The 60948-nt window shown below is 44.8% G+C and overlaps 1 protein-coding gene across 1 annotated transcript; it reads right to left on the reverse strand.

Annotated features, from left to right (window-relative positions):
- Window positions 1-26513: 26513 nt before the first annotated feature.
- LOC142575151 (lysyl oxidase homolog 3-like) lies at window positions 26514-58136 on the reverse strand. The gene is made up of 8 exons (XM_075684220.1): window positions 57851-58136; window positions 52078-52262; window positions 50456-50638; window positions 47841-48003; window positions 45301-45438; window positions 38046-38163; window positions 32641-32893; window positions 26514-30062 (listed from the first exon to the last, which is right to left on the reverse strand). The coding sequence occupies exons 1-8, from the start codon at window positions 58086-58088 to the stop codon at window positions 29940-29942; spliced, it is 1401 nt and encodes a 466-aa protein (XP_075540335.1). The 5' UTR covers window positions 58089-58136; the 3' UTR covers window positions 26514-29939.
- Window positions 58137-60948: the final 2812 nt, after the last annotated feature.

Here is a 60948-nt window from a genome sequence, read left to right on the forward strand (position 1 = left end):
GCATCCGGCGCGACAAGCTCGTTGCACGCCGATGCCGCACCTGACATTCACGATGGGCGTATCTTAAAGGGACACTAAAGGTTACCAGAAAGTCAAGTTAAAGTGGTAGAGCAATGTTCTAAAACGTCTAAGGCGTCAATATAATCGTGAACTGAGCTTTAGTAACCGGGAAATTGAGGTAAATACATGACGCTATTTGAGACCCCCCAGCGACATTCCGGTACTAGCCCGATGACGAAAGCACTCCTCATAATTTGTGTTACTAATACTCAACTACTCGTATTGAAAATATCATTTCATTCGATTATAAGACGGAAGAAAATGCTACTTGACTACGTCTATTCGATTCTAAGAAAAAAATAACATTTTGACGTTACCCTTCAGTAGTATGGGTGGTCGAAAGGTTTCGTTTTCGCTCGACTCTGCGCCGCGCACGCTTTGGAGTTTCAGTAGTTTCGTTATCGCGTCGTGCTGTGCGGGTTCTGCTGGCTCGCGAAACTTACATTTGGAACAAGCAGCGAGAATGCCACGTCCATGTGATGTCGTGGGAAGCCCTCGTTGCTTTCCCGCTCCGGAGAGCCGGTGTCGAGGCCGCCGTCGTAGTACGCAACGACGCCGGCAATGCGAGCCCTCAGCAGCAAGTCGCGCTCGTCAGTGCTCAAATCGCTGAAGTTGAGCCCAGCATCGCGAGCCAATCTGTCGTTGTCAGGGTCCGTTGCGACGAGCGTCGAAGTTTGCGTCATAGAATGAAGTACCCGCTTATGGTCGCGCGTTTCTCCTTCCGCTAGCCACCATACTCCCGCTTTTGCTCAGCTGTCGGCTCTGTCTTGGCTCTGTTTCTGGCCGCGCGTTTGCGTTTTGCACAGAAAAGCCGTAGCGCCGCCTGCGGACGCCGTTTTACTCACCGACGGCGCAACGTCACTATGAGACCATGATGTCAGTACTCCTCGATCGGAGGGCGGGCGATTTGAACCGCGCTAGAGGTACGCGGACGCTTCAGAACGCAGTTTCTCTTAAAATAAGTCTCTCCTTGGCACGAAACTAGCGTTTCGAGGTTTCTGGGATGGTATTTCAACAGTCCACGTTGACTTAATAGTAACCTTTAGTGTCCCTTTAAGTGCGGAGTACAAGATGCTCTGAAAAGTATTCGAGTTTACTGCAAAAAAAAAAAAATATCGAGTTGTCAAAATTTTGAACATGACAAGTTACATTGAAAGTATATGAGACACAATATTTTGAGTAGATAACGTACGTTACGTGCAAGCTTGATCAAATTAGCGCATGAATACGAGCTTCGTGGATGCAGCTTTACGTCTACTCGCCAAAATTGGCATGCACGCCATTACTTGCATAGCGGTTATGCTTTCATGCCACTGGTACTTTGAATAAATAATGTGCACATCTTTGTGTTGCACTTATTGTAATATTTTGTTAAGGTAAGCATGGTGGGTAGTAATATGTTATACTCTAATCCGCGCTTATGTGTTCACCGCTGCGGCCTGCGTAGCATATAACGAAAGCTTGTTTAGTGTTTATGGGTGCTTTCCAGTGAGCAGCGCACTCATTTTAGGTTTCAACGAGGATACTTACCCGTACAATATTCTCACATTTGCAACAAATCGTCACATGCCACAGTTACATTACATTTTCGCGAAAAGCACTGATCATCTCTCCATTTATCTCTTTCTTTTCATTAAATACTCGTTATTTATACATATAGTACATTGTATTCGTAGTGGGCTGTCGTAAGCCACTGGTGATTCGATCACGCTCATTCCCGATCGTGGTGGCTATTGTGACGGTGGCTAAAAGCCATGGCTAAAGGCCACGGTGTTCCTAGATATATGTGGAGATAAGCGGCATTATGGGACCAAATTGTTTCGTGCCCTTTCTGGCATGGCGTCCGTTGTAGTCCGTGCTTTGCTTGGAAACGCGTAAGGCTACGTAACCTAGCATTAGTTTTACGAAAGCTTACCTTTAGGCATTGGGAGGGAATGGTTATATTTATTTACAAGAATTTGCTTGTACCAATCGAAAGGCCAATGGTCACCTTTTTTTTTACTTATTCTTAGCGCCACATGGAAGAGCACCGCTACGAGAGAAATAGGCTGGACGGCGCTACAGCCCTGCCCAAGCTGCTTGAGTTTCGGCGTGATTAATGACTGTACTGTGGTGTGTTATTTATGTAATCTCCAGAGGGGACCAAAGCACAGCGTGTGTTTTTCCTTTTTTTTAATTTCTGCTTAGCCCAAGCGAAGAAAACGTCCTATGAGACTACCTGTCGTATGTGAACTCACGGGCAAGGAAAGACCCAACTCCTCCTCAAGTATTGCTGCCCAAGATGACCATGACATGCAGATGTCAGCCGAGATAGTATGTCGTCTTTCGAAAAAACTAAAATTGAGCGTAAGTGCAATGAAGAGATCTCAATTTTTGCATGTGAACTACGAAAGGCTGTGCAAGGTATAAAAAGAGAAAACACTTAATTGCACGAAAGCTGCACGTTAGTAAAAAAAGAATTTGAAGACCGCTACTTGAAAAACAAAGCGGCTGAGAAAAAAAAAACCTTTCTGCGCTGACCAAAAATCTACACTTTGCGAATCGGGGCCAGAAGGCTGCCTTGGAAAGACAGAGCCGGAAAGGTAATGCATGGCGTGCAGAAACCATATGAATAAAGTGTTGCTACTGAAATTTGCCTGTGGCTCTGCAGGATATGACTTGCTGTTAGAACAAGGTAACCTTCTTCCATCACGTAGAACACTTCACAGGCGATTACAAAACCGGTCATTTAAACCAGGTGTGTTGACTGAGATCATAAGCATAATAAATTTAAAAGTGGCTGCGATGCATGTAATCGGAGAAGATGCGTCATATTCCTGTGCGAAATGGAAATAGAACTTCGTAAGGGTGTCGAGCAAGACCGCAGGGGTAACAGCTCATTGGCAAGATGAAACTCCCAGAAGAAGAGCAAGCCGCAATCTACATACTGGTCGTCATGATTGGTTGCCTAAACACGCGCTTGAAGCAGGTAATTGAATATCACTACACGGATGCTTTTGTGAAGGGATAGAAGTTGAGACAATTTGATTTTCATGTAATCAAGCTTTCCCCGAATGCTTCATTGCGCGTGCTTTGCGTGACATTCGACTTGGAGAGTTCCAACCGCGCAATGTGGTGAAGCTTAAGCCTGTCAAGTTCGCGCTACTCTGCCACTGCCTGCGCAATTCCCAACCCATGTGGCAATGCTATGTCACTGTTTTTAATTCCCGATCCTCCACACGTTCCGTAAAAAAGATGTCTAAGGGCAGCTCGTGCGGACTGATTCGATGCTCTTCAGTCACTAAATGGCGACCAGTGATGTGTCGATTGAGTATGTTCAAGTATTGCTAAATTTAGAGCTAAACGTGGCTCCTAATCTAAGTACCCTCTGCGTTTGAACGATCTCTCATTAAAGATGAAAGTAGGGGGGGCTGTTCAGTTGATCCGTGAAGCACCTGCAGCTATCAGCTACCTTGTGGAGAAGAAGCTGCCTACCGCGACTGGAACAACAGTCTGATTTTTCGAAATTATTTTTTGAAGCGGTACACAATCTTGACTGCGTGACACCTACTGTTGCTCTGAGTTTATCAAATAAAAGAAAATACGAAGGGGCATTCCAAGTCAAGTAGATGGGAGCTTAAGCATTGGCATCAATTGTTGTGGAAGCCACGCCAGGCTGGGACGCTAACGTCCACTGCTGTATAGTGCTTCAGTTTAGTGATATTGCTCTAAAAGAACGTGGCTACGCGTATACCCTTCTGTCTTGACTACTTATTTAGTGGTATGCATATCTTGTTTTCCATTATCGACTGCACTATACAACAATAACTAAATTTATTTTGTGCATCATTCGGTTCATACACTGCGACAAGCAAGGTTGACACAGGCAAGTTGCGTTACACATTTGTTTGCAGCAGTATAAAGCGTAATTTTCATGTCGCAGTAATTTGGCAGCAGTTAAAACCTGGCACCACACAATTTTGTAGGTAAGCTAGCAAACGGGCACGTAGATATTGTCAAAAAAATTGCAGCATTTTGAACGATTTAGCCTTTTGTGGGCCAGTTTTTTTATGAAAACGCGACCCCTAGTCAATTTTGTTATTGCAGATTTAACAAACTTCATTGTCGTACATGTCGAACAAATACCCGGTGTTTCGCGCGCAAGGAGAAGCATCGATTGCGACAGCATAATATTGCGCAGCTATACGAAATAACGATAGTAGTTTTATCAGCCGTACAAAAACGTAACCATTCGCTTATTAACTACATTGACAAGCATGCGCTATATATATATATATATATATATATATATATATATATATATATATATATATATGATGTAATATGTAATATGAACCTGTTTATTGACAGGCTACGCAAGAAGCGAGAGGTCGAACTCGGTGCGACAGTCAGAACCCTGCGAGCAGTCATTACCAGCCCTGTGCGTAAAGCGCTGGTGATGCTCCTGACTGACCCGGCGGCACTTCGTTACATTTGTCCCACAGAAAAAAAGACGCCATCCTGGCGATCTAAGCATGTGGTAACACAGAGGGGTCGTAGAAGGGCTTTAGTTGACCGGCGTGAACAGTGTCGCGACCTCGGCGGTGCTGATGAGAAGACCGCGACATAGGCTCTACGACATAGTTCACGGGAGAAGTTTGTGCGATTATGCGGTAAAGGCCTTGTATCTTGGGAGCAACTTAGGGGAGAGCGGGAACTAAAGGTGGGACTCGGAGCCAAACCATAGAATCGGAAGGGAAGCTTCGAGGGTCAGAGCCACCGCGATGATGCTTCTGGTGTGTCCGATCTGCGATGCTAAGATAACGAGCGAGTTGTCTGCATTCTTCAGCTTGCTATTTGAGATGCCGGAACACATTCCGTTGAATCAGGCTGGCAGGGTAGAATTTTATAGGTGGTGCAGAAATGTTCGCGGCCGTACAATAAGGAAAACGGAGAAAATCAGTGGTAACTTGAGCGGCAGTATTATAGGCGAACGTGACGAAGTGGAAGCTCAGCGTCCCAGTTAGAAAGATTGGACGCGACGTACATAGCGAGCATGTCGCCAAGAGTACGATTGAAACGTTCCGTCAACCCGCTCGTCTGCGGATGATATGCGCTAGTGGTCCGGTGGATGATGTTACACTCCTTCAGAAGCGACGCCAGGACTTCAGACAGAAAAGAGCGGCCGCGATCACCAAGTTTCCGATGTGCTCCATGACGAACAAAATACCCCAGTACGAATGATGCAACGCCTTGGGCAGCTGCAGATGGGAATGCAGCGGTTTCTGCATAGCGTGTGAGATGGTCCACTGCAACGATCATCCAGGGTATGCCAGCAGTGGTACTAGGAAGCAAACCCGTAAAGTTCGACTCCAATCCAATCAAAATCACGGGGTGGACAAGGAAGCGACTGTAAAGGTGCGGCAGGGGAATTAGGGACCGACTTTCGGCGCTGGCAGTCGAGGCAGCAGCAGACGTACTTGCGAACAAACTTGTACATGCCAGGCCAGTAATACAGGAGCCGAAGGCGAGAGCAGGTCTTTAACACGCCACCGTGTGCCCATTAGTGATCAGTATGAAACGATGCTCATAAATCAGTCCGAAGATAACGCGGTATTACTAGGAGCCGTTGCTAACTCTCAGGGAGATAGTTGCGACGGTAGAGGAGTTGGTCGCGCATAACAAGGTTGATGCGCCTGCCGCGGTAGAGTCTCAGGTGCCCGAGCAGTTGCATGATCGGCGATAAACCCCAAAAGGGAAGAAATCCACGGATCTTTCCTCTACTCGAAGCACATGTCAACGATGGCCAATTCTGACAGGACAAAGTTGAGTGGGGAAGCACTGTGTGCGTGAGATGAAATTAGCGAGCAGGAGGGAGCGTCAGCATCGGTGTGCTTGAAAACGGAGCGCCCAGCGTGCAAGGCGGCCAGAGAGTCTTTTAATGAGGAGATCCAGCACAGCGCCTGGTGATCCGTCACTACATCAAATGGTCGGCCATATAAATGAGGTCGAAATTTCGCAAAGGCGCAGAGCATGGTTAAACATTCCTTTTCTGTAGCAGAGTAGTTTAGCTCCCACTTTGTGAGCGGGTGGATACCATAAGCAAAGACGTATTCCTCAAGACAATGTTTACGTCTTGCGAGAACTGAACCAAGGCTGACTCCGCTAGCATATGTATGGACTTGATTCAGTTGTGGCAGCGGGGTCAAAATGTCGGATAAAAGGAGGAGAGGTGAGCGGACAGCGTAGGGTCGCGAACGCATCATCGCATGCTCATGACCAGGCCACTATGGTGTCTCCAGCCAGCAGTTGAGCCAAAGAAGCGATGATCATCGCGAAGGTTTTCCCAAAGCAGCAAAAATAGGAGCTGAGACCGACGGAATTGCATAGCGTGTTCAGGGTGGAGAGTTTGGCGACCTCTGCAACTTCACGCAGTTTTGCCGGATCCAGAAGCACGCCTTCTTTGAATACGACGTGGCCTAAGACGGTAAGCTTGCGATCAGCAAAGAAGCATTTTTTATGTTAAGCTGCAGGCCAATCTTGGTGAGACAGCTTAATACCTCTCTTAGTCTTTGGAGGTGAGTCGGGAAATAAGGTGAGAAGATAACGACATCATCTCGAGGCCACAAACGCATGTGCCAGTTTTGACAGCGCAAGATACTGTCCATCACACGCTCGAAAGTAGTGGGTGCATTATATAGGCCTAATGGCATGACATTAAATTCGTTTAATCCGGCTGGTGTGACGAAGGCGATTTTTCAGCGGTCAGCCTCTGCCATGGGACTTGCCAATATCCGAACCTCAAATCCAAAGATGAAAAGAAAACTGGGCACCTTGCAAACCGTCAAGAGCATTATCTATGCGCCTGTAGGAGATATACGTCGTTCCACTTAATTTTGCTAATACGTCTGTAATCAACCCAGAAGCGAATAGAACCATCTTTATTCTTTACGAGGAGGATTGGCGATGCGCCCGGGCTTTGGGAAGGCTGAATCATGCCACGCCGAAACATATCGCTCACTCGTTCGTCGATGACACGGCGTTCAGAAGCTGAGACAAGGTAAGGACGCTGCCGGACGCTACCGTGTGAAGGGGTTCCGATGCTGTGCGATACTGTGATAATGTGGCCTAGAAAATGATGGTGGCAGTAGAAAGAGGTGGTAAATTCGCGCAGCAGGCGGACATTTGCGCGCTTTGCGTGGTTGTAAGATCACCACAGATTGCCGGATGAAAGCACACCAACGTCGGTACAGACGCACAGCACGGTGAGGGACTTCGAATGTTCATCGAGGCGAGCAAGGAGCCGCATTGAGGAATCCGCTGGTTGAGCGTAACTAAGGTATTCTCCTCGATGCAAACTAATCGTCAGGAAGTACACATTGCACACCCTCATGACACCACGGCCCGCATTGAGTGCGATGAAGGTAGAGGCCAAGGAAGAGAACAGCGTCGGACGAAGAAGCCACACGGCGTGAGTAGCACGGTTGCGTCACGTGACTGAGGAGAGGCTGACTGAGGAGGGATATCAGTAACTTCGGCAACAAGCATTTTTGAAGACGTCACAGGATCTTAGTCCACGGTTGCATCGAAATGAAAAGACAACTCCACCTCGACGCGGGCACAGTCAATGATGGCATTGTTGGAAGAAAACAGATCCCAGCCTAGGATGACATCGTGGCAGCAGGACGGCAGTACAATGAATTCAATGACGAAGAGAATCCGCGACGGCAACAAGTGCAGTGAAGGCTCCCAAAGGTTCCACAGGCTGCGCACTCGCAGTACTCAAATGCAGTCCGGAAAGTGACGACGTTACTTTTTCTACCTGTTCACAAAGTGATGCGCGTAACACCGAGAATGCTACGCCAGTATCTACCAGTGCGAATGTTGCAAACCCTTCAAAATATACCGCAATGAGGTTGCATGGGGTCATTTCGAGACCTTTGGTAAATCGAAGGGGACGCAGTTCTCGCTTCGGGAACTGCGACACTTATATTCCCTGAGGTAGAGGGCTTGGCCGGCGTCTCATCGATGAGATAGAGCGCCGGCATGGTGATGGAGAGCGACGAGTAGTGTTAAGAACGGGGGTTGCGTCTGGCGGCAGAGGAGATTGTAGCTGTTGAGGGCCGTAAGTGCTCATGGGCCGGCGGTAATCCTAAATAGGCGGCGTACGGCGTCGACAAAAGTGGGCAACGTGTCCTAGAGTACCACAAGTGTAACAAAATGGGTGTGCGCCAAGGATTTACCTGGCAGGGCAGCTGTAGCGCAGGCGGCGAAAAGGCATCGGGGCAGTCGCGCAACAGCTTGGAGCGGTGGACATGGAGCGAAGTGCGGCCTTGCAGCGACGTCAGCGTACGTCAAGGGCGCCGCGACGGTAGGCTGTTGATTAGCAGCTGACAGGCACACAGCGACTTGCTCCTTGATAACGATCTGCAACCCCGGGATCAATGGGGATTAAGGTTGCGCATTCCTGAAGGGCACCAGGGAAGGCTGCCCAGCAAATTCTCGCACGAACTTCTTTGTCTGGGAAATTAGAGGCGGCTCGTCAACACCTAGCGTCAGACCTGAGACAGAGGCGAATTCTGAGGGCGGATTTCGTGCGACTACTAGCTGCTTTCAAGTTGCTTGCCGTCAAGTTGCCGTCAAGTTGGTCTTGTATCCGACCATGTCTCGATGTCGGATTCGCGGTTAAAATACCACAAACGTGCCACGTTACTTCAGTAGAAAATTACATTGTTGAGCTTTGTCGAATCGTCCCAGTGGTCGTGCGCGCTGGCTCTCTCGTACGAGGCGAACCAATCCCCGACGTCATCTGCGGTACCCGCGAAAATCGCAGCATGGTGCCGACGCTATAATCCTGTTTCCGATGGTGTGATTTTTGACGCACTGGAGGTGCGATTTCTGTGGCTTGTGACGAAAATCGCAGTCGCAATGCCGACCCCCCGATTTTCAACTGCGGCCAACCAGTTGGTCCCACAGTCGCAACGTCGCAGGGATCGCTGTGATTTTCCATAGAAATTGCGCCGAGAGCGATTCCGCGGTTTTTTGGGGGAAATCGCTCCTCCCTCAACAAGTGCAATGCGCGGAGACATGGATTGCCGAATTTGGTACGTACCCGGAGGGAGAACAAAAAATTTGTACTGCAGATTCCACTCTCCCATTTCTATGCGTTCGTTGACACTCTTCGCAGCAAATGAAGTGTATTTTCAAGTTTGCTTCGTACACATTTGCGAGTGGTCAATACAACGAGGTGTTTGATCCCCACGAGAGGACATGGTCTTTTGTAGTCGTCACAATTTTTTTTTAAGCAGCTTCAGTGATTTCAACCTCGGCAAGGGCAAATGACAAGACAACAAAGTACCCGAAGTTTCAACGTTGGGCTTAACCAGTACCGTTCAGCTGCATTTTCTTGTAGGTTTTCAAGTGTTAATTTCCCGATACATCTTGAAAGGTTATCTTCGCTTACATGTTAAATTTGACATGGCAAACGTGCGGGCTATCGCAATGAATTTTCCACGATAGCACTAACTCCATGACCTGAGAAACCAGCGTCGCCAATTCGTTTTCCAGTATTTCATGCACGTGAAGCTGCATCTCTTCTCTGAATAATTTTTTTTCTGTACGAAAAACGATGAACCTTGAATTGGTTGCGGACTTTGTATGCTTACTGCACCTGTATTAACATTTGCTTTGAACAGTAATTAACTTTACAGTTAGTAAATTATTGGCCTGGTATAGTGGTACAGTGACAACGCACCCTCCTGCACCGTCATGTAAAACTCGGGGCAACAATGCGAAATTGCAGGAAAGCAGCCTGTTCTTATGTAGACGAAACGGTAGAAAACGACACGTTAAAGAAAAAGAAATCAAAACTGTGCAGTGAAGTCAACCAGTTGCATCCCTTGCTGTGAATCTTTGGATCTTTGCAGTATAAGCGGTTTTTGCATGTCCACAGCTAATCAAGTGCGTAGAAACATTCATGCCTTACATGTTTCTAATAAGCTTGTGACCACATTTATTAGTGCATGAACTGATATAACGATAGCCTCTGTGATTACTACCTTTATGGGTAATGAAGTACCATGCTACTTGCAAGAACATGTAAGCCTGGGATTTTAAAGGAAAATTTTGCATTTCAACTGAACAGACCGTACTAGAGCACCGTAGTGAAGGCATTTTTGTGCTTTCTCAGAACGTATGGTTTGCGCGAGCGGCTTTAACTCAAGTACTGTTCGTACATATCTCTACATCTTCTCTCTCCCTTCTCTCTCTCTCTCCCTTCTCCCTTCCCCCAGCGTACGGTAGGCAACCAGACCCTTGACTGGTTAACATCCCTGCCTTCCTATATCCCTCTCTCTCTCTCTCTCTCTCTCTCTCTCTCTCTCTCTCTCTCTACATTTCAACTATACACAATGTCTGCTTTGTTCAATAAAGGCCCACAAACTGCGTTTTTTTTGCGATGACACACTTATTGCAAGTTTTACCTACATACAGGCAAAAAAAACAAATTTGTACGCAACAAAACTGTTCAATTTATTCACCTGCCACTGTGGCTGGAGCATTCTGCTGCTAACAGAAGGTGAGAGGTTGAATTGCTGGCCATGGCAATCGTATTTCGGTAGGAGTCATAGGTAAAAAAAAGCTTTTGCGCTTAGATTTAGTTCATCATCATTTATTGAACCCTTAAACTTTGCAAGACTATTGCATAAGGGGGTATGCATATGAAAATCTAAAAGCGACACGAACCTCAATCGAAAGCAAAGGGCACCATTGCAAAAAAGCATCTTTCCTGATGTTTCAAATGTGTATACATTTATTGCATCAATATCTATTGTTCAACCGCACTGCGCAAATTAGCATGATCAGGAATAGTAAGCACTCTGTCAGGTAGCTGGCTCTACAGATATATCAATGTCAAAAGACATAAATGCTCATACTGCATCATGCACACAGCACGAAGAAAACCTTTTTCAAGAGTTATCCCTTGTGGTAGATATGAGTGGGTCATAAGCAGTAGAAACATTATTAGAGGGCATTGTGTAATACCGCTTATGAAAAAATAAAAAGAGTGAGGCTTTTAATACAGTACCTCGTGCTATTTTAGTAGGAGGAGCAATGAACAAACAAATTGGTGGTAGAGCACGTAAGTTAAACCGTAACTTTTGAAAAACAGAAAATTGCAGGTGAGAGTTGGAGCTACCTTTCGCCCACACACACCAACAACACAGGCATACTACAAGAAGTACTACAGTCTATGGGAAAGATATCTTATACAGAAATCAAGAATGATGAAACACGCTTCGACAACATGGCAAACTTTCTTAGCCATTCAGGCCTCTAAGTTTCTGATAAGTTAGCTTACATCGACGTCGAAAATAAGACCAGAATCAAGAACTACACCAGATTGCATGTTGTCCTTCACATAGCTAGACAAATATATCCGCAAGTCAACATCCCCAAATTGTCAGCTAGTGTAAGAGCAAGATGGTAGAGCCAGCACGTGTGCGAAACAATTATGCCATGCCTGGACAGAAATTCTACACATGGTGAAAAGAATAATCTCTCGATCATGGGGGGTGGACGAGCGAATGCTATGGAAAATCGCAGATGCTGCACTTGTGTCAAAGGTATTGTATGGTATCAATTACCAGCAGCGCACAAAAAGGCAACTCATCGAATACAGGTGTCGGGTACTGACACGTGCTGACACTTGACAACATGATTGACTTGGTGTCAACCTTCGAACAAGATAAGAAGCGTGGACGTTTGTCAGCAGCACTATTTTTGGACGTCAAAGGTGCATATGACAATGTGTTGCATGAAGCCATTCTTGACGCACTTGAGGAGCTTAGAATTCCATGTACGATATTTCAACGGTTAATGAACTACCGTACAGGCCGGTCCATATTTATGACGACGACAGATGTGGAGACCACTCGTCATCAAATAAGACATGGCGTTCCTCAAGGAGGCATACTCAGCCCTACGCTGTTCAATATAACCCTTATTGGACTCGGCGATATAGTGCAAGACACTACAACCATAAGCCTATACGCTGACGATATCTGCTTATGGGCTTCTGCTGTTTCGCGGCCTCAACTTCGTGCTAGACTGCAACGTGCAGTGTCGGTCCCTTCGAAGTATTTGCAGCAGTGAGGTCTACAATTGGCACCGGTGAATTGTGCGGTCCTTGCTTTTACCCGCAAGGCGACGCACCGCTACCAGATTAAGATTAACGGTGCAGCCATACCGCACGTAACGCACCACAGATTTCTAGGAGTGATAATTGACCGAACCTTGTCCTTGTCGAAGCAAGCGTCGATGCTTAAGTCCAAATTAAGCAGCTTCATACACATGCTTAAATATATAGCAGGCATGAAGTGGGGCCCCTCAGAGCGATCATTGCTCCAGCTACATGAATCACTTTTCGCAGGCTACTTACGATACAGTTCACCGATGATTACAAACATTCGCCCCTCCTGCCTGCGTACACTGGAGTGCTTACAAGCTCAGGCAAGCGTGACACAAACTGGCAAGCGTGACAGACCAAGACTGAGAACATGTCTTGGTCTGTCAGGCTGCACTTCGACAAAGGGCGGGATTGGGGAAGCATGTGTACCTCCTATAGACGCTTATCTCTCATGCGAACCTTTCTTCGACTATTGACCCGCCCTGAACGTCACCCTCCATCGACCATTCGCATTCTACATCCAGACAGCACTTTCTCGGAATCTCTTTCGCGTCAGGAGAGCGTCCTTCCCTCAGGCTTTACTACGGCAAAAGCAGCGGCCATACCAGCGCGGACTTTGTCAAGACCTGTGGTGAACCTATCAATTCCACGAGTCCGGAAAAAATCGGGTATACCTTCATGTAAACTTCAAGAACTTACTTTAACCCATATATGTGAAGAATACGTCGCTTCAATGCATGTATTGTGTCAACTACTTCAACCGCGGCATTCGTAATACCAAATATGAAGGCCAGAAAGCGCTTCCATCTCGAGCTGCAAACCACCTCAGCGGCCGCCTAGATTGTTGCCATTCGGGAGGCAATTTGTTACATATCGATGGAGCCGCGTCAGACTTGGACTATATTTTGCGATTCCAAGCCGGCACTTCAGGTGATCGATTCTGTCCTTAGACGAGGACCTTACTATGTCCTTGCTCAAGAGGTGAACGAATCACACGATGTCGCCCTAAGAGATGGCCATTGCATAAGGTTTCAGTGGATTCCGGGACACTCTGGTTTACATGGAAATGAGCTCGCCGACGCGGAGGCAAAGATGGCCGACATTAATGCCACGCCAGTGTCCATCCAATTTTAACAACCAGACACTAACGCCCTCGTGTACAGACTTCTGCGTGATAATATAGCACTGTATTGCGCCTCGCCAGGTCATCGTCATCACCGCCTTCACGAACTTGACCCAAAGATGAAAATACGGATACTACCGAACAAGAAAGGGTGCAATGTAAGCTTGCTGCACAGATTACGGGCAGGTATGGCCTTCACCCGGTGCTATCTACATCTCATCAGCTGGGCGGACATACGTTAAAGTGGGGCAAATATAAAGGAAGAAAAAGAAAAAAAAATAATAATATAAAGAAATAAATAAAGCTAATGAATATAATAAAGAAAGAAAAAAAAAGAAAAATAATGGGCCCCTCCCGTGCCACTGAGTATAACGGGATTTAAAAAAAAAATAATAAGAAAAAAAAAATGAAATAGGGAAAGAGATAAGAAAAGGAGGAAGTTATATAAAAAAAGAGAGAGAGAGAGAGAAAGATAAAAGGGGTAGATATACCGTCCAGCTGGCCACGACCAAGGGAACGGGCAAGGAAATCAGGGGCGTTTATTGAATATCATTTGATTGAAGTTTTGCTGTAGTTTGCATCTGGTTTTTCTTTCTTGTGCTGGTTTCGTACTTCTTTCTTGTTTTGTCTTGTTGTGGTTGATTCTTGAATAGGGATGATGTCATTCTTCTGTGTCTTGAGTTTCCTGTCTGCCTGCAAAAAAGAACTTGAAAACATCTTTAAGTACTAGTACAGTGATAGATTGCTTTTGAGGTTTTACTTATCCTATCTATTTTTAATGTTTTGGTGACTTCTTGTGCGGAAGATGGAGATATTTATTATTATTATTATTATTTTTTGTGAAGAGATTGTGTAATGCTGAGTCGTTTGATGGAAGATTCCAATAGAAATAGTTATGTATTCAATATAGTTGGACTAATTTGTGTTTCACTTTTAAGTACCTCTAAATTGTTATACTATTATGAATAAGGTTAACGTTTCTATTTTTGCTCCCAGTTTTGAATTTATTTACTTTGGTTTTTGAGAATTGTATGTTCAATGACATTTTCATATACCCATACGTCAGTGGGCATATATATGCATATTAGTACGTGGAAATATATAGCGGGTGTCTTATCTAAGATTTGAAAGAGTTTTTAGGTGGGATTAACTTTCTTATGATATATGTTGCTAACTTGAGTAATTAATATTTCGATTGCTAATTAAGAATAGATACCTATGTGATTTTTTTTTGTTGTTGTTCAACAAATCACTTGGAGAAACCACCAGCATAGCTGGGCGGACAGTCCGAAACGTGAGGAATGCGGTATTGCTGAGATGACAGAACACCTCTTGTGCATCTGCCCGCGATTTGATGTACAGAGAAAATCGCTGACAGGCATCTTGTCAAAAATTGTCGTTGGATCATTACCTGACAAGATTCTATTGGGACCTTCGCCAGACCCTCGTCACCAGCCTGACAGTATGAAGGCTCTCAACAAATTTTTCTATGAGAGTGGACTGGACAACAGACTTTGAAGAGTCTTGGAGCGTGCAAGATTTGCACCACTATATTCATCCTCATAATCAATGTCTTTTCTATTGTTTCGGCCTGCACCCTTTCCCCTTCCCCCAACGCCGAGTAGCAGGTCAGAGCATTGATTCAGGCCAACCTCTCAGCTTTTCTATCATATTAAATACCTCCCTCTCTCTATAGATACATATATACGTGCATGTATACGTACTTGCATACGCGCATGTATACGTGCATGTATCCGTGCATACGTGTATACGTGCACTAATCATTCGGCCGCACAATCAACTGTCAAAATAAAAGGGAAAAGTAGGGAACCACGAACGCTAGAAATGTACGCGCACATATTTTGACATCATACCGGCCAAAAGTAACATGGATAAATGTATATGTGAAAAGAATAATAAGGGGCCATGAAACTTGCGAGGAGTTTGCAAACTAAACGGGTAAAAAGGAAAGTTTGCCAGCGCTTTCATTCATTCCACAAATTACCGCTTTAAATTTATGAATTGGATACAATTCCCGGATCTCTCTTTCGTGGTAAGAACGAAAACCAGATTGAACAATTGCTGCGGACATTTTATCAAATTAGTGACCCTGAATACGCAGGTCTTTTGATAGCCTAAGATTAGGGAGAGTAGCAGCATGACACCTATGGTTGTTAAAGCGGTACCTGAACGGCACTTCAGTTTGTTCAACTTACTGTAATTTGCAAACAGAACATTCGAGCAAATAGATGCAGTGGCTAGTGTCGCACGTAAATTTACCTTTACTTTTCATGCGGAAATCGGAGGCAGCGCATTGGACAACACATGATCTCGTCATAAGTGCACAAACCTTGCACCGTGTTTTGTTGCTAGGTCGCGACAACCCGCACTCACAGGAATCCTCGTTTTAGATAACGTTAACATGTAATGCAGATTACTAGACCATCTGAAGACAGCCCGAGGTGATTCTGTAAAGTTAAGGTGATCCCTCTGCGCTAGTACGTTGAACTGTTTTTTAATGATTGACAAAACCTTCGAAACCGATGCTGAGTGGGTTAGAACAAGATTATTTTGGGTCTGAGTTGACCATTGCTTTTTTGAGCTCAAGAAATCCTTCCGAGTCAACGCGTTGGCCCATTTAACGGCATTAACCACAATATGACGTGTGTATTTCTGCTGAATTAAAGTTTCGCGAAGTTTTTCACAGTTTTCATAAAAGGCTTACTGTTCTTAGCAAAGCTTCTTAAAGCTGAGCGCCTCAGTATAGGGTATACGATTTTCCGATTCTGTACTTGTGAACCTTAGAAGGGAACATAACGATGCCCGCCCGTTGGCTTTTTGTACAGTTTAATCGTTAGTTTGTGGTTAGATAGAGAAACTGTAACGACCAGAAAGTTAATCGTAGAACGACAGTACTCATGCGAAAAAGAAATGGATGGATGGATCGGTGGTATTAGAATTACCTATAAAGGTACCTATAGAAGAAAAGAGCAGATTGGGTGAGGGAACAAACGCGAGTTAATGACATCTTAGTTGAAATCAAGAAAAAGAAATGGGCATGGGCAGGACATGTAATGAGGAGGGAAGATAACCGATGGTCATAAAAGGTTACGGACTGGATCCCGAGGGAAGGCAAGCGTAGCAGGGGGCGGCAGAAAGTTAGGTGGGCGGATGAGATTAAGAAGTTTGCAGGGACGGCATGGCCACAATTAGTACATGACCGGCGTTGTTGAAGTATGGGAGAGGCCTTTGCCCTGCAGTGGGCGTAACCAGGCTGATGATGATGATGATGATGATGATGATAAAGGATAACAGTTCATTTTACCCCATGAGGCCATATCCGGAAAGTGTCATCTATAAGCCGCTTGTAATAAATAGGTTTTAGTTCGCGCTTGCTAAGAAAGTCATTGCCTAGAATAGACATAAAAATACTAGCATAATTAGGTCCTATGCGACTGCCCTTTGATGTACCGCTTATTTGAAGGTAATGCGAACCGTTAAATTCAAAATTATTGAGTTGTAAAATTAATTTCGATAATGTAGACAGTATGTCACTACCAATGGTTTTTTTATAAGACGATCTGTCATATGCATGAGCAAGTGCCTGAGTGCCATCACTATGGGGGATGTTTTTATGGAGTTAAACCACATCTAACCTAACGAGCAGGAAACTATCTGGTATGACGAGGTTGTCGATGTCTAACAAAAAATGATTCGTATCTTTAATGTAAGATGAGAAAGTAGATGGAACGCTGCTGACTATTACATCAACGTAACGCCAAAGTTGCTCCGTGACAGTGCTAGTGCTCGAATCAGGAGGCCATCCGGGACAGTTTTCTTTGTGTATTTGAAGCAACAAATACACATGCCAGGGATGGGACTGAGCGGGACGAGCGAATCTACTGCGTTATCACTTAATTGCGTAGCCTTTACGAGACCTTTTATGGGGTCTTCAACAATAGTTTTTAAATCTGCGGTACAATCACTGTCTTGGCGCTTAAAGAAAGTCTGATCATTTAGCCGTCTCTGGGCTTCGCTTATATAACCCGTTTTGCTAATGATTACCGCGGCACCACCTCTGTCTGCTGGTTTTATCACAATATCACTGCGTTTAGCCAATGAGGTGATAGTTTACGTTTCTTCTAATGAAATATGTGGTTTAAATAAATTTTGCTTTTCGTAAGCTTTATGTACGTCACGTTGGGCAGCGGCACCATACATGTCTAGATATTTATCACGCTGAGCCGGAGGGCGGTAACGGTTGCTGGAAGGCATAACTAGTGGCATGTCAGAAGTGGGTGGACGGTGGTGGAAATATTCCCATAAGCGCATGTTGAGGGAAAAGTTGTACAAATCTATAGCCAACAGAAAATCGTCATATCCGCCAGTTTTAGGACAAAAGGTTAGGCCCCGTGATAGAATGCAAAGTTGGTCCCTAGTTAGGCCCACATGGGCGAAGTTGTCCACGTTAGAAGCAGGCGACGTGCTGTGCTCTTGCTTAGGAAAGGATTTTGTCGGGTCCGCCGTTCTTACCTGCCTTGGAAACAAGGATAGGCCCAGTTTCTAGCTTGGCGATATCATGCGTACTAAAGTCACCACTGGCGCACAACTGTCGTTCCGTATTTAGCGAGTCTTTGAAAAGATGCTGATAACGATTGTGAATAATACGGGTAACATCTAAATAGGCCGTTCTAAGGGTTTCATCCCATTGAGCAATGTACTTATCAGGCATTTTACTGCTGGCTGCTTTTACTCAAAGACTGAGTCCCTTAGGTGCAACGCGAGCCACTAAGTATGAACTAAGTGTAGACGCATGCAGTTCGTTTCGGATGCGCTTTTGCACCACTTACCTGAGCTTCAAGAAGGCGGCAGAGGCACATTAAGTATTCGCCTTACGGACGCAAGGCTCGCCTAGTCAGTTTGTATAGGGTTTTTTTCCCTTTCGCCTAGGCTTTCTGGAACCAGTCGGCACAGTGCTTTGCGTTGCTGATTGGCGTCTAGGTCGCAGTCTTTATGCTGAAGTTTCGTTGCCTATTTGTCGTTGTGAAGACCGGTTGGGTGCATAGACTTTTTAATTTGGTGGTGGGCTGGTTGAAGACTCAGCGTTGCACCAGAGGGACACGGATGCACTGTCCAGGCCCGGCCCGTGGGACTTTGTCCGGTGGGTGGGGAGCTTGGGTAGTTGGACAGTTGGCTTGTTGAAAGCTTAGTTCTCGGCGAAAACGACGCTGGCGGTCGTTCCTGTACCATCGGCGCACTGATTGCAGGAAGTTCACGTGGGGATGGGAAGCTTGGCGCACTGGACAGCTGGCTTGGAGATAACAGCGAGTGTGTTCACTCGATCGGCAGGCAAGGAGCAGTGTAATTCCAAAAGGAAGAAAAAGTATTCGTTCTTCTAAAGCACAGCCTTTGGATATGGGTAGCCATTAACGCGATGCCGTGAGAACCGAGATGCCATCAGCAGGGAGAATGCCAGAAGGCAACCATTCAAAGCCGCGGTCGATGAAGTTGACACACCTGGAATGTAGGCAAAAGTACTGCACCAGGCTGTTGAAAGCACAGGCCTCACGATTTCAGTGACGAACGAGGACATCATTTCACTTTCCATGGTGTCGATTCATAGTCATCGGCAGGATTAGGCTAACGTAGACACGGCGCATATCCGGTCGTCCTTTGGCTATTATCTGCAGCAAGTCATGGTAGTTTCCGAAGGCTATGCGTCTAGTCGTTGAAGTCAAGTCATCTGTAGCCTCAATGAAGTGTAGGGTTGTTATAGAAAGTGGCACAAAGTCTAGCAACACGCGCGCATCAATTAAGCGCGCTCCAGCCTGCCAGACGAAGGTAGCAGTGTGGTTACGGCTGAAGTGATAGAATAGGTACTTGATTTGGGAGTAGCCCAGAACAATAGGTACCCATCAAACCCAATTTCTACTACTGTTTTTAATACAGCACGTTGGACAAACTGAAACACCGTTCAAATACCTCTTTAAGAACCATGAATGTCATGTTGCTACTCTGCCTAATGTTCGGCTATAAAAACATGTGCGTATTCCGGACCACTCATTTGATAAAAGCACCGTAACTATCCATCAATCTTGCTTACGTTCTTACCCCGAAAGAGAGCTTCGAGAATCATATCTAATGCATAAATTTAAAGCCCAAATTTTTGTAAGGAAGAAAAGTGCTGCCAAACTTTCCTTTTTACCCGTTTAGTTTACTAACACCTCGTAGGTTTCATGGCTCCTTATTATTATTTTACGTATACACGTGCACACACATATTGGTAATTATGATGTCAAAATGTGTGCACGGGCATTTCTAGCTGTCATGAATCCCTACTTTTCTATGTGATTTTGGCACTTGATTGTTCGGCCGAAACGTCAGTAAAGCCCTGTTATTTTTCCTACATATTTTGAAACATATATATATATATATATATATATATATATATATGTGTGTGTGTGTGTGTGTGTGTGTGTGTGTGTGTGTGTGTGTGTGTGTACATGTATGTATGTATGCATATATTTGTTTCCCATTTAATAAGGGGTAGTATTTACATGTTTGGTGCACCATTGAATATTTTTTCTGCTTACCTTATGCTTTTCCTCCACGGTTATATATAACAAATAATATATGACATGTTTATGAAGTTATATTTCCGCATGATTTCTTAGAAATTCTTCTCGCCCTTGTGTTATGTCGAAGTTTATACTTCCACCTTGTCCTTTATTTTTTCATATATATTTTATATATACTTACATGCGTTGACTTGGAATAAAAAACAGCTTGCCCGCAACCACTAGGGACACCACTTCTGCAAAGAATGCAATGGAACGCAGTTCGTTCGAATCGGAGGTCAGTGGAGGTCACAGTACAGGTGTCCTATAACCAGGTGTGGTTGCATTGACCGCCTTCGTGGTCGCACATAAGTTGCAGCAACTTCTCCTGGCAGCTTCGCTCCCTCACCTGCTCTTTGTTAACATGTGACCCCTCTCCCCTGCATTCCATCGGCTGCGTCTATCGACTTTCCTCCCTTGTGCACATGACTAAAGGTGCACCTGTTCACGTGTCTGTTAGTCACAAACTGCCTACCAGTTTTTGTGTTTTATGATACGCAAGTTTGTATTCACGGTCGTTTTCATTGACTTTGACATAACCGAAGGTACGTTTTGGTGGTATTCGTGGCGCCACTAAATGTACGCCTGCTGTGGTCATAGGCTGCGTACTTTTTTTGCTTTTGTTAATGGCACTGTGTTTACGCGCAAGTTTGTACTCCCGTTCTTGTTTTCTCTCTCTCACTCCTTTCTTTCTTTATGGAGAAAAACGTATAGATTGAGCTCTGTGTCCTTGCAATCGCACTCTCGATGAATGCCGGAAGTCCCTCACTACGGCGCGCCTCATAATCAGATCGTCGTTTGGCACGAATAAAACCCCATAATTTAATTCTAAATTATCCGCGCATCGTACACATAAACAGCCATCACGGGCACGCATGGAGACAAAGTCTACTGGCGTAACCAACAGTGGCACAGGAAGAAGGCGAGTTCAGAACGTTGGTTAGAAGAGGAATAATCTTAATAAAGGCCAAACTGGAGTGCGCCGACCACCTATCCACATATCCACAAAACCATTTTAGGACAGGTCGATAGATGATCGTTCACAAGAAGGTTTAAAGCAACGCACTGTGCACCATGTTTTGAAGAAACAGCACACTAGAAGTTACCTAACCGACGACACAACCTCTCTGATTACCTTAGGAAGGCAAGTAACCTTGACTCATGTGTAACGTGTATATGTTATCTCAGTTGCAACCTATGACACGATTAACATCGCGTCACCCTCTCGTCTCGCACCGTGAGCATTGTAAATAAAAGAGGTTTCTCTAAGCTGATGTCACTAGGCTGCTGTTGCTAGAAGTCGCGATAAGTGGGTGAGGTTGATAACGGAGGAACGAAGAATCGTTGAAGCAGGCAAGCGTTGCCTCGGCAACCATCTCATTATTACACAAAAAACTGCAGCATCTGGAAGCTACTGTACACTTACGCGCTTTGAAAGGAAATTTTGCATAGAAGGCCTCCGTTTTCTCTTTCTACCCCCAGTGGTTGATTGGTGGCTATGGTGTTGGGCTGCTAATCCCGAAGTAACGGGATCGAATCGCAACCACGGCGGCTTCATTGCAATGGAGGCGAAATGCGAAAACACCCGTGTACTTAGATTTCGGTGTACGTTAGTGAACCCCTGGTGGTCAAATTATTCCGGAGTTTCCCACTACAGCGTTCCTCACAATGAAATCGTGGTTTTGGCATGTAAAACCCCATAATTTAAATCCATTTTTGTTCTAATTCTGACTATTTTGAAATTGGCGCTTTTAAGATTTACTCCATTTGCGTATGGTCGTTTCCGAGTTTTTTATGTTAAGATTAACGGAGCTAGAGCGACACGAGGGCTCACAGGCGTCCTGTACGGTTTCTTTGAGGTGTTTTCCATATATCATCAGCAGGGCAGCGATAAATGTTTCGCAAAACTACTATGCATAAAGCAGATGACGATACACTGAGTGTTCCGGCAGTTCGTTCATTGCAGCTTACTGCTTACAGCCTTACAGTGTCCTATATAAAGACCGTGTATAAAAGCGCCTATATAAAGGAACACGGTCTTCCGTAAGGCTGTGTGTGACAAGCGCTAGCAATATTGTTGCGGCTAGTGAATCAAAATAGGCCTTACCTTATAGATGGTTGCTGAGAACACCGTTGGGGGTTCGATGATCATAAGTCCTTTCGAGGTAGGCAGCCCAGCTTTATATATACAAATTCTACCCCGGCATTTTCTGTTGAAAGACAATTATGAAATAATTTCTCTGTTTGACAGCTCAATTAATGAGGCCCAGTGAATACTGCTATTAGATGCGATAACTTAAAGTAGGACGAACGAACTCTACGCCATGAGACGGCTGTCCAACAACCTGTCATTGATTGGAAAAAGTGTGCTCCGTAGTTATATATGGATTTGTTGCCAAATCGGATACATTAGTTTTTTATGGCGTTAACTTTATTTTATAGAGGCAAGTACTTGCCCACCAATTATGCAAAGATTTGGCCAAAAAAAAAATCTGACGATATTTCTTGGCTGTTACATGGATTGGTCCACCTTGACTGATCAAATAGGGCACCACTGTAGGTTAAATGAGGCGTACAACTCCTGCGGGACCCGCCGTGGTTGCTCAGTGGTCATGGTGTTAGACTGCTGTGCACGAGGTCGCGGGATCGGACCCCGGCCACGGCGGCCGCATTTCGATGGGGGCGAAATGCGAAAACACCCGTGTACTTGGAATTAGGTGCACGTTAAAGAACCCCAGGTGGTCGAAATTTTCGGAGTCCTCCACTACGGCGTGCATAATCAGAAAGTGGTTTTGTCACGCAAAACACCATAATTCAATTTTTAATTTAACTCCTGCGGGGACGGTAGAGTATCCGTCTCCAGTGCAAGAGGACCGTGATTCAAATCCCGGTGCCGCGCAATTCTCCACCGGGAAATACAAAAAAAAAATCGTGTGTTGAGAAAATTGCACAAACAGGCCTGGAGTGCGGCCTGATCCCGGTGACCAGAACCGGTAACGCACTCTCTCACCAGAGCAGGATTGGCCACCCTGGTGCAGTACTTGGCCACAACCTCCTATATGAATACAACAATCAAACCCCGGCCCTCAGTCCCCAGCAGCCGCGAAGCAACTGACCACGGCGGCGGTCAGATCTGTAACGCTGCAGAGGGTGCTAAGAATACCTGGCTCCGGACAGGCCGCCATTGGAATCTCAACCTGGCAACGTTTAACGTTAGAACGCTATCTAGTGAGGCGAGTCTAGCAGTGTTATTGGAGGAATTAGAGGGTAGTAAATGGGATATAATAGGGCTCAGTGAGGTTAGGAGGACAAAAGAAGCATATACAGTGCTAAAAAGCGGGCATGTACTGTGTTACCGGGGCTTAGCGGAGAGACGAGAACTAGGAGTCGGATTCCTGATTAATAAGGAAATAGCTGGTAACATACAGGAATTCTATAGCATTAACGAGAGGGTGGCAGGTCTTGTTGTGAAACTTAATAAGAGGTACAAATTTAAGGTGGTACAAGTCTATGCCCCTACATGCAGTCATGATGACCAGGAAGTCGAAAGCTTTTATGAAGACGTGGAATCGGCGATGGGTAAAGTCAAAACAAAATACACTATACTGATGGGCGACTTCAATGCCAGGGTAGGCAAGAAGCAGGCTGGAGACAAGTCAGTGGGGGAATATGGCATAGGCTCTAGGAATAGCAGAGGTGAATTATTAGTAGAGTTTGCAGAACAGAATAATATGCGGATAATGAACACCTTTTTCCGCAAGCGGGTTAGTCGAAAGTGGACGTGGAGGAGCCCGAATGGTGAGACTAGAAATGAAATCGACTTCATACTCTGCGTGAACCCTGGCATCATACAAGATGTAGACGTACTCGGCAAGGTACGCTGCAGTGACCATAGGATGGTAAGAACTCGAATTAGCCTAGACTTGAGGAGGGTACGGAAGAAACTGGTACACAAGAAGCCAATCAATGAGTTAGCGGTAAGAGGGAAACTAGAGGAATTCCGGATCAAGCTACAGAACAGGTATTCGGCTTTAACTCAGGAAGAGGACCTTAGTGTTGAAGCAATGAACGACTATCTCATGGGAACCATTAAGGAGTGCGCAATAGAAGTCGGTGGTAACTCCGTTAGACAGGAAACCAGTAAGCTATCGCAGGAGACGAAAGATCTGATCAAGAAACGCCAATGTATGAAAGCCTCTAACCCTACAGCTAGAATAGAACTGGCAGAACTTTCTAAGTTAATCAACAAGCGTAAGACAGCGGACATCAGGAACTATAATATGGATAGAATTGAACAGGCTCTCAGGAACGGAGGAAACCTAAAAACAGTGAAGAAGAAACTAGGAATAGGCAAGAATCATATGTGTGCGTTAAGAGACAAAGCCGGCAATATCGTTACTAATATGGATGAGATAGTTCAAGTGGCTGAGGAGTTCTATAGAGATTTATACAGTACCAGTGGCACCCACGACGATAGTGGAAGAGAGAATAGCCTAGAGGAATTCGAAATCCCACAGGTAACGCCAGAAGAAGTAAAGAAAGCCTTAGGAGCTATGCAAAGGGGGAAGGCAGCTGGGGAGGATCAGGTAACAGCAGATTTGTTGAAGGATGGTGGTCAGATTGTTCTAGAGAAACTGGCAACCCTGTATACGCAATGCCTCATAACCTCGAGCGTACCGGAATCTTGGAAGAACGCTAACATAATCCTAATCCATAAGAAAGGGGACGCCAATGACTTGAAAAATTATAGACCGATCAGCTTACTGTCCGTTGCCTACAAAGTATTTACTTAGGTAATCGCAAATAGAATCAGGAACACCTTAGACTTCTGTCAACCAAAGGACCAGGCAGGATTCCGTAAAGGCTACTCAACAATAGACCATATTCACACTATCAATCAAGTGATAGAGAAATGTGCAGAATATAACCAACCGTTATATATAGCTTTCATTGATTACGAGAAAGCGTTTGATTCAGTCGAAACCTCAGTAGTCATGGAGGCATTACGGAATCAGGGTGTAGATGAGCCATATGTAAAGATACTGGAAGATATCTATAGCGGCTCCACAGCCACCGTAGTCCTCCACAAAGAAAGCAACAAAATCACTATAAAGAAAGGCGTCAGACAGGGAGATACGATATCTCCAATGCTATTCACAGCATGTTTACAGGAGGTATTCAGAGGCCTGGAGTGGGAAGAATTGGGGATAAAAGTTGATGGAGAATACCTTAGCAACTTGCGATTCGCTGATGATATTGCCTTGCTTAGTAACTCAGGAGACCAATTGCAATGCATGCTCACTGACCTGGAGAGGCAAAGCAGAAGGGTGGGTCTGAAAATAATCTGCAGAAAACTAAAGTAATGTTTAACAGGCTCGGAAGAGAACAGCAGTTTACGATAGGTAGCGAAGCACTGGAAGGGGTAAGGGACTACATCTACTTAGGGCAGGTAGTGACCACGGATCCGGATCATGAGGCTGAAATAACCAGAAGAATAAGAATGGGCTGGGGTGCGTTCGGCAGGCATTCTCAAATCATGAACAGCAGGTTGCCGTTATCCCTCAAGAGAAAAGTATACAATAACTGTGTCTTACCAGTACTCACATATGGGGCAGAAACCTGGAGACTTACGAAAAGGGTTCTGCTGAAATTGAGGACGACGCAACGAGCTATGGAAAGAAGAATGATGGGTGTGACATTAAGGGATAAGAAAAGAGCAGATTGGATGAGGCAACAAACGCGGGTAAACGACATCTTAGTTGAAATCAAGAAAAAGAAATGGGCATGGGCCGGACATGTAATGAGGAGGGAAGATAACCGATGGTCACTAAGGGTTACGGACTGGATTCCAAGGGAAGGGATGCGTAGCAGGGGGCGGCAGAAAGTTAGGTGGGCGGATGACATTAAGACGTTTGCAGGGACAACATGGCCACAATTAGTACATGACCGGGGTAGTTGGAGAAGTATGGGAGAGGCCTTTGCCCTGCAGTGGGCGTAACTAGGCTGATGATGATGATGATGACATGGACGAGTACCAAGACGCCGACATTACTGCTGTGCAGTCCTCATGGAAATTGCGCCTCAACTGAAGCGATGTTTATTCGAAATGTGTGAATGCATGTCTGTTTAAAGAGGCGGGCGTGACGCTTCTGTCTCCAAGCAGTCACAGCATTGCACTGTCATCGGCAACGCCACTTCACGAGAGGCTGATCACATAGTCTGACCTCACTTGGAACCGTTTTATAACGAAACAGATTCAGCATCACTATGCAACGGGTTTCACTCAATAAATTTACTATTTCCCATTGAGTAGCAACTACGTTACAAAGCTTTTTTTTTATTCCCTTAAAGCAGGACACTCGTAAATATAGTGTGCAGTGTGTTTTTTAAAGGAGTTCAGACACCAATTGTGGAGGCTAAATTGTCCGTATATGATACGGTTTGAATGCTTACAAGGAAAGCTTTCGCAAAGTATGAATTACAGCAGATGCTCAAAACCTAATTTGTTTCAATTCGAAACTCTGCAAATGAAACGTTTCTCGCTTCACCGGACTCGTCACAGTAGCCATCATGAAAACGTCATTCTTGAGAGCTAAATAGTTTTGCGTTTATATACGCTCATGCGATGACATTTTCACAGCGGTGGCAAGTGCGTTTGCTGAAACACGACGGGGGCACAACTGTGAAATCGAGCAGACGACGGGTGAGGTCGTTGCCCTCAGCGTTTCATGCGATTTGTGTGGACTCCGTGACGTCGGCTACTCCTGGTTTACGCCACTCAAAGGTTATCTACCTCGGCTGTCTGGAATCTTGAAACCTCGAAATGCGCGATGGAAATTGCGAGGTATCAAATTGCTTGGGACACGATCCCGCATATACCGGCTGTCATTGTTGGTTCTCTAGACGCTGTGTATTACCAAGGAGAATAAAATCATCCGAGAGTTTGGTGTCCGCGCGCCTTTAAGGTTTCAAAAATTGGTTAACTAGAAGTTATTTGTTTGCGCGCTATAATTTGTTCTTGGGTACATTTGACGTTCTACGAGACGTGCGTGCGCCTCAATTCACAATTGCTTCATGGAAGAGATTTCAGGTCCCGTGTGATTTTGTTTTTATTACATGGGCGGCTTGGTAAGATTAGTGCATACCAGAAGACCACTAAGAGCGCTCTATTCATTATATTTAACGCACCTAAACGGGTAGCCATAATTTGAAAATACGCTTTGTGGATAATGACATTTATTGCCTTCTATTTCGTTGTAAGAAAGCGAAGTGAGGTTTTCGTTACTCGAACAGCCACAAAAGGCAATGCAGATGCGTTTGAATGAGCGTGAAATAAAACTGGTTAATAGTCATAGCGGCGGAGAAGGCCTAAATTTCAGAATAACTCCAACAGATCCAGGAAGACTTAAACATTTTTTTTTTAACTTGTTCCGTCCATGACAGTTATTTACAGAAAATGATTTGTCTGATTATCGACTAGGCTGCCGCGGAGCACACAGAAGAGCTCACTATACTGACAACGTACCCAAAAAGTAACTGAACACTACAGACTCAACCGCAGAACGCCCTCACCCCCGCATTCAAAGCTCACGAAGACGCAGGAGACAACACTAAGATTGGTGCAAACCAATACGTTCCTGCACCCAAGGACGCTTAGTTCATCTCATGTTCCCTACTCAACATGACGAACTAGAAACCCTCCGGCACATTGTCACAGAATGCAAACAAAATACAGTCTTGCCTCCTCTACCCCTCACCCCCAAGAGCAGTGGGAAACGCTGTTGTCCAGCTCCCGCCTCTCGGACCAGATTATGTTGACTGAGCGGGCGGTCGCAGCCTAGACGGCGCATGGATTCTCATGAAGTGGGAGCCACTCCTGCAAATACTTCCATCCTTAGGCTCATTAAAGATGTTTTCTCTTTCTCTCTCTCTCCAATTTGACACGTAACACCCAAAATTAATATCGAGATTATTGCCTGCGAAAGTAATGTCGAGATTATATGCAAATGTCACGTAGCTGGACAGAACACAGGTAATGTTGTTTGCCGTCGCTTGGAGATACTCAGATGATTCTTTTTCATTCCGTCTAATTAGACAATTAGCCTTAATTAATCAGCTCTTGCGGGCGCATGCGGGCTTCTTGCGCGCTCGGAAAAGCACTTTTGTGTAGCGCGTAGCGAGCAACAGAAAGCTCCATCCGGAGTTTTTTATGTCTCTCTAGAATTTTTCTCATTAACACTTTTCATCTAATTATAACATTTGAGCTGTTGATTAATTAATTGGGACTAATTATGTAATTAGGCATAATTTCAAAAATTATCTGAGTATCTACAAGCAACGGCAAACAAAATAACTTTGGTTCTGTCCAGCGACGTGGCGTTCGCGTTTTTTTTTTTTTATTTTGGCTAAGGTTACGTGGGAAGCCCTGTATACAAAAATTCTGGGCATTACGCACTGTGCTGTGCCATGGCTTGTAATTCATTTTTTTGTTTATTTGTTTCTTTGTTCTTGTTTGTTTGTTTTCGCTACACCTTTTTGTGGATTTTCTCGTAGCTGTGTTCTGTAGCCCGACTTGCAGCTCCTTTTGTCTTAGCTGATATGTCGGTCTTGCACTAAGAAAATTGTTACATGCTTGATGTCTTTTTTTATATTAATTATTTTTATTCTGTTAGCGTACATTAGAAAGCACTCAAGTTCCTTTGGCAGTGCAGTTACTGCACCAGCAGGTGGTATGCAGCGTCCGCTGCACATCAGCATGTCAGCTTCCAGTTGCTCGTCATCGGTGGCGGTGTTGTTAAGGCGGGCATCTGTTCGCCTACACTGCTGGCGCGGCGTATGTGGATGTTTGCTTTTCTAGAAGAAATGTGAATCAGACCTTGTTATAAATAACCTCACTCAGACAATTTCCAGCCGCACTTGAGCGCATATTAACCAAACGCGACCCTTGAAACGGGCTCACGTAATTAAATGTCACTTTAATTTTAACTTAGCCCGGAGTATCAAGAGAGACCAAGGGTATGATGGATTGGGCCTTCGCAAAGCCTAGCTCCCCGAAAACCGGCCTTCATTATCCCGCCAGGAACACATCAGCGCCACCAGAGATGCTGTCACAGAGAGCGCTAATGCGTATTTGGCGTTAGTGATGAGCTCCTGCCAAACTTGAGTATTGAAACGAGCTTGTTTTCAAGTCAGCCTGGAAGGCGGCGAGGGGGGTTGTTCCTAATTGCCCGGCGACTCCGCAAGCCTATAGCAATCTCATAATCTTTCCACGTTTATTGGACGTTCAGGTCCCCTGCGATACCTAAGCATCAGCCAGTCACTATCGGTCACTTTGCGGCGCTCATTTTATTTACTCAATATTTCTCGGTAGCATCTCATCGTGGTTGTCGGGATTATATTGACGCAACGGCCATGGCAAAAGCAAAGGTCTTTGCGAACTTCGATTCACGGAGTTCTGACCACGTCACCCGATGTCGTCATGCAGGTCACTAGTGTTGCGTCTGTTACATGCACACTTAGGAACATAACTATGAGAGCCACCCAACGTCGTAGAACACGTAGATGTATGCTATAGCATTCGAGCCATTTTCTCAGAATGTGCTTGCAGCCCGCTATGATCTCGAGTCCCCTAAGGCGGTCAATCAGGACGCGAGACGGTCTCTTGAGCACATTCGTCGTTACGAGGATGCTGTCGTGTTGACCCTGCGACTGATGCCGGCGTAACTTTTTTTTACAAAGAGGAAACAGAAAATCACGCAGGCGCGACTTGTCCTTTTTTTTCTAGATTGTCGCAGGCACCACTCCTGCGACTTGAACCTTGAGTGCAGCACCAACCAATGACCGGTGCATATAGGTCGTATGCGGTAAGTGGGCGGAATCCGAACGAGCACATTGGGGTTTTTCAGTTTATCTCGACGCTCCTTGAGATGCGCGTCCTCTTGGGACGAGGAGCCTTCTCGTTGTCGCTGCGAGTTCACGGCCTTCCAAGAGTGCAGTTTGTGACGGCAGCGTAGGTCTGCGTGTAGATGAGGTCGCATACAGCAGCGTTGTTATCGTAGCTCATCTCAGCCAGCTTGTATTCCGGGTTGATGGACACCTGCGTAGTAGGAGAGTTGGGTTACTTACGAACTCTGCGCAGATTTCAGGACACCAACAACGTAGATTTTGGTAGATATTCAATTTTACATCAACACTTAAGAGAGCGATTTGACGTGCTCATGGATGCATAGGTAACCTCAAAGCACTAACCACAGACTGCAGCCGACGCCTCTAAACGTCTGTTTATGGTATTATTATTGCAAGTCCAATAGAAATGTATAGAGGATGATAAGAAAACCAAATATGGGAAACAAGTCTCCATTCAAGATAGACGCGTGCACGCACGCAAACTTACGCACGATTTCTTTTTGACAAGATTGTCCACCTATGTTTACACTAGTCGCTCCAATTTTTCCTAATACTTGTAGATACACGAGGTATTTTACACCGTCACATAATTAATAATATTTTTTTGCTATTCATAAAACTGCCGTCATTCCTTGTTGAACGCAAAGGCTCTCAGGAATACGTGGCGTAATCCTGTCTAATGGGGCACTTCTGTCCCTCTTTAGCTTAGCGCCGGCGAAAGTTTCCTTGCAAAACTAAAGTAACTTTTGTTTTCCGGGGCAGCCAATGACTAGAACTATAGTGTTTCATCACTTGTCTCAAGCCCTGCTGAACTTAAAACGGCTTCGGTTACCTATAGTTAAGTCCACTGCGCACCGCAGTCGTAATAAACAGCTGATACTTGCCGGCGATTTTATATCTACTTTCCTGAACACGCTTTCTCAAATGGCAGCACTGATGTCAGCTGCTGGATTACTGTGCGCCAAGAAAGGAGCCACGCCACGGCTCTTTTAATGTGATATCGTTAAGAGGAAGCTTTAGCTCGAGAGCCCCTATCTAAATACATGTAAAAGGAGAATCCGTTTTTCTCGGCAACCACTGCACCAAATTTGACGAGGTTTGCTGCATTTAAAAGAAAAGCTTACAATCCAGTGACTGTTGGTTTCGAATTTTCGAGTTAGGTCGTCAATGTTTTATTAAAAATCGGCAAAAATCAAAAATTTTCAAAAAATGACACTATTAAGTTTACAATTCTAACTCAACAACGAGAAAGGATAATACAATTATGTGAATTGCATCTAATAGTACATCTAAAGCGGACAAAATTGAGATGTTACACATGAATATTAAAAAAATTTGTACTATAGAAATACAGTTTTTGCAGAAACCTTGTAACCAACGTAACAAATTCTCGTAAGATGTAAAATGACATATCGAATTTGTCCGCTCTGAATGATCTATTGGATGCCGTTTACAGAACCGCGATAGCTGTTCTAGATGCAGAGCTACGAATTTGTAAACATTGTGCTTCTATTTTTTTCACACGGTCGAAAATTTGAAAGTTTTTTAACAAAATTCAGGCCCGAAATCGAAGTTCCGATTCCTAAAATTCTCAGTCACTAGAATTTAACTTTCTCTCTCAAATGCAACGATTTTCATTAAAATCGGTCCAGGGGTTATCTCAGAAAAATGGTTTTCCGTTTTACATGTGTTTGAATAGGCCGCGTCGGAGTTAGGCCCAAGCTAAAGCTTCCTCTTAAGAGGAAGCTTTAGCTCGAGTGCTCCTATCTAAATACACGTAAAAGGAGAATTCGTTTTTCTCGGTAACCACTGCACCAAATTTGACGAGGTTTGTTGCATTTAAAAGAAAAACTTAAAATCTAGTGACTGTTGGTTTCGAATTTTTGAGTTAGGTCGTCAATCTTTTATTAAATATTGGCGAAAATCAAAAATTTTCAAGAAACGAAACTATCAAGTTTACAACTCTGTAACTCAACCACTAAGAATGATAATACAATTCTGTGAATTGCATCTAAAAGTACATCCATAGCGGACAAAATTGATATGTTACACATGAATATAAAAAAAATTTAATCATAGGGAAATACAACTTTTGTAAAACCATTGTAACCAACGTAACAAATTCATGTAAGATGTAAGATGACATATTGAATTTGTCCGCTTTGAATGATCTAATGGATGCCGTTTACAGAACCGCGATATCAGTTCTTGATGCATTGCTATCAGTTTGTAAACTTCGTGCTTCTATTTTTTTCAAACGGTCAAATATTTGAAAATCGTTTTAAGAAAATTCAAGCCCTAAATCGAAATTCCGCTTCCAACAGTCACTAGAATTTAACTTCCTCTTTCAAATGCAACAAATTTCATCAAAATCGGTCCAGGGGTTATCTCATAAAAACGTTTTTGCGTTTTACATGTATTTGAATAGGCCGCGTCGGAGTTGGGCCCGAGCTAAAGCTTCCTCTTAAGGGCCCCGGGTCGCAGAAAATTCGGCGTCAGTGTCCGGCGTCGGATGTCGTTTCGGCAAAGCGAGTTTCGAATGGCCCATACCCCGGCCCTCCATGTGGCGCAAGCAAATTACTGAACTGACGTTCCCAAGCTAAAATACATAGAAAAATTTTTAAGTACGACTAACACGCAACCTACAGATATAATAGCGTCGGAATTTGATTTGAACATCCAAGAAAGCATAATGCTGTTACGTGAAAACTCAAACAAACCCGTTTTTTTTTTAACGAAATGATCGTTTTAAGCTCGCGCTTGCGCACCCTGAGAGTGTAGTGTCCGTGTGGCACGTCGGTCATGTCAACCCACTGGCAGTCGATGTTGTGCGCGTAGGTGTCGGTGCAGCCGACAGAGATTCCCTGGTCGCCGTAGTTTGCGCAGTTGTAGCGCTTATCCACTCCGGGCTGGCACACGTTGTCCTCAAGGCAGAAGCTTGCCTTATGGCCCTCGGCCACGCGCTGTCCGGCCGCGTCCAGCACGTCGTAGTGAGCGAACACTTCCATGGAGTGGTAATGCCTGCATGCACGAGAGGCTCAGGTTCAATGGTATATATATATATATATATATATATATATATATATATATATATATATATATATATATATATATATATATATATATATATATATATATACATATATATATATATATATATATATATGTATATATATTATTTGGGGTTTTACGTGCCAAAACCACTTTCTGATTATGAGGCACGCCGTAGTGGAGGACTCCGGAAATTTTGACCACCTGGGATTCTTTAACGTGCACCTAAATCTAAGCACACGGGTGTTTTCGCATTTCGCCCCCATCGAAATGCGGCCGCCGTGGCCGGGATTCGATCCCGCGACCTTGTGCTCAGCAGCCCAACACCATAGCCACTGAGCAACCACGGCGGGTATATATATATATATATATATATATATATATATATATATATATATATATATATATATATATATGATGATTTTCGCGCCTCAAAAAACACATTTGAACTGCAGCTAGAAATACTTCTATGCAAGTACAGAAAATTTCAAATTAATTTCATACAATTAGGTTCTGCTTGTAAAATTTGTGGGCTCATTAAGAAAAATTGAAACGGACGTGTCGATTGAAATACTGTCTTCATCTTAGATAGTTTCGCACTCTACAATCTCCGATTTGCTAGGTGAACCATCTCGCATCTTGTGACAGGCTATAATACGACCAGTATTTCAGTGATGACGAGTGCCATTGGTGCGCCTGAATGAGTCAGTATCTTTGAACATCCACCCTCGTTGGCAACAGTATGTCCAGAGTAGTGTTTCTTCACTAAAAAAATTAAACTATCGGGTTTTACGTGCCAAAACCACTTTCTGATTATGAGGCACGCCGTAGTGGAACACTCCGGAAATTTCGACCACCTGGGTATGTTTAACGTGCACCGAAATCTAAGTACACGGGTGTTTTCACATTTCGCCTCCATCGAAATGCGGCCGCCATGGCCAGGATTCGATTCCGCGACCCCGTGCTAAGCAGCCCAACACCATAGCCACTGAGCAACCACAGCGGGTTGTTTGTTCACTAAGAGATACGCCTACATTTGTTTAATTTCTTTTTTTCTTTCGTGTCTACACATAAAATGAGGATTTCCCTGGGTTAAGCGTCCCGTCTATCTGGGCTGCTTAGGCGAAATCGCCAAAGCAGGTTAAAAAAGCTCAATGGGCGCTTAATTAAGGCCACAGCCGTCCATTTGTTTCCCGTGCAAGGGAGAAATATTCATCATCACATCGTCATGACGGCGATAAAACGAATTTGTAGAACCTGGAACCATAGTTCTCGAACCTGAGAGGTCCCAGCTATTGAAAAAGTGAGCTTTAACTCTGAAGACTAAGCCTAGAGCTGGAGCAGGCTACTGAAGTGTGGGGTTCCTACGTTTGTACCACCTTTTTGGTAGTTGCTGCTTTTAGACCCCTGCATGTGTTGGCCAGTTTTATTTTAATGGCGAAATGGAAATCTAGCGGTTAAAACGTCGAATTCACAAAATAAGATGAGATGAGTCATGGAACAATCCTGGGAACAGGCCAGATAGTTTCAGCCTCGTAAAATCGTCTTCTTGTTTCTTGTACGTTGTGTTAACCGCTAAATTTCGCCATTCATTCATGCACCAAGTGAGAGAGCTTTTGACCCATGGTAGATTAATTTTACGTTTTTGTGAACACGTTTGACTTTTTAGTACTTTCCATCGGATTCCGCTGTAATTGTATTGTCTGTTTTCTGATTCAATTATTTGATTTTGACAATAAACAATATTTCATGACTGGCATGACGCTGGAGCTGAAGACAAACTAACATGCCTGGCTTGGGTCCTAGCGCTATGGTAACACTGATAACAGCCATAAATGCCGAAAATGTAACTAGCACTTCGCGCCAGGCCAATGGTACTCTGTACTTTGAGCACAATGAAGCACCAAAGAACACGGTTCAAATTGGAGCTAATATACTACACATACGACGGTAATAATAACGACTTGACAACTCAATAAAGACTGTGCACTCCCATAAATTAAAGAAGAAGAGAAAGAAACGTCGATTTTCAATGAACGTTGACTTCAGTTATTAAAAACGCCAGCGCTTAAAGCAGGAAGGGTGCCCCGGACACCTGCCGTGGCTTGCGACACAGAGCATGAAGCAGGCCTAAACGGAAGAAGAATAAAACAAGAATACAGTACAGCCGTGGTTTACGCAGCCAGCTCCCTCTTTGCCTAAGCTAAAATGAACTGCCGCCATCATCTCGCCGTGGTATGCGGCACTGCTCGCTACCTCTGATGTGTGCAGGTTGAAAATTGCGCAAGTCTCTGCGATCTCTCACAGCGAACAGCTGTTACGGCCTCGGAAATGGGCCGGTCGTGTTCGTGCGCCACGCTTTGGTTCGGCCTGGTGAGGCGCAACGTAAGCGAGAGTTCCGAGCGGTTGTGTACCTGGGATCTAATCAGCGGTCATGTGGGTTCGAAGCCGACGCCTTCCGCTGCGGTAGCTTAGTGGCTGTGGTTATTTTCTGCTCAGCTCGAGGTCGCGGGTTCGATCCCGGCCATGACGGACACATTTCGGCGGAGGGATATGCAAAAGCACTCATGTATACTACATTTAGGCGCACGTAAAAGAACCACATCTGGTCAAAATTAACTCGAAGTGTCCCATTACGACGTGTCTCACTAGCATATCTTGGTTTTGGCTCGTAAAATCCCAAGAATTTAATGAATACATCAAGCCTATTGCTTACCCACTACGGATATATGGTCGCTTTGCGCAATTGTGCAGAGAGTATCTTATTGGGCGCTGATGAGAGGCGCCAATATTTATTTATTTTCTTGGGGGGGGGGGGGGGAGGGCTAATCTGGTATGCCACGTCGCAGGCACTGCAGGTACAGCAACGCGACGCCGCGGGGCGAGACGGGTTGTCGTCGGCGAGGGAGTCACGTGACCCATTTCCTCAGTCTCTCGTCTTGCAGGACGTCGGTGCAAGCGGCGTTGGCACCACAAGCTGCTGCCGCTGGCTGACTCGGGCAGCACGTACCGCTATGATGCATTACTCGCAGGGCAAATTCAAAAGACCGCTAACCGGCGTTCAGTTGGACATTAATTATTTCGCATTCACAACTCATAAGAAGTGCGTAGGTGTCCTTGGATTTTTGTACTCATTTATTCATTAATTTTCGTGTTCGTCTGAAGTGCTTCTGCGTATCATGGAACTAAATCTTAAGAAAGCACAAGGCCGGTGATGCGACAGATTGGTGAGCTGTGTAATGACAAAAAGCCGAGATGGTACCAATTCTTGTACTACAATCTGTTAAGACCAATATATATATATATATATATATATATATATATATATATATATATATATATATATTTGAAGTGCTTAAATTAACTATTAAAGCAAAAAAACGTTTGTGAAGCTACCGCTCTTTTCGTGGCAGCAGTTATAATTTTTCAAACTTGTTTCTTTCTCTAACGAAATTGAAACCTAACATAACGTGCATATCGTCAGAATAATTACGCGTAAGTGGGAGAATAAATACCACCCGTGCACGAACTAATTTTTGATTTTTGTGTACGGGGGGCACGTGTACAGGGCACATGTGTGGAGGCTCAGCGCCACTTTGCGTATGTTGGCAGTGATAATATAACAACCGTATCCTTCACTCTGATAATGCACTGTTCTTAATCCATTAAGCTAGCCGCAGCTTCAATAGACACATAAACAGAAGAAGATACTGTTCATTTGTAGGCTTTTCTTGTGCAAGAACAGGCGCAATAATTGTCACATTCTACAATAGGTTAGAGGCAAAATAGGCCAGGAAATTGTAATGGCAACACGAAAGGGTAATTGCAAGTGCGGACGCTCTCTTTGCATCCAGGAAACAGCTAGCTATTATTATAAAAGTATTTTGGCTGGGCGGGTTGTCAAGGAATACTTTTCGTGCTGTTTCGTTTACCGCTTACAGGCTAAAGTTGCACAACCTGGTAGGAACGTCGTGGCAGTGATGTCGCTCCTGCCGTCGCAGCCGCGAGAGACAGATTGAGAAAGGGAAAGTTGGTCGTCGGATCGCGATTCTCTCACCCAACAGCCTCATCGCCGAACGAATGCTGCGACGACGTTTAAGAAAGGCGATCTTCTAACTTCACCTGCATTCACGACCACCTTTACAGTGTCCTTTTGATGGGATCTGATACACCCTCTAAGCGTTTCAACAAAATCCTTCAGCGCCACTCTTGGGCAGCCTCGCTGCATCCGTGACCACTTTGGGTCTTGACTGTTTTCGGCGCTGCATGTCGTGGTTCCTTTCGTTATTCCTGCGCATCGCTTGACGTCGGTGGCTGACCTTTCATCGAGACGTTGCAGCAGTGAAAACGGACTTGGCACTGACGACAAGTACTGAAGACAAATTAGAGGCCAAGCACTGGTGGCCGGGATCAGTGTTTTGATCCTGAAAACGTGTAACACTTCTGCTGACAGAACAGAGTCGGCAAACTTGAACCGTTTGTGTATTACCATAGAACAAATTACATTCTAGGGTTTTGCGTGCCAAAAGCACGATCTCACCATGACTGCGCCAGAGTGGGGAACTCCGGATTATTAATGACCACCTAGGGTTCTTTAATTTGCACCTTAATCTAAGCACAAGAGCGTTGTTTGGATTTCGCCGCCCACAGGGATGCGGCTGCCGTATAGCGGAGATCGAGCCCGCGACCTTAGCAGCGAGATGCGATAGCCAGTAAGCTACATCGGTGCTTGTGCGTGGCCACGAGCATTGATTGTGCGGCAGAGTAAATACGGAACGCTATGTAAGAATCGTGCAGCTAACCAAAATATCTACTATGGAGGAGTAGATATTTTGGGCTACCCACTTGGGTAGCCCAAACATAAGAACATTGAGTATGCTCGTACGTAAATGAAAAAAAAATAAAGTTGACAAAATAGAGGCCCAGGCCAATGTCAAAAGGGAATAAAGGTGAAGCGCCAGAACACGCATCGATACGCACTTCTTCCTGCTTTTGTTTTTTATCCTGCTCGCCAGTCTATATCACGACGTCAACGGTGCGTGCCACGCGCTCAGCATGCGTCTGCGTCAGTGAGACTGCCCAAAGACGACGGGGCACAGAGTGTAGGTGAAGGGCCGCTCACATGTGGCAGGAGTGCCAGACCCAGGCGTGTTTCGGCAGGAACGGCATGAACTCGGCGTTGCCCACGTTCGCCACGCGCGCCGTGAAGCGAAGCAGGCGCCGAGTCTCGTACAGCCAACCTGCATCGGGACGGTGCTTTGGAGACACGACCATGTGGGATAACAACGCTCGGATGGAGCGTTGCTACTTGCTCTATTTATTTGTTTATTTATTGGGTACCTGCTTCGCCACTCACGCATTGCAGCAGGGAGGGTGCAACTCATATAAACAAACACTCAAAATTACATTCATAAAGTATGGAACAAATCGTCATTTCAACAAATACAGACAGTGTCAGGCGGTAGAGTATTCCAATTTTTTTATGGTACGAACAAAGAAAGAGTAGCGGAAAGCGTCACTTTTAAAAGGAATCTCACGTATTTTTAATTTGTGATCTCTCCTTTAAGAAACATATGTGGGCGGCTGAAAATACAATTCCCTAGCTATTTCCGTTTTAGAGTAGTTATGAAGAAATTTTAATCTTACATTTCGACGACGGTGTTGAAGAAGTTGCCAGTTTAACGATTTTTTGCTTTCTATCATGCTAAGCATTCTGTCATAATTGCCAAGGGCAAACCAAACTGCCCTGTTCTGCACTTTTTCTAGCAAGCGCACGCATACTCCAGTGTCCTGCGGACATCTGTGAAATAGAGTTGCTCCCTAAGTTTCTGTGGCAAACTACTAAAGTTACGTTTCAAGAAACCTAATGCTCCTACAGCCTTGTTCCTAACATGAGAAACATGTCTGTTCAACCTTAGATGAGCAGAAAAATATAACCTAAATATTTATATTCTGTAACTTGTTCAAGAGTAGCATTATTTATTGCGTAATTATTGCTGTCGTATGAGCGCTTCCTGGTAAAGGTGACGTGAACACTCTTTTTCACATTCAGCGACATTTTCCAGTTTTCACACCATGTGGCAATCAAATCCAAATCATGTTGTAGTGCTTGTTGGTCAGATTCGCTGTTGATGACCCTATATACTATACAGTCATCTGCAAATATTCTATAGGATAATGTAATGCCCAAAGTGATGTCATTAATGAACAACAGAAATAAAAGTGGACCTAAAACTGATCCCTGGGGTACACCAGATGCCACAGGAACATATTCAGAGGAACATCTGTCTTGAGCGAAGATACTCAGCAATCCAGGCGATAACTTTGTCATCCAATTTCTAACGTCGAGGTTTAGCGATCAGTAGACTATCCGTAACGACGTCAAAAGCTTTTTTTGAAATCCAGAAATATGCAGTCAACAGTTTGTTTCTTGTCGACTGCTGAGACTAGCTCATGAATGAATGCAACCAATTGTGCCGTACACGAAAAACCCTGCCGAAACCCATGCTGACTAGGATGAAGAAGGTTATTGTTATCGAGATGGAGACATGATGCAGCTATAAATCACATCTTCCATAACCTTACATACAATGCTAGTTAAGGATACCGGTCTGTAATTCTCAACTCTGTCTCTGTGTCCACTCTTATGAATTGGCACCACTCACGCTAGTTTCCAATCACCATGGAACAATGCCGTTATTTAAGGAATATTGAAGTAAGCGACACAAGTACAAACATAAAATGCCCGAGCAATCTATAGGAATGATCAGGGATATCATCCGGATCACATGCTTTTGCTGTTTTCAAACACTGTAATAATCGATCGATGCCCGTCACACTAAACACAACCTCAGACATTTCGTCGGCTTCGACAGGAAAATCAACACTAGTAACCCGACTAATGTTTGAATAAGTCGACTGAAATACTGATGAAAAGTATTTAACAAAAATTTCGACCTTACTTAAGTCATCATTAACAATTCTGTCGGACCAATGCAAGGGTGGAACTGAAGTGTCATGCTTACCGTTTCTCTTAACATGTTGCCAAAATTCCTTAGGATCGTCCACTAATCTCTGCCCCAAGTTCGCAAAGTACGTGCGTTTAGCAGATCCAGCGAGCTATCTAAAGCTACGTTTTAACTCAATTAACTGTATGTGACGACTGTCAGTTTCCTTAGTTTTAATCTGCCGATAGATTCTTCTAATCCTTCGTAATAAGGAACGGAGTCGATAGTGAAACGTTTGTTTATCTTTTGCATGTTTGCAAGACAGAGTTCGAAGGGGAACAAAATCATCTCGCAGTTCGGAAAGGTTACTTGTAAGTACCCCGCATAACTCTCCCGCGTTTAATTCATCGGCTAATGTGTCAAAAGTAGGAAAATCATATTCAAGCGCTAATTTTTGTGCAGCGCAGTTAGCCATATTAGATTCATACACAGTTCTAGGAGGTAAACACACATTTCAAAAGATAGTGTCGGCTGCAATAACATTATTCAGAAAACATTATTGAGTGAGAAAGCACATGATGAGGAGAGAGAGTGACAGTAATGTCATGTGCTAGGTTAGTCTTGAAAGCCACTTTTAAAGCTGTGTTATGCAAATAAGAGTGGTGTCTGATAGGTGATAACCGGCGCTGTAAAAAAAAATGTTTACACCCTCTGGGGCGTATCTTTCCCCCCTAATGACAATCGTCATCTGTCTTGCTTGCGTTTCCTGTCTTGAAAACTGTCCGCTGGCTACTTTCCTGTCGAGAATGCCACGTCCCGCTGAAAATGCGAATGCTGTTCGTGATCTGGAAGTACCGGGAACGCGGCGTTCAAGAAAGCAAACGCGAGAAAAGTAGATGACGTTAATTATTTGGGGACGAGATACGGCCCCAAAACGTGTAAACTGCATCTGCAGTACGGCTTCATTGTAGCCACTGGCACCCGCTTTGGCTTGCAGTAGCGATTAGTTGCGTCGTTCATGGTCATTATCATCATCACCGTAATTATCGCCACTCTATTTGTGTCCACTGCAAGACGAAGACTTCTCCCAGCGATCTCCACCTACTCCTGTCTTGGGCCAGGAAACCCCATTTCATGCCAGAAACGCTTCTAATTTCATCACTCCATGCAGGTCTCTGCTGTCCTCAACTGCTCTTGCCTTCTCTTGGCACCCATTCTGTAACTCTAATAGACCACTGGCCCTATTCATATTATGGCCTACCCAGCTCCATTTCTTCCTCCTAATTTCAACTAGAATATCGGGTGCCCTTAATGGCTCTCTAATCCATACCGCTGTCTTCTTGTATCGTGACGTTCCGTCTGAAGTTTTTCGTTGCGCCACTAGTTGCGCCTAACTTCTTCTCAAGTGTCTTTGCTAACCTCCAAGTTTCTGCCTCATATGCAAGAACCGGTAGAATGCGACGGCTGGGACTGAGAATTTGTGATTGGCAGCCAGCCTCTAGAATATGTGCAAGACTACAATTATCTTGGCCACTTACTCACAGGGGTTTCTAATCAGGAGAAGGAAATTTACAGAAGAATAATATGGATGGGTGAACGTGTAGCAGGCACTACAAAAAATGACCGGCAGTTTAACGCTATCCTAGAAAATAAAAAATGTGCAATCATTGTGGTTGCATTACAAGACCGCTTTAAGGCTGAACCGTGAGTGCTCTGAAACGATCAGTCTAATATGCTATAAGCATGCTCGTAACAGATCAACTTGTGAGGTAAGTTTACCTTAACGGCTGCACATTCTTTTTCGAACACAATAGCCGCAAACATTTATTAATTTTCGTCAGCTGGCCACAGTAAACAGGAGAGGTGGCCCAGAGAAAAAGAGCTTGGGGAAGATGACAACCAAGCACTGAGTAGGAGTAGAACTTGATGAAGAGAAAAGAGGAGAGGTCGACCTGGAGAGCCTGTCTCTAGCCTGCTACTCCTCACTGGGGTAAGGGTGAGTGGGAGATACAGGGAAATGTAGGTGGAAGGTGATCATGATCAGCCTGCAATTTGATAAAGCAATGACACATAGATAACGGTTGTATTTCGTGAAGTGCATTTTAACGCTTTCGACGTGTCCTTCCAATACTGGTTCACGCTACATACGTGATCGAGCGTCGCCAGAGTTGAATATTTTTTTTTAAGTCATAGCTTTCTTTGGCTATTCTGCCTATTTTGCGATCTGTATGATTCTGGTGCTTTATGACCAACCTCGGTATAACTAACATGCCACGGAGGCATGCTTTCAAAGGCGGCATAAAACACCTTTTCAAGTTGCCCTAGTGCAAGCCAGCACTTACAAACCTTTGGTGCGTTAGGTGCGTCGCGTAGCTACAATCACTTGTAAAGAAAGCGAGTCACCAGTGGTACACATCGAATACGAGGTCTTCGGGGCGCATTAGTGTACCATGTGGTTTGTTCTTCCATGTGTTTCCATGTTTGTTATTTGGGAGGGAAGAGAGACTCCCTCTGAAGATCTTGTCTTTCTTTGTTCGATGTTAACCGCTACCGCGTCCCTTTGCCTTAACCTACGCCATGAACCCTGCTTTAGTAGCAGCTTACTCTTACATAGAGCCCTTAGTCTAACCTACACATTACTTTCTTCCTTCTTAGACCGCACTACCTTCGGTATTGGCCCGTGTTTTTAGACTGCACAATATCCGCGATCGGCCCAAATTTTTGCTTGAGTAAAGACACACGTGAAAAAAATGTTCCAAAAGCCAGGGGAACTCATACTTCAACGTGTTGTTTTCACTGGCTTTACTCAACAATAAAATATAACAAAAACATAGGCGTTTCGCTACCTATGCGGGTGGCATCGTCTGTACGCAAATGACAACAAATGAGAAAATATATCCTATTGATGTATGATACTGCCGTAAACATTTGGCAGGGGACCACAGTTAGAATTGCATGCAGATTGATTGCGACGGATAAACCATGATTCCACAAATTTTCTTGGGCCCCATTGGTGTTCCCGCATAGGTAGCGAAACGTCTATGTTTTCGTTATATATTACTGCTCAGTAAAGCCAGTGATAACAACACGTTGAAGTAAAGACACACTTACGGTTCCGATTTTACACGAGGACAGTCTTATCCAGCGCACCTCGGTTTCATGTCACACTTTTTCTCTAATTACCCATTAGTACTCCTTCGTACATAGCTCGATAACTTTCTCTTTCGTTTTGGTTCCAAGCTTCATTTCGACGTCTTTCTTTTTGTCCTACGTGCACTAGAAAGCCTTAATTCGTCCAATTTACAAGAGGAAAGCCATGAGATACCCAGATCCCTGGAACCTCAAATCGATATGAAGTCGCCAAAAAAGTCCTCATCTTTCAAAGTGAGTGCGCGCATATTCTGAGCCAAGCGCGCCGCGTCCTGTGTTTGAACACCCGTTTGAATACGGAATAAAATTTCCACTTTCTCTGCAATCTACACCATGGCGCCTCAATGACGCGTTCGTCATTGCAACCAGAAGCGCGTCTGCTATTTAATGTGTCAGCAGTCGCTTAAAAATATCAACCTGAGCATGGTTCTGCAGGTAATTATTTTGTATACGTGCGGAGTAAGCTCTTCGACCATTCTATCTCTCGTACATGCTCAAGTCGCTAATTTAGCCTGCTTCACCCATATAACAGTCGAACTTGAACGACGGCATGCCCCGCAGTACTGCGAAACTTTCAGTCGTAACGACTTCTGCCTGCAAAGTGTCGTCAGCTTTCCTGGAACACTTGCGCGGATGTGAAAATAGCTCGACCACCTGACGTAGACCTCTCTGGTTAGCAAAGTTAACGCATATAAGAGAGTGTATACAAGAGCCTCCCGCTCTGCGTTATTAGATCGTAGTTGTTTGCGGGATGGTCGGATTATGTGCCCTTGAAATGCTAAGCGACGGCTGTCGTATGTGTCAGGGATGAGTCCGGCATTGTCGCCGTTTTTAACTCCCCCTAAGTGTGTAAACTTGCGTTTGTAAATAAATTTCCGTTTCAATAAAGCCTTGTCCGATTCAAAGTGGTGAATTTGAACTGCCATAGCACGTACATAGGGAGTGTTCTTTCTTTTTTTTTTCAGATAGTAGAGAGCTTTTAAAAATCGCCTCTGGCAGGTAGAGTTATTGTAGTGCTTTAGCTGGATTACTCCAAGTGACGGACATTACTCGCCCGAGAAATCAAAACGCATTGTCGACATATTAAGAAGCATCAACTAATTAACATTTTACTTAATTGTTTTACGGCCGATATTGAAGTTTACGAATGGATAGCCGGTAAGTTTTCAAGGAATGGCCACATGAAACGACATCTAAGGATGGCACCATTACATGCGCAGTGAAACGTAATCTAAATTTCCACGATTGTTCAATTTACATTTTTTCCAACCGCCGTTTTATGCATTGTAGCAGAAAAGTAACTGGAACGCCCGTGTATCACATTGGGAATGAATATCTCGAACCTGGTGTCGTCGAAAAGATTTGTTACAAGTGGATACGTCTTGTGAGCTCACAGACTATAATTCGTAAATCGCAATATGTACCATAAAGTAATTAAATAAACAGTTAATGAGTGAATTTTTGTATTAGTCGATTAGGTAGTTCGATTCTTTGTACAATACGGCTTTGTACAATACGGCTCAATGACTAGAATGAAGTCATCTGTCAAAGCTGATTTTTTAAATAAATATTTTGCATAGTCTAAGAAAAAAACACCCGGTAGATACGCTTAAGGCAGTTCAAATGAAGACGGCAGATCACGTGATCAACTGTAGCATTACATCATACCCGCGCCTCCATGTTGCTACGAGATATCGGCTAAGGCAGCATGAACGTGTCTGCACAATACGCCGACTTCCTTATTATTTATTTATTTACCCAGCATTCTTTAGCGGCCTATGTTTCCATCAAGTCTCCTGTTTTCTAGGATTCACAATGTCCCGGTCAGTTTCAGTGTCTTCTCCTCAATTATGTTTCCATATTACCTGCAACTAAGCTTTTTCTTCAGAGCTGTATGCAACTGTGGTAATATTTAAGTGCAGCGTTGATGTAGACAAAGGTTGTGACTTTTAAAGGCCCTGCTTTTGGCGCGAACGAGGCAAACACCATTTTTTTTTCATTTACGCGTTTGCAGTTCCTTTTGGGGGCATCGCTCAAACACTTCGCTTATCTTATTTAGGAGGATACTCCAGAACAACCATTGTTAAATGAACAAGTCAATTAGTAGTTTTGCGAAAGAGATGCGACGCGTTTTTTTTCTTCGAAATGGGACAACGAAATGCGTTTCGATTCAACCACGGTTGTGCCAAGTCACAGCGGGACCAGGTGACTGCGAAAGCTATCATCGTGCTCAGCCAAACTCCTCGACACACCGAGTGACGTCGACGGCTGGTGTCTCACCGGGGTCTGCCTTGAGCGCATAGGCGGAAGTGGAGACGCAGTGCTCCTCCATTGCGCACTGCAGGTACAGCAGCTGCCGGTCCTCCAGGTACGCCGATCGCTCCACCTCGCGTTCGTCAATCACCAGGTCGGCTTGGTCTGCACCAACAAATTGTTTCCCGTTCACGTACGAACCCGCTCAAAACACTCGAGCGAGTAGGTTCGCCGCTTGGTTCTGAAGTTCGCGACGTAAAGCAGCTGCACCGGTAGTTCGAAACGCAACCATTGGTTACTCGAAAGCTCGCAACTGGATTCGTTGTGCTCGGTCTTTTCTTTACCCGCCGTGAGGCCAACTCCTCCATCTTTATCTTCACTCCCTCATTCCCCTCCCACGCGATATGAAGAACGACAACGGTCACCCCCTTGACCGTCATTGACAATCCAACTGAAGTTTATGGAGCAACGTGCATGTTGTGAGCCGGAAATGCGAACCGCAAAGCCATTCCGCGAAATGAGCGCTCCCAAAAATTGTGAGGCGTTTTATGCGCCATGCCAAGTCTGAAAGTGGTAACGTCTGTGCATGCATTTCGCAGGAAACAGCAGGTGGTACGGCATCAGAAATCACAAAGAAGTTCCTGCTAGAGTAGATAGCGACATTATTTGATGGGCATGCAAGTATACAAGGCAGCGGTGTCTGCCGGGAGGAGCCTCCTGCTGTCGCAGTAATGGAGTTCCGGGCAGTAGCAATTGCTCAAGCCTGATCTTTCATTTTTCTTCATTGACAAATTAACTGATATTAGCCACTCTGATTTTTTGAAGGCTTAGTCAGCGCCACCTGTGTTTGCGTGAGCGTACTATTTGCTGTTTCCTCCAACATTTATGCGCACGCGACGTCATTCTGTGAGACTTGCGCCGTGCAGGTACCGCACTTTCCGCGAATTATCAAACAGGCAATGTAAGGTCGTACGTTCTTCTTGCAATTCCTTCCAAATTACTATATATATACACGCAGAAACACGCGGGAAAACACGAGAAAACATGCGAAGGCGGGAGATGTAAATTCAATACGATGAGCGAAGCGAGAACAAGGTAATCCTTCTTTTACCTTGTTCTCGCTTCGCTCATCGTATTGAATTTCCATCTCCCGCCTTCGCATGTTTTCCCGCATTATATATATATATATATATATATATATATATATATATATATAAGAGACGTAGATGTGACACCGTGCTATACAAGGTTCATGCTGGTTATGAAACTTGTTCAACTGTTCAACCCTTTACAACATGTCCATGCTGCTGCCCAGCGAGAAATCAGATTGATCGATTTCATATAAGCATTCGTTTGCCGAATCGTGTTTTTTTTTTTCGATGAAATTGCGTGGAATGAGCATACTCTCTATGTTTCGCAGAAACAACGACCAGACTATGTATATATGGCAGTGAGCGTTAGTCATCGGCATCCCACTGCGCCTTCAGTCTGTCAGTGACCACGCCGGTATTATTTATCAGGTTTTTCCTTGTCCTTTCTTTTTCCACATCGATAGAGGAAGATGCGTCTATGTATGTATTTTCTGACTTTTTGTTATTCTTCCAATTGTGGCAGTGTAATGCATAATGATATGTACACGATATATAATGCGTAATTGAATCTCAAACTCAATAAAAATGGTAGGCGACCCTAATCTTTGACTTAGGTGACTCTTAGTGACACTCGCATCTCGGCGTTGGTGTTCTTTTGGTTAACATTAGGCGAACGCAAGGCACGAACCGAACTTGGAGGCAACTGTTTTCTCTTAATTAGCCGGTTAAATATCATGGAACTTTCTTGTGGGTGAGGTCATCAGTGAAATCATTACTTCTCCTTTGAACTTCCGCGTTTCCAGCAATTTCGCCAAAGTCGTGTTCACGTGGTGGGTCTCTAAATTCTACGATTCTGTGCTTTGGTGTGCCGTAATCAGTGATTTCTATTTAATTGTAATTATTTCAGACACTTCAGTAACTTAATTTGTAAGTAAACTTATCCTCTCATACTATATATAATGAAACCCATTAAGTTAGTACAATACTATTGTTTTTTTTTCGATTTATTTGGAACTTAGTCCGCGGCCGTCTCAGAAAGTGAACCAGAAGTACTGCGCATGGAACAGGAGTGTCACTCGATGCTTGCGCCAGTAAAAAAGTCCACTCAACAGCTTGTAGTCAGCTTTGTCCTTGCTTCTCTTGTTAGTCACTGATCTGTAGGCATAGCGCCTACGCGAGTAAGAAAGGGGGGGGGGGTAGGGCAGTGCGACCTAAACGCTTGGCACTTGGCACTTGGCACTTTAGTGCCACCTAAAGTGCCAAGGACGCACCTTGCCTAAAAAACGGAACATGAACGTCCGTTGACGTTATTCAAAGACGACCTCTCCTATGTTGCGAAGGAAAATCTGCTTTAGATACGGGCAGAGTACAAGCGCTTCTCCGTCTGCTCAAACCTCATTTCCCATCTCTGAAGGGAAGCGCTCCAACACGGTGTTTCATTGGTGAAAATTGGCACGCGCTACGCCATACGCCTACCCCGCACGCAGACGACGCCAGCCATGTTGTCGCCTACTCCCGGACACGTGACGGCGCCTACGCCCAGCTGATCGTGTAGGCAGTCGGCGAGGTTCTTCTCCAGACCCGTGCACATCACACCGCTGAGCATCATGGTCTGGTTCCCACCACCAAAGTGGTCTCCCTGCGAAAATTTTATTTGTTTATTTATTTGCGCGCATCAATGACGCTTTGTCTGAGCACCCTGCGCGTATCGCTCCACTGGTTGCTTCTAGGAGAGAAAAGTATTGAATCTGTCCACGAAACGGTTTTCACGATTCAAGCTTCCTTGAGAGGAAGCTTCAGCTTTGGTGCTCCTATCTAAAAAGATGTCAAAGGAGAATTCATTTTTATCGGCAATCACTGCACTAACTTGGGCGAGGTCTGGTGCAGCTAAAAGAAAAACTTAAAATCTAGTGACTGTTGGTTTCGAATTCTTCTTTATTTAGGTCCTCAATTTTTTTATTAAACATTCTCGAAAATCGAACATTTTCAGAAAACGAAACAAACAAGTTTACAACTCTGTAACTCAGCAATAAAAAATGATATCACAATCCTGTGAATTGCATATAAGAGCCCACCTTAAGCGGACAAAATTGATATGTTACACATGAATCTCAAGTAATACGGAAATACAGCTTTTGCAGAATCCTTGTACGCAATGCCACAAATTCACGTAAGATACAAAATGACAAATTGAATTTGTCCGCTTTCAATGATCTGATAGGTGCCGTTTACAGAACCGCGATATCTGTTCTTGGTGCGGAGGTATTACGTTGTAAACTTCGGTCTTCTATATATTTTTTTTCAAACTTGCGAATTTTTGAAAATCCTTTTAACAAAATTCAGGCCCTAAATCGAAATTCCGCTTCCAACAGTCACTAGAATTTATCTTTCTCTCTCTAATGCAAGAAACTTTACTAAATTTGGTCCAGGAGCTATCTAAGAAAAACGTTTTTGTGTTTTACATCTATTTGAATAGACAGCGTCGAAGTTAGGCCCGAGCTAAAGCTCGGGTGCCCCTATCTAAATACATGTAAAAGAGTAATTCGTTTTTCCGGCAACCATGGCACCAAATTTGACATGGTTCGTTGCATTTAAAAGAAAACTTAAAATCCAGTGACTATCGGTTTCGAATTTCAGAGTTAGGTCGTTAATCTTCTATTAAAAATTGGCGAAAATGAAAAATTTTCAGAAAACGGAACTATCAAGTTTACAGCTCTGTAACTCCGCAAGGAAAAATTACATGATAATTCTGTGAATTGCTTCTGATAGTACATCTAAAGCGGACAAAATTGATATGTTACGCATGAATCTAAAAAAAATCAGTAATACGGAAAGGCAGCTCTCGCAGAACCCTTGCACACAACGGAACAAATTCACGTAAGATATAAATTGACATATCAAATTTTGCACGCTTTCAGCGACCTAATGAATGCTGATTACAGAAGCGCGATATGTGTTTTTGATGAAGAGCTATTAGTTTATAAACTTCGTGCGTCTGCTTTTATTTTCGAGCTTGCGAATTATTTAAAATTATTTTTAAAAAATTTGGTACCTAAATCGCAATTCCGCTTCCAACAGTCAATAAAATTTAACTTTCTCTCTCAAACGCAACAAATTTAATTAAAATTGCACCTTTGGTTATCTGAGAAAAGTGTTTCGGCGTTTTACACGTATTTCAATAAGCCGCGTCGGAGTTTGGTCGTATCTAAAGCTTCCTCTCAAGTGAGGAAGGCAAAGAGCACTGGCAGCAAAACGAAAGAATGTAGCCGCTTTGTACGACAACCACGGAGCTAGTGTTGCACTTTTGCTGTTTGCCACTCGTCAGTGTTTCGCCAGAGTGGGCTTCATAACGCTAGAGCATTACGACTCGAGCTCTTCGCCGGGAAAAGAGTGGAAGTCTAGTTGGAGCTCAAGTCAGAAATTAACTGGACCGGTACGCAAGAGGGGCAGTGCGGTGTGTACAACCCAAACCGAACGCTGCCGGTTACCTAGGGAAAATCCGCTGGACAATATTCACTCTCCTAGCGTGCATTCTGTTAATTTTTTTTATTCGTAAATTGTTACACTGATGCGCGCTGCAGTAAACTCGGAAATAAATGGTAGGGTTAGAAACAAATATGTGGATCAATACACGGCGAGAAAGGAACAAGGAACAAATACAAAAAAATAAATGACGGCGGTGCGTAGAAGTAACATAAGTCTTAGCGAAGAAAATGGGAAACTTTCCAGGAGGAAGAGCAACAGGACGTCAGACTAGCTATAGGCGGTGCTCACCTCTCCAAGACATGCCGGCAATTGTTCCGCTCGAGCGTCTCACTTGAACTTGTGCGGCGCTGAACTTGCCGTAAGGTTAAATGTGGAGTAAGCATGTCAGTAATCAATAACGCTATTATTAAACAAGGCTTTGGTCCGTCCAGTACCGCGCGTGCGGCGATATATGGCACTGGCGGGTCAAGGAGGTGAAAGTCGCACGTATAAGGAATTGTATGACTACGGACGGAGCATCGCCGAATCAACGCTCCATACAGCTTTGGATGCTGGAAAGACCGTGCATAACGACGTTTCGTACTTTCTCGAGTTATCCGGGTTACCTGGATGGCTGCGTCGGCGTAGCCGAGTCCCAGCTGTCGGCAGACTGTGGCTGCTTCGAGGAGGCCCCAGCCGTCCCCGCACACGGTGCCCCATCCACGCTTGGGTATGTACACTTCGACGTGGCCCTCGTTGCGGGTCCTGCCGCCGACTAGCCGTAACTTGACGCTGCCCCGGCTGCGGGTCTGCGAGACAAGATGCGGCCGCGTTCATGCCCCGACAGCACCCAGTGCGAATGGAAAGAAATGGGGGGAGCAGTGCGCGGAGTGTAAAGTATTCGATTGTGTCCCGTGGTCACCGATTCACTTGACTTTAATTCTGGGGTTTTACGCTCCAAAACCATGATTTAATTATGACTCAGGCCGTAATGGGGGCGACTCCGGATTGATTTTGACCACCAGAGGATATTTAACGTGCACCTGTATGCACGGGACACGGTCGCTTTTGCATTTAGCCCCCATGGAAATGCGGCTGCCGCGGCCGGGACATGATCCCGCGACCTCGTGCTTAGCAGCGCAGCACCAAAGCTGCTAAGCCACCACGACGGGTAATGTGGTCACCGATGGTACTGCAGTAATATCGAGAGCGTGTTGTATGGGAGATAGATGGAGAGTAAAAGGAACGAAGGGCAGGGAGGTTAAGTAGGCTTCGTCCAGTTTCCTTTTCTACACGTGTGTAGGAGAAGTGTCGAGGGCGGCACTTTCCGAAAGACGTAATTTCGCCGTGCACGTGGCCAATCACCCGCGAGTATCATTGACAGTATTGCTTCGCTTTGCCTTTCGGCAGACTCACTTGCATAAGGGGCATCGTGGCTGTATACGAATGACTGAAAAAAAAAAAAAAACGAGCAGTGCACTTAATTGCGTGGAATGGCGGACTCCGCCATACTTCCTTATATTTTTTATTATTTATTCAGGGTTGTCTCGGTGCATGTAAGGTTATTCCGACGACGTACCTTGGCAGAGTATAAATATGAAGAAAGAAAGACGGGTATAGTTGAAATAATAATTAGGTATCTATCTTTCTCTCCCAAGGTGAAGCGCGCGCATGTGAGAATCATCGGCCAGTCGTCGCGTAATGACTCCCAAGTTTCTTTAACAAATTTGCCTCCACACCTGAGGCTGGGCAGGATGGACGATTTCTACGCGGTTAAGGAAAGGAGAAAAGGTGGTGTGCCAAGGATCTTCCACGTCTTGGTTGCAGGAAACGGGTGCAGTTGATAGATGAACCACATGATTTATGAACCACATAAATACCCAAAAAAAGTGGATGGGAAAACAGCGCCGCGGTAGCTCAATTGGTAGAGCATCGCACGCGAAATGCGAAGGTTGTGGGTTCGGTCCCCACCTGCGGCAAGTTGTTTTTTCATCCACTTTAATTTCCATTAATTTATCGTTTCATTACTTCACTTATTAAGCACAAGTAATTTCCCCTATGTTGTCCTTGGTGTCAGTGTTTGTTGGCTTCTTATGCTAAGACTATATATATATATATATATATATATATATATATATATATATATATATATATATATATATATATATATATATATATAGTTCGTTAAGGGAAAGCACTCTTCGGTACGACCGCATGTTGTGCAGATTGAAAGGGAATCGCCTCCTACTCTTATCTTCTTCTTGAAGATGGCAGGCGATGGCGGACCAGGGGTGGTCGGCGGGGGTGGCAGCTGGCACTCGACGCCCGCTGCCTCGTCACGGCCGCAGTCGTGCACACCCCACCCGTCGAAAGGGCACTCCTCGATGTGGCGCTCCTCACCGGTGCAGTATATGTTGTCCATCAGGATAGGTCCTGGAAGGGAGAGGAAAAAAAAAAAACAAGGTTGTGTGGTGCGCGTGCATGCCATGGGTGTTCTGGTTCGGCGCGATCGCCGAAGAAATAAAGAAACGCTATTTGCCAAAAAAAAAAAAAGCAGTGATTGGGCTCCTTACGTCAAAATAGGCTTGCGTTCAGTTTCCTGTAAGCTCAGCTCATCACCGCACTTATGGTACATTGTCATTAGCAATGCACGACAATGAATCCAGAAGTCGTTTTCCAGCAATCATTACTAATCACGCGTTGACTTGGATGAAAAGGGGATTTCTAAATTAGCTTTCCCGTTCAACAATTTGCCTCGTAGAAAGATTTTAGATTCCTCATAGAATGTAGAGCCTGTGTGATTATTCCAATGGAAGGTTTAGTATATTATCTCTTGAATGTAGTTTAAGTTGTGTGAGGCTTGGTGTTCGTTTTGCTGTTTGCTGGCATGGATACTAAAGATCGTCCTAGGCTAAGATGGCATCATTTTATTGGCTTTTACTCTAAAACGGCTAGCATTTAACTCTGGGGCTCACCGTCCGCACCATCCACGTAGTCAACATGTGTTATTGTTCTGTCGTGTTTCACATTCCTCAGCGCAGCTCGACAGCTGTGCACTCACAAGCGAGCTTGTGCCATTTACCCTACGCCACTATAGAGTACGATAACTGGGCCGGGATTCACTTGGCGAACTTACGAACAAAATTCTGCGTAAGAAAAATCTGACGAAAAAAGCGTATCCACAAAGCTGAAACTATTCGTAAGATCAGAGAGCTTACGATGTCCGCCACTTCAAAGAGGAGCGCTTTAGTCGATAAAAGGCGTCTATGTAAGGGTCGCGCAGGTGCGAACTCCAGTACTTCCGCCAATAGTAAGGGTAAATCGATTCACAAAACCTAAACAGCCGTCGCAGATGGCGACTCAAGAAGAAATTCTGCGATAGGGGTGTAGCAGTCATAGGAACATAATTATGTCTATCTGCGCCGCTCGAGCTGACGCGGGTAGGCGTTAGAACGCGCTGTTGTGGCTGATTGGCCAGAGGCCACAACTGATAGCCGAGGATGGCGCGCGCTTCTATCTGAGGATTGAGAGCGGTGATCAACGGCGAATATCTCAACAAACTTCAGCTTGCCGATGACGCTGTCCTGTTCAGCAACGATGGGGCACATTGCAACACTTGACTGATGACCTTAAGCGAGAAAGGGTGTAGGTTAAAGAATAATATGCAGAAGACAAAGGTACTGTTGAATCATCTGTCAAGCCAACAAGAATCCATGATAAGCAGTCAGCCACTGGAATGTGTACAGAAGTAACGTTATCTAGGAAAATTACTCACAGGGAATCCTGATCATGAGAAGGAAATTTACAGAAAAATGAAAATGGTCGGATTCCATACGGCCGGAATTACGAAATCGTGACCGGGAGTCACCGCTGTCATCGAAAGTAAAACTGTACAAGCATTCCATCCTTCAAGTACTATCATAAGGGGCAGAAACTTGGAGGTTAACAACGAAGCTTCAGAATAAGTAAGGGAGCGCTAAACCAAGCGATGGAACAAAAAAAAATGATAAGCCTAACGCTAAGAGAGGACGAGTGCGGTGTGGATCCGAGAGCAATGAGTGCTAGTGGAAATTAAGAGGGAAAATAGGAGCTGGGAAAGTCACATAATTGATAAAGCAGATAATCAATGGTCTATTATATATACAGAGTGGATGCTATATATGTAGGAGAAAAGAAGGGCTGTCGAGGACGGCAGGCAATTAGGTCGGGTGACGAAATCAGGAAATTTGCAGGCATAACTTAGAAACAACTAGCGTAGGTTAGGGCTAATGAGAGATCGCTGGAAGTGGTCTTCGACCTGCAGTGAACATGAAAATACGCTGATGACGTTTTACACCACCCAAAATTTCCTGCGGAATTTTAACGAACTGTTGCTCTTGAGCCGCAATTCACTTCGTACTACGAGGCCGCATTTCCTTGTTTATAGAACGGCGTCGGGAGCCGCAATGATACCACCACCCCAACCATGGCCTAGTGCTTTATGCGCCTATGTGCAGTGACTGCTCCAAACAAAGTGCGTCAGTGTCGTAAGGTCAACGACTTGAACCAATTTGATGCGAAACCAGCAAGAATGTTGAACCGCTGTGTGGTTCGTGTACGGTGCTGTGCAGTATTCTGACGTGTTTAAAGAGGAAAAAGAACCGCGACATCAGAAGCCACGTGACGAAGGAGTGGACAGGACGAGCGGTAACTAGCAACTGAGGTTTTTCACCATGAAACACATCGCAGCAAAATGTCGAATCTGCGCTCAGCGTGCATTGACTTACTGATGAACAAAATGAAACACGTGGCCGCAAGCACCCTAGATGACTATGGAAAGTCCCAAGGGTCAAAAAATAAACTATCACAGGTTAATCAAAAACCGCGCTTCTTTATTTAGGAGAGCCACCTCAGGCTCACTTACACACGTGTCTAGCCCAAGTCTGCGCATGTGTGCCGCTTCCATAATTGCTCGCTCATATCTAGAGTCTCCCCGTCCTACAATTACGGCTTGATTGAATTTGGGGTAGCAGCCTTTGCATTCCCTAGTGTGTCGGACCAACTGGCCCAAAGTCCCCCTCCCCCCCCCCCTCTTGAACCTGTATTCTCACGTGCACTTCACCATCTGTCCTTAAATTTAAAAAAAAAATAATAAATTGTGGGGTTTTACGTGCCAAACTACTTTCTGATTATGAGGCATGCCGTACTAGAGGACTCCGGAAATTTCGACCACCTGGGATTCTTTAACGTGCACCTAAATCTAAGTACACGGTTGTCCAATTTCGCCCCAATCGAAGTGCGGCCGCGGTGACCAAGATTCGATCCCGCGACCTCGTGCTCAGCAGCCCAACACCATAGCACTGGGCAACCAGGGCTGGTAGCACGCGTACTTATGAGACTGGTAAATTTATGGCATCCTTGGCGCTGAGCGTCGTGATGATGTTGACTGATAAGCCTTGACTTTTACGTGGTGCAAGTTGTGCTATCACAGATGGCGTTGTTACGAGCTCCAGGCCCTGACATCAACAACCTATTATTGATTACCGGTCTCCAAAATTGATGCATACGCGTTTTTGCGCATTTCGCCCTGAATGCGTCCCCCTGAATGTGCCAAAACAAAGAGTTGACCTGGTGCGAGGCATCATCATGTTTTATCAGCTGAGGAAAAGCAAAATAGCAGCGATGAACGCTGATACCATGTCAAAGTGTGATAGGCGGGGAAATTTGCACGTGTGGATGTTACGTATAATGAAGTTTTCTGTCATTATTTTGGGAATGTTGGTAGCGTCGGCTTTTTCTGTATTTCTCTTTCAGGGTTACACTCGACAGAGATCAACAAATCCCTCGACAGAGACCCTATGCGAAGGGAGCGTGCGTTTAGTCGTCGATCGACACTCGACGACATTGTCGACCAGCACCTTATAGAGGATACCGCCTGCCGAGGGAGCTGATATTGAGCCATGACGCGGCATTAGAACCGCACCTGCAACCATGTGCAGCGCGATCACATACCATGCCGATGAACATACGGGTGCTGGTCGCCTTGAGGCCATATCAACTATATATTCTTGAAGTTTTTTTTATTTCCCTGATTATTATCGAAATAAAAACATTTATTCGCTTTGTAATATGGTGTTGGTAATGATGTATATAGGTGGGGTTAACCTGGCAGACCTGGGTGGCGGTCTGCTGAGCGCTCCTTATGCACCAAATATGTCACCATGTGTCCATCAGTGCTGTTTCTCGCAGAAGTGTGAAAAGAATGCGTAGCACTTCCACTCGGATTCTTCTAACGCCGTTGCGGTGAACGGGCGAGCGCGATTAAGCTTGTCGGCGCTGTATAAGGTGTTGTATACGGTATACGGCTGTATATATAAGGAAACTGTCGTAGGGGTGTGCAGTGATTTGTCGTAAGAAGATAGCCACAACCCCATATGCATGATGTGCGATCATGCTATCAGACGACCGCACTTCTTTCATTTCTTGTCTTTTAATCCTAGCTTTGTTTCCTCCTCGGTCTCATGCCTTCAGTTAAATGCGCAGCCTCGTCATTTGCACTGTTAACTTCGAGTAAGAACTTTTTGGCTAAGAAATTGCGTACGAATAGCGCAGTTTAGTGAATGCCGCCCCTGGCTTTGAGCGTGTGCTATAAGTAGCTGGGAAGCTGGTGGCGACCTTCTGATCATACAACGCTGTTGTCATGTCCAAACTGTCTCGATCCAGCGACGTAAAGTAAATGGCTCCAATGCAGACACCAACCGTAGGCGAGAAGGTTCCTGTGTTCTAAGCATGCGTGTTTTGGAACTGCACTTGTGCGGTTGGCCAACAGTGGCGCTGCCTCTACACATACATTTGGCTTATGGATCAACGAGGGCAACAGATATACGGAAACACAGCGGAAAACAATAATAACAACAGGAAAGAAAAATGTGGTCATAACGAAAAACAGAGCACAATGGGGATACAGGTGTAATGGTTCCAGGACTTGCATTTGGAAATGCAGTTGTTTGCTTGCAATGAGGGGTACAATCATGAATCGATGGCAACTCAAGGTCAATGGGACACCTCACATTGGGCGCTCACGGGAAGACTACAAATGAAGCTGTGCGGGGTGATATGGGCTGGACAATTTTTGAAGTGAGGGAAGCTCAGAGTGATATCAATTTCGAAAAATGGCCGAGGAATATGAAAGAAAGTCAGTGGGTAGCGTTAGTGTTCAAGTAATTGTAAAGGAAAAAATATTTAGTCCCATCGGAAGAAAAGAACTAGGAAGCTTACCAGCAAGTATGCGACCGGAATAGAAAACAACATGGCAACAAAGAACATTAAACTCCAAGTAACAGAGGCTGAGACAATCTCCTGGGTGGCGGCAATTTAAAATAAATTAGCTATCAGTAACTACGTGCGTGGTGAAAAGTAAAATCGGGAAAGGAATCAATTTATGCTAACTCAAAGGGAAGCTCTTTACTTTTTGAAGTGAGATCAGGACGCATTATAATGCATATATATAAGATGAGATACACAAAGGGAGAAGAAGCATGTGCTTGCTGCGGCAACGCTGGGGAAACGATGGAGCATGTTTTATTAGAACGTCAAGATATCTATTTTGGGGAACTTGAACTGCGCTAGGTGCAAGACACCGAAGTAGAAGACAGGACGAACGCACTTCCGTGTCTCGTCCCTAGAGCAGTTTAAGTTCCCAAAAATATGTCTTACCGACTAGCCTCTCACCCCACCCTCCTTGAGTAAAAATGTCTACCGTCCTATCGATTTATGTTCCGATGGCCTCATTGAAGCCATTAGGTACAGGGATTGAAGCCATAGGGTACAGCCATTGGGTAGAGGGTACAGGTAAAGGAAACCTGTCCGCAATAGGGATAAGTAAAAAGCAATAGAAGGTTTGGTGGCAGAAAAGTTGGGAGACCGCAAACAACGGAGGCGCGCAAAAACAAATTTCTCAATTATGATTCAGAAAGTGATGGCGGGAATTTTTTTCGTACGCTAAGAAAAAAAAACATAGGTAAGGCACTATAGATACTCACTGAGCGCTTTTCCGAAGTGTGCGTTGACGGTGACGCGGGCCGAGGAGTTCTCGTGTCCCAACATGCGGCAGACCACCTGCGCCTCGCGGGTGTCCCACTCGTCGTCGCACACGGCGCCCCACCGATCGGCGTGGAAGATCTCGACGTTGCCGCGGCCCTCGTGCGTCGTCACGCGAGCGCCGATGACCAGCCGCAGGCTGCCCTCGTCCTCGCCGCTCGCTGCTGGCGCCAGGCTCATCACGACGCCGGCCAGCAGCGACAGCCTCAGCGCGGCCGCGAGGCGCTGCTGCCTGCGTGGAGGCGGGACATTTTAGGGCTGCATTTACCGTGTAGCGCAGTCACCTTCAACGCCGTTGTCCCGCGATGGTAAACCTCGGTCAGGTTCATCCCCCGCCATTCGTGCACCGTTGTACGTGGTAAAAGGAGAGAAACATCAAACGGTCTCTTCTTTGCGTGGGGCAATTGCTACGGCTCCCTTGGCACCCATGGGTCACTTATAATATTAGCTCGAGCGGGGCAAAGCAACGAAACCGTTAGGAGCGTGTAGCGGTGCGCCCGCTCGCTTATAAGCTCACGCTCACAATCACTCTGTCTTGGACCAGTGACGCCTCTGGCAAAGGGCGTCCGTGGAGCGTTGTCAGTAGAATTGCCACTCAAACGAACGTTTTTACGTTTCTGCAATTCAGAACTCAAAATCTAGTAGCAAGGGCATTTGCGATTTGAAATACCCTAAATATGGTTGTTACTCACAATATAACAACCTATAGCAGGCTGTCCAGGGTATGATAGCGCAATCGCAGAATTTTCCCTTTGCATTTTATTACAGTTCAAATAAAGGTCATGAAGCGCATAACAAAGAAATCAGTTTTAGTGCACATGACAAGGACAACAAAAATATTTAGCGTCTACAGTGGGCAAGCTTGTGTTGAAGGAGCGAAGGTGACGTCACCACTGCATTAGCCTTTGATTATGCTCATAACACGGCAGATAACAAATAGGAGGAATACGATAATTCACATCACATAGCCTCCATTTTTATTTCATTCATTCACTTGGAGTCTAGTGACTCGTACAAGATTGTACACATCAGACTGACGTAAGCTGCAAAGAAGAGAGAATCGATACTTGCGCTTCTATTTCAGCTTCTCCCGAAACGCCAATTACGGAACGGCTAGCCTCTTGTGGGAATTACACAAATACACAATCGTCTATTCACATTACCGTTATGTAATTTTTACGCTTACGTAGGCCGGTCTGTCAATACATATTTTTATGTAGCATCATCGGAAGTCAGAAGTTATTGACAAGAGAAACACCGTTACACCCTACAGCCCACACAAGACATAATCTATAAAAAAATACGCCGTTGTGAATGTACCCTTCAATAAATTACTGAGTGTAAAATGCCTGTTTTATCGAATATGCAGAGTGGCCCATTTTCCGACAGATGGCCCCACGTAGAAAAACATACAAGGAGTCCCAAGTAACTTTAGCCAGAGTTTAAAAGTATGCGAATGTCACGTAGCTCGACAAAACCAAGGTAATGTTGTTTGACGTCGCTTGGAGATAGATTACTTTTTGCATACTGCTTAATTATATAATTAGTCCTAATTATTTAATCATCTTCTCAAATATTATAATTAGACGAAAAGTGTCAATGAGAAAATTGTAGAACAACACGAAAAACTCCCGTTACAGCTTTTTGTTGCTCAATACGTGCTACATCCGTTTTTTTTTTTTTTTTTGCTAGCGTGAAAGAAGCCCACGAATATACGCAAAATCCCTCGAGCAGCCGGTCGGGCGGAAATTTTTGCGTGTATTTTCGGGCTTCTTTCACGCTCGGAAAAGCACGTTTGTGTACCATAGAGCGCATATTTAAGTGAATTTTTGCGCGAACTGGTCACGTCTTTTGATATACTAAACGCGAGATTTTCAAATGAATATCAGGCCGATGTTACTAGCAAGAAATTGCACAAAGGTCTTGTTTATGTATTCTTGCCTGTACCTTTGTATCGTACTTTATATGTTTTAGGTTCAGAACGAGATGTTCTTAAGAGAGTAAAAGAATGCCGGTAAGAGCCTCTGTTAAATCTTTCTTTTTCCAATTACACACAGGCACTCTCCCAGTGAAGCTGTGGTTGCAAAGCAAAGGCATATTTGCACCTTGGCCTGTGAATTGCTTCATATGCAAAAAACCGGAGACGATGGAGCATATCTTTCTCTACTGTCATGATGAAGTGTTTTTGTGAGATGTTCTGAAACGCAGAATGAAAAAGGATTCGCTGATAAGTCCATTCGGGATACGTTTCCTGCCATGCGCTGTACCAGGGGGGTGCCTGGCGATCTATTAATGCTTCTGTGCATGCATAACGTACGGAGAACGCGTATGGATATTAAACATGAGCGCATTGTTCAGACCCCTGCTCAACAGTACTTAATTGAAAGTGTGATATATATATACGCGAATTTTTCTTTGCACAGAGTGATCCTCCTGATTGGCTAACTGTTTTGGATAAACTCACTAACCTACATCGTTTTTATCACAACACACTGGTCAGGAATTGACTAGTGTTTTATGGCCATGTAATATTTACAATATACCTTCTTTTGCCAAGCCGGTAATAAAGGGGGAAAGAAGCATCCGTGGCGCACTCGGCTAGCACTTTCGGCTATTAACCGAAAGGTTGGAGGTTCAAGCCTTCCCGGGGGGCGGCGTTTCTTTTTTTTTTCATATGTTGGTGGTTGAAGCCCGGTGACCGGTCGCGTTGTTATAAACGCGTTGTTTTTGCACGGCGACGTGCGGGTGAGGCCCTACAGTGTCGAAAATTTCCAAGACGCCCTCGCCAACGCTGGTGTGCTCCCCGAGGTCGTGGCGTTGGGAGCGTACCAGATCAACCATGTGTGGGCGGTGACGTTCGACAGTGCGGAAGCCGCAAGGAAACTGGCTGCTTTCAAGGAGCTGCAAGTTAAAGGCCACCGCTGCATTGTTATTCACCCTGAGGACCAGCAGGTTAAAGTGCACCTGCATTGAATGCTCCAACCCGCCGTGGTTGCTCAGTGGCTATGGTGTTGGGCTGCTGAGCACGAGGTCGCGGGAT

The sequence above is a fragment of the Dermacentor variabilis genome, chromosome 1, assembly GCF_050947875.1.
Source record: "Dermacentor variabilis isolate Ectoservices chromosome 1, ASM5094787v1, whole genome shotgun sequence".
In the NCBI taxonomy this organism is placed as follows: domain Eukaryota; kingdom Metazoa; phylum Arthropoda; class Arachnida; order Ixodida; family Ixodidae; genus Dermacentor; species Dermacentor variabilis.

What these genes read in the sequence shown, in the direction of transcription:
- LOC142575151 (XM_075684220.1), bottom strand. Translation starts at nt 58,088, where the DNA reads ATGAGCCTGGCGCCAGCAGCGAGCGGCGAGGACGAGGGCAGCCTGCGG. An exon ending in ACGCCGACGCAGCCATCCAG is followed by an intron (nt 48,004 to 50,455) that starts GTAACCCGGATA and finishes AAATTTTCGCAG; the next exon opens with GGAGACCACTTTGGTGGTGG. An exon ending in TGGCGTCGTCTGCGTGCGGG is followed by an intron (nt 45,439 to 47,840) that starts GTAGGCGTATGG and finishes TTGTTGGTGCAG; the next exon opens with ACCAAGCCGACCTGGTGATT.